The 72,089-nt window shown below is 39.0% G+C and overlaps 1 protein-coding gene across 1 annotated transcript; it reads right to left on the bottom strand.

Moving 5' to 3' along the window:
• Positions 1-24,559: 24,559 nt before the first annotated feature.
• Positions 24,560-40,647, bottom strand: TSPAN8 (tetraspanin 8). Its single transcript, XM_053943727.1, has 8 exons — positions 40,500-40,647; positions 35,481-35,540; positions 32,780-32,902; positions 32,082-32,156; positions 31,890-31,997; positions 30,142-30,285; positions 27,328-27,411; positions 24,560-24,780 (listed from the first exon to the last, which is right to left on the bottom strand). Exons 1-8 carry the CDS (start codon positions 40,557-40,559, stop codon positions 24,727-24,729), a joined length of 708 nt encoding a protein of 235 aa, XP_053799702.1. The 5' UTR covers positions 40,560-40,647; the 3' UTR covers positions 24,560-24,726.
• Positions 40,648-72,089: the final 31,442 nt, after the last annotated feature.

Genomic DNA, 72,089 nt, shown 5'->3' with positions numbered 1-72,089 from the left:
AGAGATCAAGGCAGTTGGTCTGGTTTCTTGTCTGCAAGACACATGAAGTATCTTAATCTTCTCTGTTACCTATTTTGTGTGGTGCCAGTGTCTGTATCTTCTGAGGATTCCCATATGCGCAGAGGTACAGTGACAAAAGCAATACTGTCTTGATTTAAGGCATCTAGACAAGTACCATTTAAACTAACAAAGAAGCATCTATTCCCAGCTTGATTCTGTGTAAGAAAGTAGAGGTTGAGAAACTCTCTAGTGAGAAAATTCTTTGAAGATCTACAATCTGGCATAATATTACTGAAGAAAAGCATAGACTCTGTGAAGTACATGTCAACATTGTTGCTGATTTCCGTCAGCCCAGAGCTGCTTCCAGTGTCTTCAATAGAACAAAGGATTTGGGGCTTGGGAGATTTTTTTTTTAATAATAAAAATGGAATTTTGGCTGCCTCTTCTGCACAGAGACAGTCATACCAGCAGGTGAAAAGGAAGTCAGAGCTGTTTAGTAAATGGAAAAAATATACACAGAAAAGGGGAGGAGGCTGTTTCACAGTTTTCAGAGATGTGCTAGATCTTTCTTGATGTACACACAGACTATGGAAAAGTGACATTCTTCTTCCTGCCTTTGGATGCCATAGGTGTGTTTTGGCAAGAGAAGCACTGAATAGCACAGTATACTAACTGATAGAACTGCTGAAATCAACACCAATAATTTCTGGAAAGCAGACAGACTTGTGGGATGACAGATATAACAGAGATTGCAATGATACTGATTTGATCTCCACCCATCCGGCCTCTGTAACTATAAAATAAACCAAAGGAGAAAACCAAAGCAAATTGGCTGTGAGAGCTGTGGGATTTCTTCTTTAGACCAGTGCCAGCTAACAGACCCCCACAAGAAAACAAAAGAAATTGTTTATAGTTTTAAAAATATTTTCCATTTTTGAAGTTACTTACAAATGAATTTCCTAAAAGGAGAAAAAAAGACAGAGAGGAACAGATTAGGCAAGCTAAACTTAAAGTAAAAATAAGAGCAAAACCTCCAGCTATAGTGAGATGAAAAAAAAATATTCCCAGAAATGTAACAGATTGTAACTTCAGATTGTTCTCTTGCAATAATTTCTGTGACAAGCCCATAGACAAATCAATAGCATTTTCACCATCTAGCTGTGCTTTGCAGCCCTTGGGGCAAATTTGAACACACGTTTGAGGGACAGAGTAGCACCTACATCTCACTTTTCCCCCAGAAGCATACTCTGACATTCCACCCCATTAACCAGTACTGGGCTGATGAAGATTTAAAGAGGCAGTTCTTTGGCAAAGCCCAAATAATTCTAGCTAATCTGAGACCCCAAATAGACAGACCTGATTTACAGATGTCTTAAAGGCAACAACAGCTTTGTAGCAAATACAGAGTCTCAAGTCTCTCCACCTTCCTGCTGGTTGAACTTTCAGTAGCCCGTTCCCCTCTGAAGTTTCACACTTGAGGTACAAATGCCCACTTTTGCCCCTTGAGCAATGACCAGAAGTAACACCACTGATTGATGGTCCTATCCATTACTACTATCTAAGGCCCCACACATCTCACGAGAAATTCCTCCAGTTCTGTCATGTGGGTGACTCAAAATGCAGCAGAAGGAGTATTTAAATTAAAGGAGCATCTGAGCTCATGGAGCCTCCTTTTGCTTGTGCCACACAATTGGTTGGCTCCTGTGTTTATGAAGATGTGGGTTCTGCTGCAGCTTTTTACACACTCGGGCAGTCATATGTCTCTCTCTCTTCTTGTGAATTCTCAAAGATATGTCAGCCCTCAATAGCACTGAAATCAACCAAAATATTCAAAAGATAAGGAACAAACAATGACCAATGAGCAAGAATATGAACCTTGTTCCTTCCAAAAATTGGCTAAAAATGTTTCCCTTTGAATGAATTGAAAAATACATTAGAAGAAGGACTTCATTCTCATTGCAACACTTTGTTCATTTGTACATCCATAGGCTGCAGGTTAGTGCACTACCCCACCTGGGTAGTGTACCCCACAGGCAATCACAAGTGATTTCAAGTTGTAGGCATTCAAGGGGCTGAAAGCCCCCTTCCTGCTGTGCAGCATGTGCTGAACCTGGCACAAGGTGAGACCTGCTGCTGCCACTACCTGCACCCTGCTTCTAAAATGTTCTTGCAGTTTCTCAGATTTCTCTTCAATAGATCTGATTTTTTCCACCCCAAGGAACAGAGAATGATCAAGGGAATCATGTTTCTTTGAAAAGAGATGTGATTAGTCACTCAGAGAGGAAAAAACTCTCATCAGGACTCATTCTGTGCAGAGAAAGAGACTGGGCTGCATGCCAGACAGCTATTAATTCTACCTAGAAATAGATTAAATCCTAGGTCACTGTTCTGGATATGGAAACCTTTTGCTTCTTCCATGTTTTCAGCAGGGCTCTGGAGCTTTTGGCAGTGTTTTGAGCATTGTGCTCCATAAAGCATTGTTAAATACTGCACATTTAAAGTCAGGAAACACCTCAAAATCCCCTAATGTCAATTAGCAACTTCCTCTGCGAAGTTGTAAGCAGATGCACGAGAGCAGCTCTACAGGAATATATTTGCTAACAGGTGCACCATTAGAAGGAAAGAAGGTTGTTTATATTAATGGGAAGGAAGTCCCTTTCAAAATTGCTCATCCAGTGTTTTCTGGCTGCTTCGGGCCCTGCTGTTGCCTCTCACTTTTCACTCACATGTGTTGGGTAATTAGGGGTTCAAACGATGCATGAAGGGCCTCTGCTTCTGGTGACTCAGAGCTTCAGGGATTATCCACGATTACTAAATGGCTTATGATTCCCTTATGATTCCTTTAGGTGTGCATAACACATTGGTCTTCATAGGTGCTATAAGACTAAAATTACAGGGACTCCCAACAGTAATGATAAATTACACCAAGACAGGTCTTCCAGTAGTATAAAATGGGGCAACTTCACTGAAGGCAGGAGAGCTTTGCCAAACTAACCATGCTGATGAACTAACCCATTGCAAACAACTGCTGCACATTTTCTTTCCTTTCCACTACAATAATACTGTTTTTTTCTCACTGTTCATCTCTCAACAAACAGAGAGCCAGTTACAGTTTTATCTCCTAGTTTTAGATCACCAAACTCATAGATTTACACAAACGTAAGTCAGAATCCCCAGCTATATTCACTTGGACTCATTTTTTAATGAGATCTGTTTTGGCATGGGACCAACAACTACGCATTTGCAATCAATCCTTACATTTTAGTACACAAAGTCCATTGAAATCACAGATGATATTCTCATGCCAAAAAAACATTCCTATTTCTAACTCCGCCATCAATGGGTAATAAAGCACTCAAACTGTTAAAGATCCATTATAAACACTACACTTGAAAAAACAAACCCTGGGTGAAAACCAGTGTTTGCAAGGCTCTCTTTCTTGACTTGGAGTAAATTGGTGTGAAAAAATGCAGCTTGCCTTGAGAAATGCACTGACACAATCCTCTGCTCTTCCGAGGAAAAGAGGGACGTTCTGCCTTGGTCTCATTTCACAGAGGCATTGAACTAAAACAAATGAAAATGCTTGTACTGGCTTCAAGTTACTTGTTGGAGATATCTATACACAAATTGCTATGCAAGCAATTTGAAGGTTCATTTAGAATCAGAGAACAAGTTCGTCTGCCAGCTCAGATGATCCAAAAGCCCTTTAGAGTGCCATGGGTGCACAGAACAAGTGCACAGGCACATAATTTGATCCTGTTACCACTTTTGTGCTGCATTAAGCATACTTCAGAGCAGCATGGATACTCTTCTGTTGGAAGAAGATTACTTGGCTTGATACAGCTTGTATCATATATATATATATATATATATATATATATATATATGATATAGCTTGCCTCATTTGAAGTATCCTAACACATTGCATACTTAATGAGAAAAGACACAGTGTGTCAGAACCATACCAGATGAGGGCTTTCCTTCAAGGGAAAACATTTGGCCCTCATATTTTCCATGGACATTTTGCAAATTTCCTATTAACTTAGGAGACTAGGTGTCATTTAAAAACTGACTCACAATAGATCTACACCATGCAAGAACACACAGTACACAGATAACAAAACCAGTACGGAAGCTACGGTGCAGAAACATGTGTGAACACCAGCCCTAGTCTCTGGCATGCTGCAGCCAGGTCAGCAAGGTGCAGCTGAGCTGAAATGCTCTGCCCTGAGCTGGGGTACAGCACAGATGAGATGCCCAGACTCCTGCTGCTGCTGAAATTATGTGCTTTCCACTGTGTCAGGTGTCTGCTCATCGTTCTGTGTGGCAGGACACAAGTGTAATCTTAAGATTCTGAATTTCAGGGAAGGGGTCCTAGAATCACTATCATGCTTTTGCAAATGTTATTTTTCTGCCTTAATCAGGTAAGCTCTATTACTGCTTCAGCAACAGACATAGGGACTGAGTAAAGGAAGGAATAGGGAATTTAGCCCAGAGCCCTTTTAAATGTACTTCTATGTGTAATTTAATAGCTGTATTATAAACATTAATGTTAGTATAAAAATCTGGGGAGTTTCAGGCCCAAACTGGGTTAACTTTTTTCTTTTACCTTCTTTCCTCTTGAGAAGCTTGTTTTCTTTTTATTGCATTCCAATAACGAGAGACCATTTCACACAGGTACATCTGCAACATGTTACAGGCAGCATAGAATATTAAAAAAACCTGTGCTACTGCTAGTGAAAATAATAAGGGGGGTAAAACTTTTCTCAGGCTGAGAGGAAAAAGGTGCTTATAGCAGGAACTCCATTAGCAAACTCTATTACTGAAGGGACTGCACTGAATGCTGAAGTAATTTCTAATTTAAAGTCCTGTTTCAAACAGCAATTCTAATACTCAAAGAGGGGATCCAGGCTACAGTGAAGTGGTGGTGGTGGTGATGGTGGCCAGGTAGTTCACATGGGGTTGTGTTTAGATATGGATCAGGGGTTTAAAACAAAATGGCAAGTTAAGATAATAAAACTGAGGAGATTATAAAGCAGAGAGAGAGAGGAAGTTTATACATTAACTTTACTTACTTCATAAAGAGGGGCAAACCTGTCTACCCCAATCCTCTGAATCGACACAAGTGTGAAAGTTCACCTCCAGTGTTACTGAGTTCACGCTCAGCAAAGGATCAGCTGTGAAACAGATTGCACAGCCAGGAGAGAGAGAACAGTTCAGTTGATAAATGGAACAGTGAAAGGAGAAAAACGAGCAGAAGGAACAAGAAAGGGGAACAGGAAGGGTAGCTGAGTAAGAGAAGCCAGAGAAACAGAGAGGAAGAGCCAAATGGAAAAATAACAAATAGTTTATTCTTTGGTTAAGGCTTAGGAATTCCTGCTCCACAGAAAAAAAAAATACCATTTCCAGATTTGATTTATTTTTTATTTTAAATTGGAAGGAAAAGTCAGAAATACAAAATAAATGCATAATGAAATATATACTGGGGTTCTGGCCACCCACCTGCTTACCAGACTGGCTCCCAGCACAAATTCTGACAGAATCAACACATTCCACCAAAATGTCACTGTCCATTGGACAGTGGCTCCACTGGAAATCCTCTGTCCAGCTATACATCCTGTCACTGCTTTTTTAAGCTGTATAGATACCCAAGGGGACCTTGGCTTCAAGAATAATAACACAATATGGTATGCTAGTGCACATAATTTTTCAGTTTAGATTTCAAAAGGGAAGCTACTAATGTGCAGTGGGTTTTTCCAAGGACAGAAAAAGAAAATCTGTTTTATTGTTGTATCTCTACTGGTGGAGGAAGAGGGAGGGAAATGTGGAGGAAAAGGACAAGACAGACTCATGTTCATGGAAATAATTTGTCTATGTAAATGAGAGGAAATTCACTGAATTTATTCTTTGGCTCCACAAAAGACTTATAGCTCCATATTTGGTTCTCCCAACCCCAGCTATCCTAGACATTGTTATAATAATTGTAAGTTAGCAACTTACTATTACCAATTTATTGTAAGTTTGATGAGCTGCTACTAGTTCTTTGATGGTGGACTCAAATCTCAGATAATGCACACCCTTGTAACTGGCTCCTACTTCATATTCCCCATGAAACTGGTACCTGACATGTTGGGAGAGCCACGACATTTTCCCAGTTTTTGATCCAAGGCAAAGTCATGTCTCTCTGTGACCCCTTGCACCCTCATGGTGCAGCTCTGGAAGGCTCTTCATGGCTGCAGACTGTGACCAGGTTCTTAAAGTTCCACTGTTTCTCCAGTGACAATCAGGGTACGGATTTGTCCTAGCTAGGATAGAAGAGAAGTAGTGGATGTGGGCAGATGTGGGGATGGAACAAATCTAAGGGGAGGGATGGGATATCATCCAAAAAACAAGCTGGCTTTACAGAGGGGACATGCATGGGCAGTAGGAGACCAGGCACAAGGAGGTCTGGAAATACCAGACTTCAGGATGGTTTGCAGATGGGGGGGAGTGAAAGGGGCTAGAGACCTGCAGATTGAAAAGTGCTGGAGGGGTGGGGTTGAAAAGGTGAGCAGAAGAGCACTGGATGAGAAGCCGTGGGAACTTGTGGTGGGCAGGACTGAGAAATAACATGGGGCAGTTTACCACCACCCACCATCTCACCATGTAAGACTCTTTGTTCTTTTTTCTTTGTTTCATTCCTTTTGTGTTTAATTTTCTGATAATTAAATGTCAAATCCAGCTGGTCAGCTTGATCTTAAATCTGCCAAATTTGCTACTCAGGCCTGAGGTATCTTAGGGCAGGGGAAATGCTGTAGCCCAATACTGTAACCTGGACCCCATATTCAGAATCTGTGCCCTTATCTTGTGGTTCATCAAAGTATATGTGCCTCCTCACGTAACTCCATGCAGGCCTTGGGGAAATTTGTACTAGTGTATGTGAAACTTGGGGGAAAAAAGGTATCTAGCTATAAAGAGGGTCACATTACTTTGACTTGGGAACCTATATGTCTACATCCCTGCCTCTGAAAGCAATCCAGGTTCTGTGAATTCACTTGCACATATAGATATTTGGCAGATGCATCAGAGAAAAATACGTGACTCCATCATACATGATTAGTGGGTTAGTTTATCTTAGGTAAGGGACATAATACTGGCTAAGAGGGCCTTTCCATTCTGTATTAGTTCTTTGAAATAGATTGGAAAGCAATTCAGGTTTTAATTCAGACTCAGTGTTCATTTCCAATAAATTTATTTTCGGTGCCCTTTGTATTTATGCTTCTTTCAGCCTGTTTTCCTTCCATTTGGCAATCTGCATATGCAAGTCTAGCTGTTAGTTTTTGGACCTGGTTGCTGCAATTGGAACTGGCTGAGGTCTTAAATTATGTTTGAGAGTTTGATCCCACTTGAATTAAATCATAGAGTGCTTTCCATTAAATTTAACATGAACAACAGAGAAATCAGAAATTAGGACTATTTTGCTTCTTAAAAATATCCAGGAAGTTCCACAGCTCAGAACTTCAGTAGATGTGTACAGACAGGATGCAAAGATGGGATATAAAGTTGATTTATCAGAATCCAGGTTTTCAAATTAAATTAGTAGATATATTACCATCAACGGGACAAATTCTACACTTTAACACATAGTCCTCCTGGCAAGTCTATTGCACTCAAATTTTGTACTGTGTATCAGAACACTCTACAGTTTCTTAGGTTTTGTCTTCTTATAATTCCCTTTCTCACAGTTCTAGAACTTCTCAGGTGCCATCTCCAAAACAAGCATTTTTGCACAGAACACAGGATGTGTTCTGGGAAAATTGCCTTTCTGTACTAAAAGAACAAGTCAGAGACATCCTAAGAGACATGCTAGTAAAATGCTGTTTTATACCATCCTGCTGATTTGCACAAAAAATAATACCCTAAACCTTGGCTGATTCCCTTTGGATTTTTTGACCTTCAGCTGTGAAATCCCTGGAGGCACAGATGCTCTCCTTTTAACTGTATGGAAACTCATTGGCCCAAAAGAAATGCTACTATGAGCAAAGGACAATTTTGAAACTTTGTGAAGCTGCAAATGTTAGGTGGCAAAACCTCTCCCTGTGGTGATGTGTGCTTTCTCACACAAATGGTCCCCCCAAAAGTTGCCTGGACTCCTGCTAAGAATAAATGTGTACCATTGCAAAAAAAAGTTGTGATTGAGGCCTTAAAGCTTTACTGTTAGCCAGCCAGAAAATAATTCATTTGTACTTGATTTTTCATTAACTCCTTTTTAGCTGTTTAAGGGAATATTCCCAGGGCGTTTTCTAGCTGTAGTAACCGTAAGATCTTTATCTTCCATGTGCTTTTCTTCTATATGAATGGAAAAAATTAAACCACATGAAACCGGGCAATGCACCAGAAAACATTTATGAAATTTCTGGTGAAGTGTTTTGGCATAACTACATAACAATAACATACTATTTTCATTAACTTGAACAAACAAACCCAATAGATTATTAAAAAACAAAATTAAGAAGAAAGTACAGATGCAGTGTAACTTTACAATTTGACAATGCAGAGGACAGATTTACCAGCTTATTTACTGCTTCTTTTGACAAAGGAGAAGAGCTAACCCAAAAGCCATAGGCAGGATCTACAGCAAAGAACGTGGGGGAAATGCCAGATGATCTAGGTCTCATTGGTGACGGTAAACCAGCAAGATTCACAGCACTGTTCAGGATACAGCATTTGCAATCTTTTAACTGTCATCTAGTTAAGCTTAATGACCATAAAGGTAATGGATGCTCAGCAGAGCACTGAGTGCTTCCAAAGAGATAAGAATGTATTCCTCATTTATGCTCCTGCATGCACGGACTAATAATTGGTCTAGAAACATTCTTCTCTCATTTATTTCAGAAATTACATGGTTGCTTAATAGCATAAGAAGTATTTTGGTGTCATACAGCACACAAGACCATATGCTCTGTGCAGCATTTGGAAAAACTCACTTGAGTGACTGATCAATCCAAACATCCTCCACTGCTGAGCCGAATTTGAGTCACGTAGCTGGTGTCACACAAATCACTGCCATATGAACAATCCTTCTCAAACGTAAGCAAGTTAGCTTGGACAGTAGAAGTAGTTAAGCCCAATTAATATTGCAGTTCAGGGAGACTATTTTATTGTACTTCAAAAGATAAATTTATCTTCAGAGAAACACTGCAGGCTGATTTATTTTACAAAGAACTCTGTGCTGTGTTGCCTATGCTTGGTAACACAAAGCTTTCTCAGGCCATCTCTTTGCAGGAACACGCCGTGGGACATCACAGAAATATCTTAAATGTACATGCTCTCCTGGAGAAAGGACACAGCAAACAGGAGGTAGAAGAAAGAAGAATGGCGGAAGAAGCATCAGTACCAGACAGCTCTGGCCCAAAGTCATAACAGGAGAGGAACTAGAAAGAAGGATAAGTAGGAGTTCAAAACTGTTTAGATGAAGGCTAATGGACCAATTAAATGACAATCAAACTGTTCAGAGATTAATGCCTCACAGTCATGCATAAGGGGAGAAAAGAAACCCTGAGGGTTACAGCTCATCTGCTGTTATGTAAGGGGCAATGTACCCACCTCAAGTCTCCCAGTAAATCCTCAGAGTTTTGAAAGACATTTATTTATGCTTGTTCAGAGCATTGAGTCTCATGAGACAATTAAAAAAGTCTTACAGAGTGCTTCTAAAAGTCCAACAGCTATTTCAAATATGAAAGAACAAAGGGTAGGCTGGGATTCAGGGATCTCACAGAGTGAAAAAGCATTCGCAGTGAAGGAAGAGCAAGTGGGCTGTGTTTCCTACATTAAAGCAGATTAGTTGTGAAAGAGTGAGGGGTTTTGTGCATTTTTTATTTCTTCTCTTGTGAACTTGTACATCTGTTAGGTGTTTGTGTACTACTTTGTAAGTAGTGGTGCTATTTAAGCTGGTAAGACATACAAATACCCCAAAGGGAAAAAGTATGTTAATATATACTGCTGTTATGAAACTGGGATTTTCTGTGCTAGACCAAAGAATTACCATCTTTGTGGCATTTCCATAATTCAGAATGAATATAAATGTTGAAAATATTATTTTATTTCTCATACTATAGAGATTTTTTTTTCTTTTAAATAGCGATGGTGTTAAGCTCACCATTGTGCTTCATCCTACTGGTTCCTCCTGAGTGAAGTCTTCTATCTTGTGGAATACCCTGATTTATTCCAATTCCAAGGAATAATTTGACATTCTTATGATTGGAGGTATTTTGGAAGAGGTTTTTGTTTTTCTTTTAAATGCAGTCCTGCTGTTCCAGCTCATGTTTTATTTTCCCTATCTGCCCTTTAACTAATTACTGTGTTGCAGAGCCTGGTGATGCTTGACAAGGAGCTGAAGGGAGCTGACTATCATGAAGGGAAAAAGGCTGACAACAGCGGACAATGTAAAAAATGGTAATGCATGAGGGTGAGAGGCAGAAAAAAGCCATAAGCAAACTGAATTACCAAGTCCAGCACAGTGGGTCCTCTGCCCTCTCCTTTCTAACCCAAAGGGCATGCACTTTGCTCAGTGACCTTTAAGAAAGTCTTGCAATATTGTGAAAGAATAAAACCTGTCCCTTAAAACAGAGGCGTGCCTTAGGCTCCTGAGTAGAGCTCTTGGACTCTGAACCCCATCTGTACAAGCAGGATCCCTCTGCAGGGCCACAGTATCCCCTGCTATCCCACTAGGATACCACATGGACTGTGGCCATCCATGCCTTTACACCCTTCATGCTCCACTCAGGGTACAGCTGACTGGGACCCCTGCCTTGGGTTTACGTATTGCTCTTCACCCCAGACCCTGGCACAGCATCCTGATGCTCAGCTCATTGGGGTACTTGTCCCAAAAAGAATTAGAAAACCTTTCCACAAGGGTAAGATTCAGAGGCAGGTATAGGAAGGCCTGCCCTTGCACTGTGCTGTCTGTGGTGATCTCCCATCCTGAAGGAAGAGCCTTCCTGGTTATAGAGATGTGCAGAGAGGCTCATGCTCCCCTGCTGAGGTTTTTCATCTCTCAGCATTCATTTTATCACCAGCTCAAGACTTCCAAAGGAAAGCCCTGAGCTCGTGCCTTCCTCATTAATGGGAAAATACAGACACTTCTGGAGAGAGATTTGGCTTACCTGAGGTTGGGATGGATCTGAGCTGAGCTGTTGCCGAAGCTCCTAGAGCCATGGTTTTCCTCCAGCCTTTGCTCCCAACAACTGGCAGGGAACAGGCAGCAGGGACCACAGGCCACAGGGTAATTGGCCCCTGCCAAACAAGTTGGAAGAAAGTGAGAGATTTTGTGATGGAAATTTTTCTGCTTCCCAGCTATTCCCCAAAAAATTCAGGCCATCCATGTGGAAAGTTTTATCTGTGAGCAGTCAATGAAGAAATATGTCATTGAGTAAGTTCTGATCTGGCTTTATTTGCAGCTGTTGTCCTGAAATGCAGCTCTTTTTTTTGAAAATTAATGGGAATACAGGCTTATAAGTCTGAAGTGGCCAGTGGGAGTGAAGAACTTAACTGTCTGAGCTTGCCTTTATGACTTGTAGCTGTAACTTCTATAAGGTATTGTGACCCCGTTTTTTCTATCTGTCTGCTTCTACCATCCCCCATTTCCATCTGTGGACTAACAGATTTCTGGAAGTGTGAGATGCTCATCCTAACCAAAAAAGAGATATCAGAAAGAAACTGGATTAATACTGAGAAGGGGAGGTTTATTTTTTAGAAGACGCTTGTGCTTGTCACAGTGGAATTAAGAAATCTTATTCCTCTCACTTGATATATGGCATATTCCTACTCCTCCACATCTGTCCGGATACATGCCTAAGCAGCACACTTTTAAAGTGTCCTTAGGAGTGGCTCATCTTTTTTTCATGAGCTACAGGATGATAAAGTCTCTGTAATAATCATTTATTGTTTCCAATTTCCATCTGTATCCGGGTGTAATGTTCACAGATTCAAAAAGCTGGAACAGGCAGGTATTGGCTAAGTAGCCCACCTGGCTCCACTTATCCCCCTTTCAAATTAGAGGCAATGTAACCCAAAACCTCTATCTTCTGCTTTTTAACATTTCATGCAAACTCATTTGGGAAATTTATTGTGACTTTAAAAAGATCTGACTTTTTTATTTGGTGCGTCACACTGCAGGAACAGTCCAGTACCTGTTAGCCAGATGGTACAGGAATAACATGCCAAAAGGTACCAGATTTCTTATTTAGAGTCTGCTGTGAAACATGCATATCAGATTCAGGTGATATTGATGAAAAAAATAATGTTGCAAAAGTTACGAGCCATTATTCCATACAGAAATGGCATTTTTTCCCTTTTACAAGCACTCTCGAGTTAAATAAGCTTTGAACTTTCAGATCTTTCTGTTTGCGGGGGTTTGCTTATAACAGTCATGTAGCCAATATGACGACAAGTTTGGAACAAGCCCAGGTATTTTTAATCAGTGAGACCCTGCTGCAATGTATGAAACAGATTTAAACTGCTTTTGCCTTTACATGAGCAAAATTTTCTCTAACTTAATATAAAATCAATGTAACCAACTGACCAAATTCCCAGAAAATTTACTGCTCCTCAGCAGGCTTGGCTGCATTATAATTTTAATTGTCAATCCTAGTATGATCTCTCAAGGGTTTTATGAAAATCAATTTAGTTTTAGAGATTGTAAATTGTGTGGTGGCTCTGTCAGCATGAGCACTATCAAACTGCTTTACTATCATATCAAAATTAATATCCAGTTTTCTTTCTTGTTGGTATTAAACTAGACCAGATGTTTGCTCTGAGTTTTTAAACCCCTGGTAACAGTGACAAACAGGATGAAAGTCATAGAGGAAAACAAGGCCAGTGCCGGCACTTGGAGCCAGTTGGTTCCCACCCCACTTTGTTCCCCACTGTGCTCGAATAAGGCATCCCTCCCACGGGGTTGTTTGCTTGATCGTTCAGTTGTTTGTTTGTTTGGAGGGAACGGTTAGAGTAGCTCAACTTCAAATGAAAAACACATCCTAATCTAGCGGGACCTGCATTGGAAACTATGCATCAGAGCATCCTGGCCCTTTTTGAGTGCTGATCTGCACTAAAGCCTGGCTGCTGGACCTGTGCTTCAGTTAGGAGTTTCCAGACTTGCTTACACAGTCATGCCAGCAGAGACTTAGCTGTTTCCAAGGATCTGCATGGAAACGACTTGTTTTGGTCATCTTGTGTAGTTCTTTTGAGGAACACTCTCTACTTTTCTACTTTCTTTATATGTGCCATCAGATCCTTCCAGGCCCAGGCAGCACCAGGGCTCATCATGTCCTCACCCACTCTGACCTTTCTCCCCTTCCCATTCATGGTGGCAATCCCAAGTGACGCGATTGGATGCATGGAGTCATGTCTGCTGATTGCAGGGTCACACTGAACTATAGTTATATATAGGCTATAAGGAGGTTTCCTGCCATGGCCACGGGGTCAATAAGAAAAGATGACAAAGGTGCAGGGAAATTTGAAACCAGGAGCTTCTTCTTTAGGTAGATCTGCTCCAAGAGGTTTGATTCTCTCTCATGTCCCTCTCTCTCAAATAATCCAGCACAACACTTCATGTACCAGTATGTGAATATCTCCAAACTACTGGCACCATTTTTTGCTTTCTTTCTCCTACAGAAGACCTTTGGCATTCAGACCCCCAGTTCAGTATCACCAACAGGGACCTGTTGGTGATACTGAGTCCCTCAAAGCCTCCTTCCATTGGACCTTAAGCACTTCATGGGCAGATCCTCCTCACCACAGGGGCTGACCAACCACTCTCAGGTCCTTTCCTTCTCTCACAATCTCCACAGAAATCTTGCTTGTTGGTCTTCAGCAACATTCACCTCCTGAGCGAATTCACCACTGAGGAAGCAGCCTGTTGTAGGTGAAGCACACACATGAAAGACTGAGAGATTTTTAGGGCTACCATAACACATACAGAATGAAATGAATGCATAAACCTACCCAATACCTCAATTACTAAAAAAGTTGACTCTAGTGATGGCAGAAGTATGAAAAATAACTGCAAAACTTAGCATAGCAGAAGGAAGTACGCAGAACTCCTGGTCTCAGCTACCATTAAAGTTTGTGTAGGAAGTTCTCATTATGAAACATGGAAAATTGTAATTCCTATGATTTTCCTGTTAATTTCAATAAGGACAAAAGCATATGTCTAACTGTGAATTTATAGTGTTTTGCAAGTTTAAGAAAGGCCACTTTAAACACGACCGAAGAAAAAACAAAAATGAAAAGAGTGCTTTTCTAACTTAAAATAATATTGACATAATTTTCTTGGATTTTTGCATTATTTTGAGTAGGCTTTCAAAGTAGAACAGTCAAAATATTATTAATGACATGTAAAATGTCTCATATGCTAACTTTCTTCACATTTCTAATTTAAAAGCGAGGAAAAAAAAAGAAACCATTTCAACAACATAAATTTAGCCTAAGTGCATTTTTATTTTTTCAGCAAAATGGGTCATTAGCATAACCTGTGAACATTTCTTGGTTTGCCATGGTTTGATGAAAATTAGACATATTACATTAAACTCACTTGTGATGAATATGCAAAATCATTTGAAACAGAAAGGAAAAAAAAACACATCTGAGTGGGCTTTATGCAACAAGATTTAAACTGTACACAACTTCAGTCAGAAAACTTGGAAGGCAGCTTAATTTCTTTGAGCTATGACACACAACGGCAAAGCCCTCAGCGCAACTAAATTGCTATTGCTCCACCAAACACATTGAAGCCATGCTAATGGCAAAGGAATCATGCTGATTGACATCAGATGAGGATTTGGCTTTGTTTTGTCTCCTGGGTAAATGAGATTTTTGGTGTTAAAGAGAGCATTATTACTCCACAAATGACACAGCACTGTTGCCCTAAACACTAACTTGCTTTTGTAATCTGTTGATTCCCAAAGATTACTTAGTCTAAATCAGGGTAAATAGAACAAAACAGTTTGCTGTTTTCTAAGGTTTTGATGTGGTGCTCTTTGTTGCTACTCTGAGCTTGCACAAATTCACTGTATCTGCTTGAACATTGACTCCTGTTTGCAAATGTTGTCTGGTCACCAGCCTGATACTCTTCAATTTTTGCTAGAAAAAAAAGGATATATTTTTCAGAAGCTTGGTGGTTTAGCAATTTAAGTGTTTATAGCTAACAAGTACCATCCTCTGCAGAATTCTGCAATTTCAGCATAGAATAACCAGGTAGTTTAAAATAACAACATGGTTTAAAAATCTGTCAAAGCATGCCGTTATCTTATTAGTTCACTGTTGTTCTGCAAATCTACATCATCTGCTACCACCTCACCTGCCCCCCCAGAGTCCCTAACTCTTAGTTCTGCTCTCTAACATTTAAAAAATCGTATAATGATAAAGTTGAAACTGACTGTGAAGGCTTATTTTCCATGTACTGTGCTAATCCATACTCCAGTGTGGTGGACATTTCTTGGCAGGCAAATGCTGAACTTCAAAGTGTGGCTCAGGTGCTGAGCTGTGTCTTGTGCTTGACAGCAGGTGCTGACATGGAAGCTGCTGTAACCCATATCCCTAGTCATGCCTTGCATGCTTTTCATGCATCTGAGCCTTCATAACTGTACAAATTCTTGCCAGAATTTGTCCTGTGCTAGGCTATGTGTGACCCCCAAGCTCTGCAAAATGTGTAGCCACACACTGGCCAGAGCAATAAGACGTGTGGCATACAAAATATAAACTAAACATACTCTCTGGAGAGACAATTGAAGATAGTATCCTGGGGCCACAATTTTCGTGTGTTCTGCAGTTCTAATGCCTGATAAAACTGTCCCTAGCATGTGGACAAGCCTCAGGACAACCCATGAACCTTAATTAAGGTAGTGGTTGCTGCCTTGCTTTCTACTATCACCCCTGTTTCGGACTGCCCAACATTTTCTGTATCAATATAAATTTGCTCCCAGGTGCATGATGAAATCTCGGAAGAGGAAGTGTAACTGAACTGCACTTTGCAGCTTTAAAACATTTTAGTTTTAAGATGTAACTAGATGTAACACAGGACAGAGAATATACACGCTCTCATCAAGCAGCAGTGGGAGCCCAAGCAGAAGTCTAGAAAACATAAATTGCATTGCTAGGTGACTGAATCCCCCTTAATTTTCCAATCTTAATTCAATAAACAGATCCACTGAAATTCAGAACTGATAACTTCTATATTTACTCTTTATGTAGACTTTAGCATGTTTGTGATGTGATGGTCAGGATCTATAATATGCAGTATATGAAGTTTGCTACCCTGTGAAATACTCTCTAAGTATTCAGCCTAGTGGCTTGCATTTCTTGGGGAAAAACACCAATATTCATTTCTGTTTTCATCTCTTTGTGCACATTTTTAATTTCTGCCTACACAGTTCCAGGCTTTCTAATACATTTATATGCCAATATAACTCAAAGTGATAGCCATCAGACAACAGGCATAAATTCATATCATGAATCTACAAGAACAGAAGGTTTATACTAACTTTCTCACCTATCATTTCAAGCTTCAGGAATGGCTGCCATATGACCAGAAATACCTCAAGTATCCCTTTTGGAAGATATAAAATCCACTCCACCTGCAAATAGAATTCTCCACACCAGTAAGAAGTTCATGGCAGTTGTTCCTTTTACATAATATTGTTGTGGTTATTGCAGTTAAAGCCACACATTATTAGAATTGACTTGCATTATTAACATCAACTTATGGTCACTGCCATCCAAAGAAAATTAGTCTTTCAAGAATATTTGAAGCAGAGCCAATTTCAGCTTGAAAAATCTGTTCTTGAAGTCTTTTGTCCACAGCTTTTCTCATCTGTAGCACATCTCTTATGTTAAAGCCATAGGCAATTCTTTTTCTCAGATGGTTTTTGTATTTCCTTGTGTATATGTTTTTAAAATTATGTTTAAACAAGTTCATCACAATTCACTCTAGAATGGCCTCTTTATTCTATTGATTCAAATCCTTTTTCCCCTGGCTGAAAGACTGAGGAATGAGAATATGAGGAATATGAGAAAGGTAATATCAGAAAGTTCCCCATGTCACTGTAACAGTCCATGTGTAGAATGAGAGCAGAATCTTAAATCACAGGCAGAAGGTAATCCATCATAATTGTGCTATGGAGTATTAAGCATATCAGAGATAGTGCATCTGGGTATTTTATTCCTTGACCACAATACCCAAACCCGTATCTGACAGACAATTTCCTGTATTTAATGTGATGAACCCTTACACAATCTGGAATGTCTGTTAGAGCAGAGGACCATGTTGAAATCCAACCATTATAAAGCAAGTCCTTGTATCCTTCCTCTTTCAGCACATTCTGTTGTGTTCAGTAGTCTATAATTTCTCATTTGTGCTGACAAACATCCCAGTCCATGATCAGTTGGCAAGAGGCTGCAGGGATCCATCACACTTCCAGTCAGGTTGGGTTGTAAATTTGTCACTCCTATTGCACTCGAGCTCATGTAATACATATTCTGGCTCCTGAATTCCTCTTCCAGTTGCAATTAAGTATGTTATAAAATCATGGAATTAAAAAAATCATAAAATCATTTAGATTGGAAAATATCTTTAAGATCATTGAGTCCAGTGAAAAACCCATACTGCCAAGTCCACCACTAAACATCATCCTTGAGCCTACTCATCTTTTAAATATCTTCAGGCATGATGACTCAGCCACTTCCCTGGAAAGACTCTTGTTGCTTGACAACCCTTTCCAATGGTTGATAGGCTAAAATTTGATTTGAAAGGTCACTAAGTCCATTTTCAAGCATATTAGGAAATTTCTCATTCAGACCTTCAATACTGAAGGTGACTAAAATTCACAGTGAATGTTTCCTAATATCCAATCTAAATGGCCCTTGGCACAACCTGAGGCCATTCCCTCTTATCCCAAACTACCTCAGCTTTTTGTCTTACCTGTGCCTTTCAGCTGCTGTTGTTATCATTCACTTTCATTTCTGATTTTCTGAGCCTTGTTTGCACATGATCCTTACTCTTCACCCCATCTGTTCGACTGTCTATAAACATGTTCAGAAGTGCAATAGCCAGGATACCAAGGCAGTGTGCTCCCAACTCCATTCCTACAGCAATGGGAGAAGTGATTGTAATTCCCTTCTGACACATCAACACAGTGCTGGTATATTTCTTTGGTATATCCATTCCTATTCCTGTCCACACCGTTACTATACACCTTCTAGTAACCAGCTTCCTCAGTCACCGGCTTTTCTTGAAAGAGTCTATTTTAATCCTATTCCAAAGGATCTCAACAGTCTTTACAGTAGACACTCATCCAAGCAGGAAACAGAAGTAAATTATGGAGGCCCCAATGAACATGATACATTCATTTCCATGGCTCCACTTCCTAATATTTGTTATTCTTAATACACTTCTAATCAATGATAAGCTTTGACAAAGCTATGTTATCAATGGTTTTGATGGAAAACCATTGATGAAACCATTTTATTTGGACAAAATTAAGTACATTCTAAAAGATAGTTTTTAACAGAGACAGTAGAAAGTACATTTAAATTCTTTCTCTTCCCAACAAATCAAATCTGCAAAAGATCCTCCCTGGTCTGCATTAACTGTAATAGCAAAGAACTTCATGTCAGGTTGAATAATGATAGACTCAATATTTCAGAGAGTTGCTGCTACTTTAACTCATTAGTATAATGAAATAGGGTTTAGGAAACATTTGTATTTAAGTGAAGGAATATATTCAGCTGAAACTTTAGCAAGAAAATGCAATACAGCAGTGAAATAGTCAATATTCATATATCAGCTGATCTGACAAATCTTTTAGATAACAAACAACATAAAAACAGTTTGAAATAGTTTAAAAACACATTATGTTCACTTAATAGCAGATGTGAAACAGTATACTGACACTTTGGACCTTTTACTGCAACCCCTGTAAACCACTAATTCATCTTCTTACGTTAGCAAGGTCACAGACTTTTTGTGTAAAGGGCTGGTGCACTGAAATGACTTAAAATTGTTTTATGAAGTTGTCTGAGAGTGCCCTTGTGTTTGTCCACAGTTTTTGTCTGGTTGTTTTAACCAGTTTCTTCCATAGCTTTGAGTGTGTAAGTCCTTTAGCACAGTTTACTTTAATTTTCATGAAAAAATAGGCAAACAGTCTTTTCCAGTCTTTCACAGGTTCATGCAGATGAAGAAACTGGAGTCTCTCTAATGACTTATATTAGCTGAATTTGAGCTCCTCACAGATTAAGAAAGAAGAGTATTACATGTCTCTTATCCCTCTTAATGCACAAGGACCTCATTTGCCTCTTATTCCTCCATGCCTTTTCTATGTTTCTGTTTCCTGTCTTTTAAAGAGTTCTGGACTGCTCAAGCAAACGTTATAAAGTCTAGGAGTGAGTGGAGACTTATATTTCTCTACAAAGAGAAAAAAAAATGTAAGTGGATTTGAGACAGAAAGGAAGAGGAATGATTTTCCCATTCCTCCCCAGTGTCCAAGTTCAAATAGATAAAGGATTCAGCCTTATCAGGTGTTGAATGACATCACCCTTTTATCTCCCCAAGAAACCCAATCAGGTTGAGCATTTTGCAAAACACACCAAGGGGTCTACTTTCAGCTCAAAAAAGAAATACTTGAAAAGAACAAAAGGGAATTTAATCCAAACCACTGCACAAAAAAAAAAAAAAAAAAAAAGAGTCTTTTAGTGAAAGGATGAGAATATTGTTATTGACAGGGGTGGGGAGAAAATGTACCAGTTTACTTGATATTAAGAATAATCAAATTGCCATGGATGAAGCCAAAAAGATCCAAGCCTCCCTTTGGTCCCTGAATGAAGTCCTAATGTAACATTCCCCCATATCAGCACATCCCATTTCTCTCCTGGAGGAAAAATGTCCAGGCAGATTCTCCAACTGAATCTTTGCAGGGGTAGGTTTTGATTCTGGCCTGGAATGATATTAGGTGTTTGCTCTCTAACTGACCTCCCCAGACAATCCAAAGTCAAACATCCCCTCAGCTGAGGAGGGCTGAATCCAGTCTAAATCAGCTGAGTTTCTCCCATGCCTGAAAACCTTGGGCTAAGCAGTTAAGACAGATCTTACAGCAGAGCCAAAGAACTGGCTTTTAATTTTGTGGTTTCGATCCTATTTCAAAACTTAAACTGATAACCCTCCATCTTAATTTAAAAATAAACCCTGCTGCCTCACTTAATCATGTCTCCGAAAATACTTTGGCCAGATCCACGGTGTCCTGGTGTCCTTTCCAGAGGGAAAGTCAGCTGTTTCACCTCCTCAGTTTCATTCTCCAGGCATGCCCAGAGGCCATACAACTACCACAGCTGTCTCTTGGTGTACACTTTGGCTACCAGCTATGCTCTGATGAGCCCCAGCTTCTCAGAGACCTGGATAGTCAGACAGATTTGGGGCAGATTTGGCACTGATTTAAAAACAGGTTGAATTGGCTTCCGACGTAGCATCCAGGACACAAAGGTGGATTGGGGCCAAATTCTCCTCATGCTGAGTTGAGTGCAGCAAATTCTTGGATCTTGATAATATTTATTTTTTTCCTTCTTTCAAATCTCTGTTTTGCTTCATTCTTCTTCCATTTTTTAAAAATCATATTTCTTTTTCTCTATCTGCCTCTTTGTCTTCCTTATTTTTTGTTTCCAATAACAGTCTTAATAATGTTCCCTTCATTGTTTCTGACATTGCTTTACTGACTCACATTTTGCCATAAATCATAACTTTTTTCTTTTTGGGCTGCATTTCCCCACAAATACAATCCTTTCTGAGAAAAACACGTTCCCCCCTCCCCCAAATTCCTTAAATGATGTAACACATTCTTCTTTTGAGAAATTTTGGCCCAGGTGTGATGTCTTATCCGCTGCCATTAAATAGATGTTTGGTTTTGACATGATAAACCACCAATGTGTTTTAAATAGACTTGGTTTTAAGGTGGAATTTAGCTCCATTGTCAAAGGCAGGGGCACATTGTCTTTCTTCTTACCACTCCTTATTTATACCATTTAAGACTATAATGATAAATGCTTTTTCTCCCTGTGATATTTTAAAGAACTAAGGTCTTGGACATGTGTCTTTCCTCTGTATGTTTGATTTCATTGGGCAACACTGAGATAAACATTAGCTTGCATGAGATGGTTGTGAAAAAACAAAAATAACCTACCCCAACGCCCCACAAAAGAAAACCCTTACAGTTTTATTGTTCTGTCAAGGATTTATTGTCAAATTCCATTTCAGCAATTCCAGACATCAGGATTAAAAAGTGTTTGTAGGCTCAGAAAATTGTCCCATTGCTGTTTTCAGTCAACAGCCAACTATAAATGTTTTTAGATAAGAATACAGAGGGGACTTCATGAAGGAATTGTGCTGGGATCTCTGTTACAACATTGTGCACACCAGATGAATCTTATCCTACCAGCCTAGAGAGTAGGCAGGGCTCATTTCCTAGCAGGCTGGATCATGACTGAGCAAAAATGTCAATGAATCAATGAATAATCAGTGCACATTCATGGAATATTATACTAGCGCTCTTTCCTGACTGATCAGTGCTTCTAATGTTTTCAACAAGTTCAGTATTGCGGAGTGGGATTCATTCACTTCAATTTCACCTATTTGCAATGAAAATCACTCTTCTCACCTCTTTGGACATCTATTTTAGAATGACATGGCTCGAATCCTAGATGTGGTTTTTCTCTTCATTGATTATAAGGAGAGTTCAAACTAATAGCTCAGATATGGCAACGGAGGTGGACTTTAAAGATGGTCTTTAAAGTTACCTTCCAATCAAAACCATTTCATAATTCTATGATACGAGTTTATACTCTGTTGTTTTGCAAATGGCCAGATGAATCTTATCCAGACAGATTTCTTTTTGTTTTATGCTGAGCATTTTGCTGCTTCCATTGAAAAAATGAGGAAGAAAACTTCAGGAGGCGACAAAACATTAGAAAAAAGTAAGTTTTGCAACACCAAAGGCAATGGGCATGTTTTAGTGGCAAACCCACTCCACTGGTAAGCTGATAATATTCTGAATTGCTTCACTGGCTCAATCCCATTTAAACAGTAATGGTAGCATATAATCATAGTGCTTTACTTCTATTCCTTAGAGCTTTACATAATAGAGACAAATTGCGTAAATAAACAGAGTAACTGCTCACCTTAGCTCCAGATAAAACTCCTGTGTCAAAGTTCCTCCCTGAAGACAACATTTTGATGCTGGTTTTAATATCAACAGTTTTAACTGTTTTAACAATAAGTCTAATGTGTCATACATCATTATTTTGAAGTAAGCAAAGATTATTTTAAGGATTATATCCAAAATCAGGCAGTAGACAACCAAAATTTATTGTATTGTATGTATTGTATTTATTACAACTTGGTTTTACACTTCTGAATCCCCAGAGCAGCATACCGGACCAGACTGGTGTCTGAGCCAGTGTACATTGTCAGTCTCATCTTAATGCTCATTGCAAATTCATGCCAGTAATACGCAAGTTTACAGCTGCCTGAAGTTGACTCCTCCTGGCAGCAAGGATGAGCTGTAATTTCTCCATCATGTCCATCCATTAGGCATCCACAGCTCTAAGACCCCTCTCTGTGAGAGTCCCTCTGGTCCTTCATTCAAACGTGAGAGCAGTCCTTCTAATGGAAAGGAGGAGGAAGAAGAAGAAGGTGCAATTCTCTTTCCATGTTGCCCTTATATTCCCAATATTTTTCTGTAGTGATAATCCAGGACTCCAGCTGCCATACCATGATCTGGGTGATTCAGGCTCAGCTCCCAGGACTTCAGAGGATGGATAAGATACGCACAGTAAAAAAACACTCTGGGGAGAAGGAGGAACTAGAAGCCAGCATTTCTCTTTCCAGTTAGTACAGCTGGGTTATGGAGTCATGGTTCTTCTCTGGTCTAACAAAGTTTGAATTCTTCTGGCACAGCTTCTGAGGTTCAGCAGAGGGAAGGACAAGTGCCAGAACTGTCTGGTAGCTAGATGACTTTCCTGGGAGACACATGTATTACTGAAAGCAGGATCACTGCTTGGCCTAATGGTCTGAGTGCTAGGGAAGGATGAGGGATGGGACAGAAATGTCCTCTGGTTGAGTTTTTAAAAAAACCTTGTTGCTGCAGATGCATTTTACCTTAATCCAATTCTGCTGGAATAATACATGGACAAGGGTCTCTGCTCAAGGGAAGCTTTTAATGCATTTTTAAGCAAGTTTGCATTGCTTTGTCAAGATGGGAACAGTCAGGGTGTGATTCGAGACGGTCGAGGGCACCTGAGGAGTCTTTAACAAGAGGAGCATGATACGTGGTTTTCTCTTAAGAGCAGCTGTGAGAGGTGTTTAAAGTTGCTCCTATTATGAAGATGAGGGTCCAGCAGAGCTGGATAAATCAGCTAATCCCAACACACAGCAGGAAGGCCATCAGCCTGCTGTGTAAAATCTCAGCAGGTCCCTGTGGGCATCATTAGACAGCCTCATACCTTAAAAATCTTGTCCCTGATGTCATTTCTGTTAGAGGGCAACCTAGGCCAGCAGGTCCCCAGGGCTTGGGACCACATGGGGTTCCACTGGGGTGGCAAGGCAGAGCCTGGCCCATCCCTCCATCCCGGTCAGGAGTGGGGCAGTGCAGGGCACCAGGGCAGCCCCAGCCCCTGGCATCACACTCTTCCTGGGGATGGGCTGAGGTCACACCAGGACACATGAGCAGGCCCAGCTTGGTGGGACTCCATGACCAGGCAGGGGAGCTGGAGACCAGCCCTACTGTGACATTGGTGGGGCAGGAACCAACTGGCCCAGGAGGCTGATGTGGTGTCCTTGCCATGGGCAGTGCGCAGGGAAACCGGGGCAGCTGGGCAGGGACCATCAGGGCTGTCAGTACCTCAGGGCCCAAACACTGGCATGCACTGGTCAGACCAAAGGCAGGCAGGCTTTATATGGCTGCTGCTGTGCTGCCAGCCATGCCCTGTGTTTGTCCTCCCACTTGCCTTAGCTGCTCTGGGCAAAGCCTTATCTGCATGAATTCTGTGTACACCTTGCCTCCACGTGGACTTGGGTTTCACCATTGATGCTTATTTGTAAAACACGTGCCACTAAATCCAGCTCATTTACACAGCCTAATCATCATTTGGGCCCAAAAGCAACCATCTCAGCTGCCAAGGTAATGATTTAAGCATCCCTGAAAGGAAATGTGGCTTTCCTATTTGCTTGCAAGTTAGCTGCCCTTTCCGCAGGTAACAAAACCCTGACGCACAACTCTTTAATGAAAACACCCTGGTCCACAAGCAGAGGTAACCAGGGACCTGAGCTCCCTGGAGCAGTCAGCCACTGCATGATGGTTTCCAGCTGTTCATGGTGACTCTGCTGTGGGTGGTTTAACACTCATGAGGGTGAACTCACTCTCAACATGACATAATTGCTATCTTTGGACAAAATAAACACCTCAGAAACATAAACAAAGATGTTTATTGCAAATAAAAAATCATATTCACATCATTAAATCGTATGAAATATAAAGAGGTCATTTTGCAAGTTGTCAAGCATCCATGAGCACAAAGGCTGCCATTTTCATCAGAACAGCTGCCTGGGACATGCATATATTTATCTGAATGTGGCCAGCCAAATCTCTAACTCTCTTTCTAGAAAGATCTTGATTTGACTGGTGACATCATTCTGACATTTTCACAGTTTCATTTTCTCCCAATCTGGCAGTAGAGGGTCATAGAAAACACCAAACCAAGAATCTGGAAAACAAAGATATTTCTGATATTACTTGGCAATTCTGGAAATCCCAGGATACAACTGATATGCAACGGGAATATTTTGTTTGCAAATGTCTTGGATTTACATGAAGGATAAATCTGCTGTGAAGAAGACTTTTTCCAATGTGCCTCTTACAGAATACAGACACTTTAATGAAGTCAGTATATACAACAGGTAAGACTGCAGATACCATGTAGAAGTTTTATTTGTTTAAAAGATGGATTGCCTCTGTGCATGAGAACCCCGTAGCTCTATGTGTTTCAAATGCAGTTGTTAGCTGTAATGGAGCAGCAATTATGGAGAAGTTCAAGAAATCTGGACAAAAATTGAGCATTTTAGTTTCTGATAAACTTAGAGGAATGTTCACTGTGTATTCTAAGGGTTGTCTCCCTTTGAAATCTCTCTTCCTTTCCACTGTCACTCTCTTCTATGTAAACATACGTGTGAAGTATATGTATACAGGTATACATATTCATGTGTATACTGTATACAGGTATACATCTATAAACCTACCTCACTGTTTTGAGTTGCAAATGATCATGCAACAAATATTTTATATTTATCAGTAATGCACTTAGGATAGAAACAAGAGTGAGTTCACTGAAGAAGCTGTTACGAGAAATAGAAAATTCAGTAGAGTCACCTTCTGTATTGGGAATTACTGGTACAATTCCATGACCCGTGGCAGACAGCTGGTGGGATCAGATCAGAAAGCTTCCTTCTGAATTTAAAGTTAACCAGTCTGTGAAGGTGTTCCACAAAAATGGAAAGCACCCAACTGACACCTTTGAAGCCATGAACACTGACATACTTTATTTACTTAAGGAAGAGACAGAGAAAAGTATATGTAGCACAGAGGTACAGCTAAGAGAAAGGGATGTACTCACACCTGGAATAAACTGACAAGGCTTCCCTGACATACCATGCCCACATTTGCACTTGCACCCAAATGAAACTGGGCCCTTCTTATCTGTATAATTTTCACTAGTAGGATGAGCTGAAAGCAGTAATAGCTCACAAGTGGCATAATGAAGCAGACAGAGGGGGGAAGAGCACCTTTTTTAATCGGGGATTTCCTAGAGCAGAGAAGTGGTTAAGCAAGTGGCCTTTAATTTGCAATTGCTTGAGTTAATGTGGAAACACTAAATGTTTATCAAGTGTAAATTGCCATCTGACAATTTGTGCTGAGTCTCATATTGTTTATTCATGTTGTTTTCTAATCCTTTTATGATTGGGAGAGGCAGCCAGCACAGAAAATGCCAGCTGGAGAGCAGGAAAGAATGATGGGAAATGAACTAAAGGCTACAACTCACATAACCGCAGTAACTAGAGCAAAGTGACTTATAATTTGCTTTATACATACAGATTTTACACCTCAATTATATTTTAAGGCCATTTATTATCAGTGTATTTCACCTATTTTTCCCTCAAAGTAAACATGGGTGAGAGACCTGACCGCCCACATATAGCTCCTTAAATACCAGAAAGTCTGTGCTGAGTAAGAAGTTGATGGCCTGTCCTCTTCCAGTGCTGCAGCTATGTAATTCTTCCCCACTTACTACTATTTTCCTAGAAACACAGTTTTGAGTTGGGGCTCTTTCCCACTCTTCTACCATGAGGAGCAATCCTGTGCCAGTGATGTGGAGAAGTTTTTGCTTTGAGTAATAGACTGAACTTTCCACAGCAATCTTTGTCAGTTCTGTTTTTCCCTCAAACATCCACTGGTGGAGAGCGAGGGTGGAAGAAAATCAAGGAGGAAGAGTGAAAAAAAGATGACTGAAGAAAGTATCATGATGAAATCCCCTATTTCTTTATAATTTTCTCCTATTCAAATCAAAATCAAGTAGCTGACTGGATAGCCTCAGTTATTTTCCTCCTCTCTTCAGAGAAAATCTTGCATGTTATTCTTCAGTGTATGGTGAGGAAATTGAAAGAAACAGTTCACATACTCTGTGTTTTTCTATACGCAGGGATATATGGAGCATCACATGTGTGCACTCAGACACATTCATGCGTCATCTAGAGGCTTAAAGTTTTAATGCCTCAGAATTATAATTTTGTACCAAAATTTCTTAATGATAAAAATATGTACTCTAAAGGCTAAATTTTCTTAGGAGATTAATTTTTCCTCAACAAAAGATGAGAAAGAGGAGGAAAAATCTGGCTGGTTTTCCTCATGTCTTCTGGCACTTATTCTTCTGTGTGTTTATTCTCGCACATCTCTGTACACAGGGCTCATGTCAAGGCACAGCCTGGCTTCAAGACTGGCAATTTTTTTTAAGAAAATATCCCATATGATACACTTATACAGGCAGCAGGGTGGTCTGATCTTACCTGAAGTTTGCAGCTCAGCAGCCATATACTTTAATTAAATATGAATAACAGTAAGATTGTAGCTAAGGCAAGAGTTGGTTTTCCCTTGTCTATTAATTGAGCAAGCCATGTGTTGTAATCCCATTCCCAATGTATTTCCAAATAGAATATATTGCTTGTCAGCTACTAAGTATTTTAACAGTGTACACTGGTACCTCAACAACAGCCAGTCCAAAGGCGATCCCCATAATTATGACCAGATTGTCTTTAATTTGTTGCATAATCACTTCTCCACAAGACTGAAAAAGAAAACAAAATTATTAATTATAGGTAAGCAATATTATCCTATGGTTATAGGAATGCATCTTCTAAAATAACTCTCAAACTCTCTCTCTCCTTCTCTTTAGCTCTGTCCTAAAAAAAGGCTATTTAAATTTACTCTGGCTTGTTGCTAATAAACACAAAACACACAGCTATGTGTACCTTATTCTCTGCAAAAGCCTTTGCCTTTCCAAGTATGAAGATTTAGTAGCTGACCATAAAAAGTTACTATTTTCAAGGAAGACATACAGCTGCAATGTCTAATGTTTGCATTAACAAGGAAAGAAGTGTTTGTTCTTACTTTCATTTGGTAATAATTTGCTACTAGGAAAGAGTCAATGCAGCCAGCCATGACCAGGTCTGAAAGAGAACTTGTTTCCCACCAATCTAATCTTTGGATTTGAAACTTCAAGGTTTATTATTAGACTTGGGATTAACTAAAAATATTTGGTTATAAAACCTTCAAAATTAATTTTGTCAAGTGTTTGGTGGTCCTTGGCTGGCGCTGGAAGGAAGAGAATAAATCAGCATGGCTTCATTGTTATGTTGGGGTTTGAGTGGGGAACAAGATGCTGGAGAGCAGCCCCACAGAAAGGGACCTGGGGGTCCTGGTCCATGGCAAGTTGAACATGAGCCAGCAGTGCCCTGGCATCCAGGAGGGCCAACCCTGTCCTGGGGGACATCAGGCACAGCATCGCCAGCTGGGCAAGGGAAGGGATTGTCCCATTGTGCTCTGCTCTGGGGGCAGTTTTGGGCACCATAAGATATAAAGCTACTAAAGATTGTCCAAAGTAGGGCCATGTGAAGGGCCTTTAGGGGAAGCCTTATAAGGGGTGACTGAGGACACTTGTTCTATTCAACCTAGAGAAGAGGAGACTGAGGTGAGACCTCTTTTGTATCTTCAGCATCCTCATGAGGGGAAGCAGAGGGGTAGGTACTGATTTCTTCATTCTCATGAACAGTGAAAGGACTGAAGGCAATATAATGAAGCTGAGTCAGGGGAGATTAGCTTGGATATCAGGAAAAGGTCCTTCACCCAGAGGGTGTCTGGGCACTGGAACAGGCTCCCCAGGGCAGTGGTCACAGCACCAAACCTGACAGAGTTCAAAAAAGCATTTGGACAATGCTCTCATGCAAATGATGTGAATCTTGGGGCTGCTGTGTGCAGGGCCAGGAATTGGACTCAATGATCCTGATGGGTCCCTTCCAGCCCAGCATATTCTATGATTCTACAGCTGAAGTTCTGTGCAGAGCTACTCTCCTTTAGGATATTTGCATACATCTGTTCTTACAGTGACTACATCTTCTCCAGGCACTGACAATCCTCCTTCTGCAAACAGGAGGGAAAGCCAAGTACAGCTTAAATACATCCAAATTACATTACTGTTACAACTGTACAACTGCCTCCCCCCCAAATATAGTTGTATTTTTTCACCATATTTCCTCTCTCACAATAAACACATGGATCTTCTCCTTCTAGTTCTTCTAAAAAATCTCTCAGTTAAGCTGACTCATAACTGCACTGGATATCAAATATTTTTTCCCATATCAGAAGAGCTGGATGTCTCTACTAGCATCTCACATCACTATGAAATCTGTGTGTTCATATGAGTGATATCTTGCACCTGCAGTAATTTCACAGATGGCTTCTCATGTGTCCTTTGAGGGCTTGCCTGAGGCCAAAAAGACATTAAAGTGTGGCCAAAACAGCCTCTTTGTATACATCTTATTTCCAGATTGGGTTCTGGTATCTTCTACTTAACCAGATAGTTTCATTGCTTTAAAATAGTATTTGCTTCTATGGGACTACATGGGGAGGAAATTACTGCTCAGGCAGGACCTGATTAAGGAGCTGTGCAATTAGAGAATTATACAACCAGAATGAACATTTGCTAAAATCTGCTTGTTGCTAGGTGCACACTGGCAAAATTTGCACCACCAGCATTCTAAAACTTCAATTACTTTGTGCTATTCAATTATTTTGTGCATTTCTTTTAATTTTTTTACATATCCATATTTCCTCATAAGGAGACAAGCAAACCATGAAATTGATTCTTTGAGATCTCTACTGTCTACGAGATGGTACTCTTCTGAGTGTGCCTTGTTTTTACCTGTCACCAGACACTTTGCCTTATTATATTAATTAAGATTTTCAAAAGGCTGTAGTTGTAAGAAATCACTTCGAATATTCTGACATGAATCCCACAATATGTAAGGTTTCTTTCCAGCAGATCCTGCAAAGTGAGTGTGGGTTTTTTATTAAAGTATTATAAAACCCCAAAGGTCTTGCATTTAACGTGTTTGATTTTCAATATACCTTAGCATTTTGAATGTCTCTAAGTCAACATGTCTACTACCACAATGAGCCTGGATGGGAGCATAGCCTTCTGAGAGAGGAACAAGAGCCAAAGGGTAGCTGGTGTGCAGCTCTGACCAGTCATACCCTGGCCCCAAAGTCAATAATTTTCATCAACAGTAACCATGCAGATTGCTAAGGGCCTAAACTGAAGATATCTCAGGAAGAGGAAGGAGCAGAGCTATGAACAGTCATTTCTTAACAGGTGGTGTGGGGGTAATTCTGGCTAAGAAAGAGAAAGCAAAACTTTGCCTTTTCAGAAAGATACAGAGCTCCTGACCAGACCAGTCAACAGAGATAACCTTGGGTTAAAACTTGGCTCTTTGGAATGAAGAATGAACATTTTTCTCACTTTTTTATAGATGTATCTAGATGTATTTTTATAGTTGATACAGAGGTCTGATGTCTTCTCTAGTTCACACTGACAGATGTCTTTTTGTTTGTCAAAATTTTCTCCCCAGTCTTCAGGTCCATTCTGCAATCCACAACATTGGTACTGCAAGAAAGGAGTAAATGTGGAGAAGAGTTTAAAAATATGTGATTTTCAATCCAAAGAGAGGAGGTGAGGGAGCTGACAGGAACAACAAAAACCAAATTTTATTTCACCTTTTTCAGTGTGGAAGTTCTCCCAAATTGTTATGTTTCAAATACCCTTTACATTTCTATACCATTTATAAGAATGTAAGTTCATACATTTTTTTTAAGATATAGGAGAAAAAAGACCAAATTTTCAGTATAAAATGCTCAAAAAACATTAACATACTATAAAGCTAGTAATTATCAGTACCAGAATGGAACTAAAACACTGGGTATATTATTTTTAAAAATCAAGCCTTCTTTCTCTAGGTTGTACTTGCAGAAGGTAATTTGCCAGCTCCAGTAACAACCACATTTCACATCTTGAAAAGCCAGGCTGGAAATGTAAAATTCAGGCACATAAAACTCTGAAATCTAGAAAAATAACCCCTTTGAATGATGGTTATCTCTTTAAATTAGAAATGGACTGAGGAAACCAGGCCTCCATTTGGGGTTTGTGAAACCTAAACCAGGTGCAGTTTCACTTCGTGTTCCACTACATTCAAGCCACTAAAGCTCAGAGGTGCAAACTTGGGTTTGAGGTCCTCCCTCTATTAAAAAGCAGCTGGAAATATTCACATAATTTTGTATAAAAGCAAAGGCTGTAGGACATAATACAGCAATCCTGCTACATTTAAAAATTAATGCAGTAATTATGGGATTTTTCATTTTGCTCATCTCTCCAGAGGGCTTATTATATGAGAAGAAATAAGCTGTCTCAGAAGCAGAGGACAAAGCTGGATATGGAATGGAGAAGTGGAAGTAACATAAGACACCTAAATATTATTCCTTGTTTGGTTTTCTTTCATACAGCAGTCTTTAAAAACATAAAAATTAAGTCAAACTATAAAAGCAATTAGGGACTAAAAAACCAGAACAGCAGGCATTCTCTCAATGTACAGACCCAGGTGCCTGTGGGAGGGGAAGGGGTGAATGCTGTTGTTGTCATCAATGAGATTCCAGGGTCTTGCAGGATGGGTGCAACATGAAAAGTGGAAACACAATAAAAACAAACTTCTCATCATATTTTCTTCGTTCTAACACAGTAAAGCATGGCATTTAATGATTTCATAGCAGCAGGATATTCTAAATTAAATACACTCCTCTCCTGATGTTTTCCTAATCCCTGGGGTAAACTTTCCTTAAAAGTACTGGAGAGTTCTTATTTGGGATATGGTGAAGGATCAATCTTCCTTTAGAAGGGAAAGCTGTAAGAAAGGGCCGTGCAGTCCTCTCCTGAAAGAGTTTAGCTAACAGTCAGTCTTACTTGCATGTGGTGTGTCCTTGCTTCATTGCTCTTACAGACAGCACTATAGCACAAAGAAATCATCACAGGAAGACCCTGTCCTATCAAGAGAACAGAAGTCCCTTCTGTGGTGTTTCAACTTGCCTTTAAGTCAGACCCTTTCCTATCCCCAGGGAATGAAATTCAAATCTACTGCAGAGTAGTCATAAAATGAAGAGGAGACAGATGCCAAAGATGAGACAGATAACAACCCCTTCATTTTTTTACTATTTAATTACCTTTTTCTCCAGCTTCTGGAACTCTTCCCGATACTCTTTATATTCTCCTGTAGTACTTTGCAGTGCATGCACACTTTCACTTAGAGTGAGGTTAAAAACTGCTTCAACCTGCAAGTTAGAATATATTACTAATTTTTGAGAAGAAACAAAACTATATGAAGACATCAATGAACATATAGAATAATACTGTACCTGAGGTTTGTACACTGCTCCTAAAACACCTCCTGTGACCTGAAGAATCAGTATCAGAAGCAGTGCAATAAAAAACTGGAAAAAACCAAAAAGGGTAGGAAACTATATTACTTTTGATCAACGTGATGTAATTTAAGTTAACATTTATCTTTCATGTGCTTGAATAACCATGTAGGTAGAATGATTTTCCAGTCAGAGTTGCTCCAACTATTTCTTCTTTGATGATAAGAAAAAGTGGTGCTCAAGACAGACCGTGCTCAGCTGGTGATCAAAACAAGGCACACACCAGAACAGTGTCATGATAACAGTGCGTTGGTGAGATTTGGGCAGGAGGACAGGGAGGACATTCTAGGTGGACCAGCAAAGAGAGCAACTGGGAATTTAGAAAATTAAATAGGATAGGTAATGGGTGAGAGCTGATAGAGGGAAATTTGTTGATGCCTGGAGGGAAAAAAAAACTAGTGACATGCTCAAGTCTCTCTGGACCCTGTCTTGCTGATGAGACCAACCATCATTTTTACCACAACAGAATTCAGAAGGGGCCCAAACTCAAGGTGAGCAAAGAAAACACAGGATTGTAATCATGTTTTCAGTTAAATTAAAAGGTTCCCATCCTCATTTGATACTACTTGCAAGGACTCTATCCATCATATGTAGCTGTGGCCTATTAAAGGCAGACAAATGTTTTTCTTTCCTACCAACATCAGCATGCACCGGCTCTCCTTTACAGCACCGCAACACCCGAGGAACCCAAGGATCATGATGATGGCACCCACGGCAATTAGTAGATTAACTCCTGCAAGCATGCTGCTGTCTACCCCCTGAAAAGAAAGAGGAAAAACAATCTTTTAGCTACAAGAAGGTCCTTCTAAAAGCATCTGAATTCCCCAAAACAAGATCATTATTTTGTAACTGATAAATATACTGAGTGGCACCTATGGAGAAATTGTGATCCATAAATATGGGAGCTCTATGCTCTAATGCTCTCTTCTCAAATGTTGTTTTGAGATGGAGAGCTTTGTAAAATCTGGTTTTCCACCTTTGTTTCTGCACAAGATGAAAATCAACTTTACAGAGTAAATGAATAAATATAGATCTGTCTTTAAAGTGACTTTTTAGTTGGTTTTCCGTCAATGAATTTTTGCTTTTTACTCGAAGTAGGAGACTTGGTTACCTCAAAACCTCTCCTACATTAACCCAATGTTAAAGAAACAAAATCTCTGTTTATCATTAGGAGACCAGGAACATACTCTATGACTGCTTCTGAGAAAGCACTTCTCAGAGTGATGCTGCATATATTAGGGAAATAGTTAGATGTATTTTCCAAAGCAGCTTTCTTTTTTTTTTCTTTTCTTTTTTTCTCCCAGGCTTCATCTCTAATATTACCCTTGGAGATGAGAAATTTATTTTGATGTGTGGGGCATTCAACTAAACAATTAATATACATCAATATTATTAAATATTAAATTATTCAGCTCCCACAGGACTGACTAAGGCCAAAGGCCTAAAGCGAGAAAAATGTTCAAAGAATATTTTCCAGTGATACTGATGCCAAGATTAGCAAAAATGTCTGGAAGTTGTCACATTCATCTTCTAATGGAAATTGCAAAGGTATATAGACAAGTATAGTTTGAAGAATGTGTTGTTCTTTCTCTTTCCAAGTTGGACTGAATCTCCTGTTATTTATTCATAGAAAGCTCTATTCATCTACAGCCAAGTCCTTATGGTCTGTTCAGTTATTACTGAGGTGAAACATACATTGGTTTTGAATGGGAACTTTGCCTGCCTGGAGGCAAAAATGTAAGAAAATGCTTTCAATTTTGGTCCTGACTCTTAATTCACAGGTTTTTGGAGAGTACTAAGTGTTGCTTCAGGAAAGCAGTTTGACATACATTTAAATATTCTTTTCTCAATAGGAAATCTCTCAAAAAATAAGATTTGGTAGTGGCTATGGTTTTCCAAGCTCCATTGCATTGTTTGAGCCATCATACCAGAGACTGTCAAGTACCAAGTATGGCAATTTTAGCTTCTAGTAAAATGTTGATTGAGGAGTGAAAGTTGTGATTCTTCCTCTTCCAGAGAAGAGTATGGCAGAGCTCTCCACCATGACCTAATTTACCCAATGACACAGTGTCATCTTGAACCAAGTTCTCTTGCATTCATGCTCTGCCAGACATGAGACATCTGGGACTGGCTAAGGTTAACAGTGTCATCAGCCAAATGGCAGGGAATGTATAAAGCTATCTTCTTACCTTCACCATATTTTTATTTCCAGGTGGGAAAATACTGGTTTAAAAGTTATTCTTAATTGACAGTGTGCTAGAGCAACAGGGGAGTTGTCTGAAGAATTGCAACTTAATCTATACTAAAGGCTCAATCCGAAAGCTGAAAAAAAACATGCTTCCATGTGACACCTGGGGTTTTTTTCACTTCTCTGGCCAAGAAGTCTTTTTAGAAATAGAAGAATGCAAATTAAGCTTTCAAATTAATTTGCATTTCTATGGCCCAAATTGATTTGAGGGAATGTACCGCTTAAACCTTAGAGTCAGTGCCAGTGGTACTGACTGGGCAAAAGGGCCTACAGGACTATGGGGTCTTTGAAACAACAGGACCAACCTCTGCTGCATGTCTGCAAGATTAAGAGCTCCTCAAAACTGTATTTTCCCTAGCTTTGCAGAAAATAAACGTCATAATATCTGAAGTAATTTAATAACCCATTAAAAAAATCCATGAGGGCAATTCAGGGTCTTTTTTCTACCCTCCAGGTGGACTTTTAGGACACTGTAATCCTATATTCTTGGGCATTTAAAATTCTTTATATAAAAATATGAGGAGAAAAGGATAAGGTGTTTTTAAGGAGCTGTTGAAAAATTGAACGGAAAAATCCTTTCTCCCTTTCAAAGTTGCAGTTACTGGGGAACTGAGAATTGTGTTATTGAAGATAGTGAGAAAGATAAAAATATTCCCCACAAACATATGGAATAACCCTAGGAATAGATATGACTATACTATTCTAATAGGGAAAAACATGGATAAGTCTATGAGCTGCATGCCTCCACATTATTCTAACACCGAAATCATTAACAAAAGCATAATTATTTTTCATTAGAGGTGAGAGACACATTTTCAAACAGAAATTTGTGTGCATCTGCATGAAACTGCATCAATAACACTAGCAGCTACTTCTCATAGTCATATCTCTGCTTGCATCAATCACTTTATCTGACTACCTGCACCATGATGTTTAATCCTAACATCATAAAATGCATTCCTCTACACCCACACAAACCACCTCAAAAAAAAAACCATAGAAAATTTGTGGAAATGAAGATGGGAAATTAAAGTGTATGCAGTAGTTTCCACATTTTACATGGTGCTGGTATGACTGCATGCATTTACCTGCTGAGCACCACTAACACGTATCCATATAGAGATTCCCAAAATAATGCAACCACACACCTGTGGGAGAAAATAAAGACAAGTTAGAAAGGTCAGCAACTTTTTTACTAACATTCAGTATCCAAATTGCACCATATGCTGTCCAAACTTCTGAAATCATTTGTTTGGCAAAGCAAAAGAAACATGAATTGCTGGAGCAGAGAATATTGATTCATTTCCAGGAAAATTCGAAGTGTAGTTAAATCTTCAGGTATGCACCAAATCCCTGATGTTTCCACCCCAGAGGACTACGCATTTACGTGATGATTTATACATGTGTTTAGGAAGCACACAGAAATTCTGTCAGATGTGAGAGAGAAATATAAATTGCTATTGTATGTATAAAATGTGCCTGTAAAGAATGTTGTTTCTTGAATAATGGAAACGTGAGATTTGATAAAGGATGTTTGCATATCTGCTGCTTCTAGCCTTATTCAGGACACATACGTGGAGATATTCTCTATAGTAAATCTAACAGGAAAAGTTCTAAATAAATTCTTTTTGCTGTTTCAAATGCAAGCAATATCTGGCCATCTCCAATCCTTAGAACAGGTCTCATAAAATGCCTAGAGTAATTGCTCCCATTATAATTTTACAGAAAACAGACAAATACAACTTGTTCTTGTACATATGAATGTTTGACCAGCATGACTTTCCTTAAGATGTTGAAGTCAGGGAAGATGAATCACAGGTCCAGATAAATTCCTTCATTTCTAGTTGTGCTCCTATTTCATCGATCATTGAGGTACCATTCCCCTGTGTGCCAGTCACTCTATTCCTAACCTTGTTGTTGATGAATCTTGTACAGAATTTTATTTTTATTAACTGTTGGACATAGGTAACCAAGAGACTACTCTGGTGTAAGGATTGTGCCTACTGAGATGACTGGTAGGAAAGAGACATCACTGAGGACCAGGGACTAGTCAGATTTATAATTATCTCTATCTGCCATTAATACTCCAGTCATAAATGGCCCTGAAATGTTGTTATTATTTTCCCTTGAAGACTGGAACTATTGAAATTAAAATAGGGAGTTTTTTACATGGTTTAGATATTTTTTCTTTAAAAAACTTTCACCACAGAAGTTTTCATATAATATTTGGCATCAAAGGCATTAATGACCTTCACAGATCATTGAATATGGAATAGGGCCAGCACTCAGACATGGCTACCACACATTTTCCTGCTCTAAGTAAAGCTCCTATAAGTACCTTTTAAACATGAAACAGAAAGTTGTACAATCAATGACAGCTATAACATGTTATCAAATTTAACTACAGCTCCCCACTGAAACCTTTTGAATCCTGCTGAATTTGCCTAGAAACTGATGGTATCATATGACTGTACATTTCAGTCTTGTTCAGCAGCACTGTGTGAGTGACGTGGCTACTAACTAGATAACATGGTCTTGCTAATGTGAAAGTTTTCACTGAAGCATCTATTGCTACAAATCCAAAGAGAGTTTGTCACACAGTCTTTTTTGTTATATAGGACCTCCTCTTAAAATGCAGCAGAGTAGTAGTGTGGATATTCTCAGCTCAGTCAGAGAGAAAGAGAAAGGTTTTCTAACCAGGCAAGAGCCTGGGAAACAGTTGGGAAAGAATGTAAATAATTCTCTAATCTATCTTGTTATTCACATTGTTTATAGATATGCTCTGCCACTGTGCGTCATTCACTGCACACCAATGGTGTGACATGTTTTTACTCTAAGACCAATGAAATCAGTCTTCTCGGTGTTCTCTATATATAGAGTGGTATATTTGTAATAAATCAGAGCTCATTTTCTTTGCCTTCTGATCTGGAGTTCTCTGTTCCCGTCCTGCTCGACAGCGACATAGTAGAAGCAAATTTAGCTAAATGTATACAGGAACTCATCAATCAAATGGGAATGCTACAATATTTCCTCGACATAAAAATAGAAACATCATTTATAAATCAAAATTTTAGTAAGATGTGCACATATTTTAATTTTTAAAATAGAGCTGTTTTAGGTTGATAAAAAATGTTCCATTTCAGTAAAATCTTAATGGTTTGTTTCTAGTTATTTTCATAATATACAATGTGTACAAAAACACATAAAGAGAAGTTTTGTAATAACAAATAAAAATGGTCTGTTCCCAAAGAGTCCAAGTTGAACATGTCAAGTTTGCTGCAATACTCCATCTTAAAGTTTTCTTAAAATAAAGTTTCAAGTAAATAAATTTTCATTCCAGGAAATTTATTTTTTAATGAACTGCTAGTGTTTTCTGATGGAATAAAATGAGATTCTTTGAAAATGTCTTCACCCATTTCCCCAAAATTAGATGGCTATCGTATTTTTGCCATAATCCTTGACAAAGAATCAGTGATCTTATCTCAGTCTCATAAATAGAACAGCAACAGTACTTATGTCCCTCAAATTTGGTTAGTCCTTCTCAAGCTTTCAGTTTTGGCGTGAGGAGGAAATACAGCCTTGTTGGTTAAATCAGTATCACCTCAGATGAGCCTGACATAGTGCTGAACCAACAGTATATTAAGATTCTGCAATTCTCATACACATAAATACCAAATTTGTGGGGAATTTCCTCCATTAGCACACCCTTTTCAAACATTCAGTTCAAGGACATCAGGAGGAACTTTTACAAAGTTGCTTCTGTTAAAGAAAATATTTGACTGAAATACTTCCTCGAGACACCTGAAATTACAGCTCTAGGCAGATCCTACAGAGAATGTGGCCTCTGGCTCAGCAAACCTGCTAAGCTGCTTCAGGAACTCAGATGTCCACATTCAGTTTCAGGGAAGGGGCCACTTTGTAGATGGGACTGCAAGTCTGGTATGAACAACTGATCAAAGATGCTTTGTCACTAACCATGTTGCTTCAAACAAATGTCAGACATCAATATTCAGTGAAAAAATAAGTAATTCTACAATTTTGCATGATGTGGAGTAGTAGAAGTTGACACAATGAGGTCAGCAGGTGAGACTGGATATCCTGCAAACTCCAAAGAAGGGAAAGAAGGCTTAATGTGAGGCTTAATGCACAAAACTGACAAGGATTAATTTAAGGACTTATATATATAATTTAAGGACTTATATATAGAAACTCCATATAGGCACCCAGTTTCAAAGCACAGATCTTCAAAAGCCTGCAACAGTCTGCTGTTTTTCACTAAACAGGGAAGATGAAAAACTCTATTTGTGTGGTGGAGCCCAGCATGGGGCTCATGGGCATATAGAAGCCAAGGGGACACATGTCATGAAGTGAAGCCATAGTCAATTTGCAGAGCTATCTTAGACTGTTCCAGGGCTTACAGAGTGTGATGCTGCATGAGCTGTTTGGAAAAAGTCATCAGAAGGCTAGAGAGCCCATTCCTGAGTCTTCTAAGAGAGGACACTCCCTGTGAGATTGCAAAGGGTGTAAAATGAAAGAACACCAGGTAAATATGCAACTGTCATTCTTATCTATTCAGGTTAAAGTCACCTTCATTTCCCAGTATCAGTAATTTTCCACTTGTCAACTGCCTTGAGTACTAGAGACAGCAGCTGTGGGATGAGTGGCTGTAAAGTCATCTCTGTTCCCTCAACCTTACTGTTGAAGTTTAGTGATTTCCATGACTTAGAGACAGGAATGTGAACAAAAAAATTCAGTTTCATTCTATTTCTGTAAGCCCATACATCTGTTCTTCCTAATCTTGATCATACTAAACTAAACATCTGCCTAAAAATAAATAAATATACTGCATTCCTGTTCTTCTCTGTTTCATTCTTCCCTATCTTAATAGTGCTAAACACCTTCCCTAAAACAGTTAACTACTGTCCTTCTCTCCTGTCCTTCTCTCTTCCATCGAGGCAGGCACATGCACAGTGAATGCTCTCAGCATTTTCTTCCTCAGAACACAGTGTGGGTTTTTCAACTTTGGTATAAAGATAGAAAGTTTGTTCTCACATGCTTGTTCCAAGACTCCCCCAGGATCCCACCCTTTTTTTGTCCCTAGGAAATCCATACTGTCACTAGAGGCATAGGACACTAGTCCAATGTTCATTCTAGAAGTAGTTTGGAGCTTTTCTAATGCTAGTCTGAGACATTTGTCCATGTTTCAGCTCAGGAATTTCTTTGGGAGATCCATATGCATTCAAAGAATTTGGGCTAGCCACAGATTTTCCAAGGCTACTGTTTGTGGTCCCTTTTGAATGGTATCACCTTTTCAGTTGAAAAAAATCCCTTGAGGCAAAGCCCATAATGTGGCTAGTAGTTCTGCTTCTGGTTTCAGTGAACCCCTGGTGAACCTGACAAAGCTCGGTCAAGAAATCTGACAGTGAGGTTGAACCATGAGAGAAATGTTCTTTAACTCAAACCTTTCCAGAGCTTTCAGGACCTGAAATTCTTTCAACCCAGCTGAGATGTGATAAATAGACAAATACAGTTCCAATAACACCCAGAAACCTGCCTGCTGTGCTGTATCGGCCTTGGTACAGCTGTGGCAGTACTGCCAGCACATACATTCTTAGAAACATTTACTGCCCACCATCAGAAACTAATTATGCACTAAATGTAAAGCAAAGAACCACAAAGAAGGATATGAAAACCATTTATCAATTAGGAGGCTAAAAATTCAAGTAAATTTTCCATATTTTCTGTTGCAACTCCATTTTCAGGATCTTGCATGCAAACACCAGCAATAAAAGGAAGAGAATTGTGCATTGTTATTGGAGAGTCTGTTATCTTCTGACTGAGATGAGTGGTGTCCCTTGACATGAGGGGCACAAGAGCAGGGAGGCAGATCTGTGGCTTGTCTACTTTTAAATGCAGAGGGAAAGGTGTTTAGATGGAAAAAGACAAAGGGAAGGGCAAAAGTTAAATATATTCTCCCCTCCCTGATTTGGAATCATACTCTGGTTCCACTTATGCTCTATTTTCTTTACAATTCCTCTAACTGCAGCATTCAGATAATGGGGAACACATTTCCTACATCATTAATAACAGTTTAAACACTAACTTACCCAAAATAAAAAGTTGAAGATGAACATGGAGTACTTCATGCATCTGCTTACACCCGCCATTTTCAACAAGCTGAGACAAAAACAAGTGCTGCAAAAGAATCTTTCCTAAGAGTTTGACCTCGATATAAAAGTTGTTCTTGTGTCTTCAGAAAACCTCTCAAAGCACATCAAATACACTGTGCTCTGCTCCTGAAAGCAAATGTTACGACCAAGTCATCCACAGTTGCTTAAATAGTTGCTTTATCATAGGTAAATATTAACCAAGCATTAGGAAAACACTACCAGTTGTTATCACCAAGTCTCCAGGTTCTTACTGTGTCTTGTGATTTGTACTTCTCTGTAATAATTCTATGACTTGTCCTACACCTCAAAAGTAAATATGGAAGCAGAAGCTAGCTTTGAGAGGTGAGCATAAAAATATTTTACAGACCTGCTTTTAAGAGGAAGTTGAAATAATTGCATTTCTTAATGCTTTACATTGCAGGGTTTACTCTTTCACTGCCTAATGTTTACTACCAGCATTCATTCAGTTGTGTTCACATTTCCACTTCAGAAGTTCAACCAGCATGAAGGGATGAGTCTGCTTTATCCCAGGAGAGGAGGGGTAAGGAATCTGCCAACATTTTCTCCCTCTGAGTATCTGCTTTAGATCCTCTTCCTCTTCCTTATCAAGTCAGAACCTCAGAAACCTGAGCATTGTGGTGCACAAAAGTCCTACTGTGCAGGTTTCCAGAAGTATTTTGAACCTCAGCACAGCAACCCTAGTTCTGGCACTAGGTGCAAGATACCTCTCAGCAATAGGAGCTAGACTCATTCCAGAAAGCAAGGCGATAGCCTATTTCATTGGGTTTGGGCTTTGTCTTGTTTGTTTTGTTCTGTGTCCCTCCAACTAGGAATCCTGAGGCAAAAATAGAGATATTTTTGCTGGGGTTTTCTATCAGCCTATTTTCTGAAGAAGCCCCATAAAGCAGTGCTTGTAGGAATAAGGGTCAGACAGAGGTTTCTTTGAGTTTGTCATTAAAATAAAGAAGTTTTAATTTTGAGGGTGAACACAGTACGAGAGATTAAGAGAACAGTAATCTGAACTGATTTATGAAGTCCACTTGGCCCAAATCCAGTTTTCAGTCTTCAGTGTCAATTCCTGTTCCTCAGTTCTGGTCTCTGTATTTGAAAAAAATGGGAAGTGTCAGTATATAACGCACCCATAGATGGTGACAAAAATATATAACTTAGAACTGGCTTTTGTAGGATCCACAAAAAACCCATCAGTATTCTATATTTAAAATAATTCCATCCAGCTGCTCTCTTAACTAGCTTTCCCATTTTCAGGAGTGGATCTATACCTGCTTCTGACTTCCTGTGCTCCTTTCTGGGGTAATACTCTTCGTTATAACTCTAGGATATCAACTGTGTGACTACCTTATTTCAAATATTCACCCTAAATCTGAGAATGTTCCTAAAAGTAATTGTGCTCATGAAATACAGATTTTATAAGGATTGGGAGAAACCACTGTGTGGTATGGTTTCGATCTAACACACTCCACAAAGAAGTAAATTGAGAAATGTGGGTGTCTTTATGTAGGGATGCCATAGCCACAGATGAGTCATGAGAAAAGTTTAAACGGTCATATAAAAATGTATGAAAAGGACCATGAAGGGTAGTAAGGGAATTACAGATGACACAGGATTTGAAAAGATAAGTCTGCAATCAGACCATACATTTGCAGTTAAGTAAGTTTATTGTAAGTGGAGTTTGAAAATTGCATTATGTACCAAAAACTGCACTGCTGTAAATCTTCAAACAGAGCAGATACTAATTAAGGAAGGCTTGAGCTGTAGCACTGTTGTCTATGAGATGCTTAGCCCAGGCATTCAGTCAGAGATATCTGAGGGAAAATGTGCTGAGGAAATAATAATATAGGAAGCAAGCATGAGCATTCACACTGGCTCTTCAAAACAGGACAGTGTGCAAGGACCTTTGACATGCAAATGCCCAGAATTTCTGCTGTTTTCTTGGTTTTGGTTTTGGTGGATTTTGGGAGGTTTCTTGGTGCGGATTGGGGTTTTGGGGATTTTTAGGGGGTTTGGGGTTTTTTTTTAATAAGCCTATTGAACATAACCACAAGCAAGTTCTGGTAAGACCCCAGTTTACAACATGCTAAATTACAGTTCCTGAACAGAAACTCAGTATCTGACTTTGCTACAATTCCTACATGTTTAATATCTATATTTAATAGTATCTAATGTAAAAATATACAATCTAAGATTAGAAGCAAACAATCAGTTTCCAATAAGTGACAGATTTTTTAGCTTAAATCTTCCATATGTTTGCCTATTTCTTATTTCCTGGCTACGCAGTGCTTTTTTATGCCTTGGAGAAGGGAAAGGCTACAATTATGGCACAGATTACATTCTTAGTTGTACCTACAAGTATGAAGGTCATGCAGATAATTGCAGAGGCTTATAAATCACAGGCATAGCATGAGAAATTTTGTTGCTATTTGTCTGGATATGAAATTGCTTCCACTACCCCTCCACTAACTGTTTAGATAATCAGCTATACCCTACCAATAAAAATGCCTAAGCCACAAACTACTCAAAAGCTTTTCTCAGAATTTGAGAAAATTTGTGAAAATCCATTTAGTTACTGCTCCTCTACAAATTAGAAGAGGAGGGTTATCAGAGCCTGGGTGCAGCACAGGGCAAGAGCCTCTGACGCAACACACACAGCTCCCTCCACAACATGGGGAGCTCTGACAACATGCTCGCACAAAATACTGGAAAGAGAGAGACATATTTTGGCAAAAAAAAAAAAAAAAAAAAAAAGCCAGTAGTCTGTAATGAACTTGGAGTAAAGCATCTCCCCTTTGAAATATCCCAAACAGCTACAGTTGATTTTACAATGTTTTTATCTTTCTTCACCTCTGAGACTTCCTCACTCTGAGTCTTGTTTGTCTTGTTTTACAACCTCCCTTTTCTCTTATGAGGTACCTCCACAAGCTCAGGCTGTGACCAAAGCCCCATATCAGATGATTCACAGCACAACTAGTCATATATTCAGTTTCAGACTTGAAAAATTGATTTGTCCTGGACATCAGTGAAATCTTTGAGTGGTGGGGTGTGAATAGTGGAGAATAAAAGGGATTTTGCCCATTTCAGTGATAAATGCACAACAGAGAAGATGGGTAAGAACCATATTCAGAGTGGAGATTGAACCTACAAAGGGATCAGTAAATCTCAGGATCTGCTGAATCAGTAGATTCAGCTTATATAAGGTGGGCAGAGATGGATTTCAGGCTGTCACTGCATTTGTCTTTCAGCCAAAGGGATATTTGACCCCTTGCAAACTCTCTTGTTGCTCAGAGGTCTCTACTCAATACAAGCTTCTGCATTTCCTAATTAAACTCCTGTCTAAACAGAAGTGTAAATTATAAGCACTTTTCATGCTTTCACAGTAAGTTGTTTATCCATAATACCAGGTGAAGCAAATGTTGAGTGCCATTAGCCCTGTCAGCATTTCAGCAGTCACCTAAATGGGGTGTGCTGCCTAACAAAGGCATGTTTGCAGTGCAAACAGTGGGACAAGCACCTTCAAAACAGTGCAAAATTTTAGTATCTGTTCTTGCCCTTGACCATACTTGCAAGACAAGGTCTGACTCAGCTTGTACTTAGCTTACTACAGCTAAAGTTGAGTTATAACCTTAGCAATTACATCTTATTGCAATATTGTAAAAGCCTGTAATAATTCAATTGTAAAACTGAAGAATACTCTTATGTCTGATTCTTAGCAAAATACTACCATTTCCTAACTGATCTTATTTTTGATATGTGGCACTGCCATGACAGCTTTGTTTATACTCTAATCCCACAGTCAAACAATTACAAGACTCCCTGCCCTCATTTTGAACTATCCTTTGATTTAAGCCTTGAGTTGAATGATAAGAGTGGAAAACATGACAAAAATATACCCCAAAACTCCAAAGGCTGAATAAAAAGTAGAAGAAAGAAGACAGCACTATTGCATTTAATCATGCACCTTAATCCATTTTCATGATTTTGTGTAGCTGATTTGTGATTTATAATACTATGAGCACATAAACTTTTTGGAAACTTCCATGCCTCACAGGGTTTAGATAGTTATGGTTGAGTCCAAGGCTGATACTGAAATTGACCACATGAAAAGTAGTAGAAGTGGGAATAATTTTCAACCAGTGTTAGGCATGTATATGGGTGGCTGTATCAGCTGTCTAACTTGCCTTCACAGCTTCTTTCAAGGAGTGGACACTGCTAAGGAGTGATTACGCTTATCCTAAAGTAGGCATGAAAACAGGATGGGTGAACTGTGCCCTTGAACTGCCTGTTTCTTGCCACTGACCAAAAAGTGAATCCATGAATCTGAAGACATATGAGATGGATTCCACTGGAGTTTCCTCAGTGGGACAGCATCTCTATTCCACAGCAGGCACTTTTTGCTCTTAAAGTGCTCTAAAGGAAGAGCATGTGTCTTTTGGCTATAGAACTTCTTTGTTCTGTAAAAATGATGCAAAAAGTAGGGGGAAAAGACGACAGGAAATGAGGATCTGGTCTCAGTTATGTTGCATTGTGGGCATGTGTGCAGAAGTTTTGCCGTGAGATGGATATGCCCTGACCCAAAGCTTTGTAGCTGCCATAGCAAGGTGTGTAGCCCAAAGATACATCCTGTTCTTTCAGAGGCACAGACTGATTACAGCTCAGCAGTTCTCTGACCCCAGCCCCACCCCAGTTACAGCTCAGAACAAGCTATAATCCACCCGGAAAGCTATATGGTGTGACCACTCTCTGCCAAATACTGCTACTGACTACCTTCCTTTCTTTTCCTCTGTTCTACCACACCCTGAAATGTACAATGATGAGCAGAGTTGTGTCTCAGAAAAGGATCTGAAGCCTCTCCATTTCCTATGGGCTACAAGAGTGAATGGGCTCCTGTTAGTGTAAACTGATTTCTTGCCTGTTAGGGCTTTTACTTCCATTTTTCAATAAAAGGTGCTTGTAACGATTAGCAATGTAAACACTTCTTTCATGATGATTATGAACATCTGCACTCCAGCCAAGAGATACACAAACTCTTTATATAAAAGATGTAGCCCAAACTGAGTTGCTGAACCACCCAGCTCACAAGAGGCAGGGGCCTGATCATCAAAACAAACCTGGATTTCCAGGACATGTCCATGCACACAGGAGCAGGCAGATCCTATTGTCTGCCTTGTCAGCCTCAGCTCTGGGCTGGGAAATGTATAGCTGGGTTACCCTGATGCTGTCCTCTCCTCAGAGGCTGAGAGAAAGGCAGTGTGAATGTATAATATCCCTCATATAATATATCATATAATCATATGATATAATATAATCATATATTATATCATATAATATAATATATAATATCCCTCATACCAAAAGAGGCCCTCAGAGGGCACAGGCATTTCTGTGGACCAGGTGAGTTTGTTGGCCATAAAGGTGCTGGTCAGAGGTGTGTCATACCTTCCCTCTGACCACACTTTTCACATTAACCATGTACAGCTTGTCTCCAGTGAGAGAGTTTAAATGAAGTTATGTCTTCACAAAAAGTTCCTATTCTGACAAAAGTTTCACCAGAAAATCCCCATCCAGCTCTGTGCTAAACTCCTACCCAGGCACTCCATGGCCTGGTGCCAACAACACTCATATGTTCTTGTTTTAGCAAGGTCTAGTGTCTCAAAACACTCTCACTTCCCCTAAAGTAACAACTCTTCCAGAAAACAAACCTCAAGCAGCTTGTAATCCACTCTACCTCCCAAAGGGCACAGCCTTCTCTTCCCATACACCACTGGTTTTCTTCGGAGCCTTTCATCTGAAAACTCTCTGAAATACATATCTTTAAGCTTTGAGTGATACTTGGCTATTATTAAAGTAAAGTAAGTCCTTAAGTATGAATAAACTTGCATACCTAATACGCATATTTCTCTTCACACACTCCCTGCCTCTACAGACATTCTTGTTTAATGATGCTTTACATAATTCAGCTCATTTTTGTACCTGACCAACTAAGCTCTTCATTTATGTCAGAGCATTTGAAAGGGATTTCCTACTTCCCATCACCTGGTCAAGATTCATTTAAATTGTATGTCTCCAAGTTTAAAACCTTTTGGTGGTTTCAAATTTAATTCATCACTGATTAAATGATAATCAGTGTCAGTAAGGGCCTCACTATCTAGCCTGTAGATATAGTACATTATTAGTAAGTATATTATTATGTCTAACTTTGTTTAAAAAAATGCTTGCTAAAGAACCCATATTGAAAAGGTTTCTTGTAGGTTTGTACTCTATAAGCAGGGCTCCATGTGTATGGGAGCTTGACTTACATAAGGGGTGGTATTTTTGACTCCTATCATTTGCAGCATATCTTGAAAATGTCTGTGTCATAAAGTACAGATTGCTGTGAAGAAAGATGCCTTAAAAATGCAGAGAACAGCCTGTGTCACTGAAGAATCAAAAGGTTTCACATGCATTTTTAGAATATTGTCTTCTTTTTCAAGCGGGGGGAGCTGATCTAGGAGGATTTTTCCTGGAGAAGACATGCATATTTCATATTCAGATGTAAACACCAGGAAATCATTCTAATTTTGTTTATGCCTATGTAAATCAAAAGACGTTTGTAAGGCAAGTCACTGTGAGTGCAAATTTAAAATAATACATCTAACCGTTCCCCTGCCATATTTTTTTCCGAGGAAAAAGAAGAAACCTGTAAGAGAAATATGATACTTTCCCTCTGATTTTTCCCTGCTGCCCTCCACCCATGGGTAGGAAGTATCCCAATGATATGAGGCCCAGAGAGGTATACAGTCATTTTGTGATCCAAAACCAGATACTTACCAGTTAGAAAATGAGAACCAGGTCATTCTGTTGTTGTTTTATAGACATGAGTTATGCAACTATAATGATATTGTTCCTTATAAAGATGCATTCTTAATGCTTTATATGAAAATTCTACATAATACAGGCAGGCAGGTCAATGTGGTCTCTAGTTATGCTTAGAATTAGTACACAGCAAGTCCATAATGCCTGCCATGAAATTTTGCTTGAAAAATGCAGATTTGATATTTATTTTGACAAGTGTATTTCTTCTATTTCAGGATAATATGACACTCAATGCCCTCTTTCAGTGAGGCATACCTCTGTTTGGCAAAGTAAGTAAAAACTAAACATATAAAAAAGATTTAAAAACTAATATAAGTAAAGCTTTAGCTTCCAACATTATTAATTCCTTAAGTTTCATTTGAGATAAAATATCCATGCTCTGAAAGTTGAATGGAAGCTTCTTTATTTTTCTATAGTTGCTGTAGACAAAGTAATGCTATCAAAATAACACAGCACAACAAGTGAGCTACAGGCTTCACAACCCCCTGGGACTCAGAGATCCTCTGGGAGTATTCTACCAGATGTGTATGGTCTTTTCACAATCCAGAGAGGAGGTTCTATCAACCCTCATCTGCTCACTGACCTTCACAATCCCACTGACATTAAACTCTGCTTCTCTGCAGCACTTTGTGGGCACAGGGGTCTTTTCTGCTTCAAATAGTTGTATTGCTTTTTCAGTTTAATCCTCTCACACACAAAACTCTCATTTCTACCCCTGAGTGCTGTTTTTTACAGAACTTGAATATGAAAATTCTGTCATTTTTAGACTATAAACATTTGTTGAAAAAACTCTTATTTCAATTTCCATTCATCTTTGTCCCGCAAGTGCTATTCATTTATCCCCTCTATACATAAAAAGACTCTTTTCTTTCCAAATGTTTTTTCTGTAGCTGAAAGGACAGGAAGAGAGCTGAAGAGTATTACTGAAAACTTTATAGTAACTACCAAATAGCAGAGTTAGAGACTTTACCTACTGGCAATGATCCAGAATTATAACTTGCACATGTGCAATTTACATTTGCACTAAAAGCTAATTTCCTTCTGAAGCCATTGAAGAAAGATGCTGTAAAGAGCCTGTTCCTCCTCAGAAAAGCTAAGGAGCCCATGCTGAGGGACCGTTGGCCTCCCAAGCCTGTAATCAGAGCTGAGAGTGGTGAACTTTCCTTTCAGAGGAATCTCAGAACCATCCAGTGCTAAGCTTCAAATGTTAACCACTACTGTAAAAATAGTTCCTCTTTTTTTCATCTTTTACAAATTATCTGGGATTACCTTCCTCTGATCAGACAAATACATGGAACTGGGATAGTCCTGGCTGTTGCATAAAGATGAGTCTCTTCAGTGCTACCAGAGTTGTCCAAGACCTTACTTTACTGAGATAGAAAGAAAAAAATATACATGCTGGAATAATCCTGGGGCTTTTGTAGCTGTAGAAATTCTTAGAGACCAGCTCAGGATTTTGTAGGTCATGATGTGCATCCTCACTTGCTCTCTGACCCCCTTGACTCATTCTCTGACAAACATTACAATACCACAAGGGAGGAGCACCTGAAGACAAGCCTCTTATTGATGCCATCCGTGTAGGATTTCAAAGCTCTGCATAGAGTCAGTCTTAGAGCTGACTCTGAAAATTTAAAATCCTCCTCTGCAAGGACAGGCAAGAAAATCTTTAGGGAACTACTCTGAGTCAGAGTATCATCCCTGGGTGAATAGCTGGAATGGCAGAGACCTCTATCAGTTAGAAAGCTGATGGAAAAACTCAAGCCAAAAATCCGGTAATATACTCCTTATTTTATGTTATCTGAGTTTCTATGAGAACTACTTGCCCCTTCGAAGGTATTTGGCCAAAGCCAAATCTTGAGCAACCATGTTTATATTCATGGCATGAGCCAGAGGAACTTACAGGAAGTGAGAACTAAAATAAATACAAATTATGAAACTCTAGTTTTAATTTAAAATAGAATCTTTTTCATAGGTAACATTTAAAACAGAGGTGAGAATACCAAAAGGAAAGGGACAAAACTTCACAACTAAAAGTAAAACAGGATAGTTTTCATGTCATACCTCCTTGGAACACAGTTGCTGCAGTTAATATAATAAAAGACACTCTTCCATTAAGCTGTAGGCTTCTCATCATCTTAAGGCTAGGCTTTGTATCTTCTCTTTGCTAAACCATTTACTATCTCAAAGTGAAGAATTTCTTCCTTTGTCATTCCATAGATGAGGTTAACAAGCACACACACTTTATACACATCATTAATCCTTGTGATGATTCATGTGCATGGGGATCAGACTCTAATCCAAGTCAGACCTCTAAAAATACTTGACCTGCAGATGTCTGTGCTGACTGCTGTAGCTAAAAGCAGAGTTTGGACACATTTTCTTTCTTTTCATAGCACCGTAGTACAGATTAATCAGATTCAAACTATCCTTACAAAAGACATACTTAACAGTGTGCTGATGATACCTAAAAAAAAAGGACTTTTACACAAGGATTTCGATTACGCAGGGATTTTGATTTTGGTTTTAGTTCAAAATCTGGCATCAAAGATATTTTGCTTTTGAAAGATAGGGCATAACCACAGTGTTACACACAATAAGCTTGTTGCTGAAGATGTCAGCCATAGTGCAAGCATCCTCCAGGGCACACACTGCTGGGTGCACAGGACTGTGCTCCATGGTGCCCGAGATCTCTAGAATGAGAGTCAGTGAAATACTACCACCAAACAAAAATGTTGCAAGAGATAACCATGATTCAAATCACTATTTAACTATGCTTGGATTTAGCTCCATTCTTGGGTTTTGAGTTGCGCAGTTCTTCATGACTCAAATTTATTCAGAGATCTGAAAAGCTTTTTCTCCTCTCCTTTCACCCAGCCACACAGAAATCAGATGTCTGTTTGCATCTGAGTTGCTGTGTTGGTTGATTTAGTCTTACCCATGCACTACTCCAAATTTTTTCTGTGACAGCCACCCAGAACACCCTGTCATGAGGCTATTTCTTTTCCATACTTTTTAAATATGATCCCTTTCATTTAATCTTAAAAGTTAGTTTTCTAACCTGAAGGTGATCCATTCTAAGTATATAAAACAGGTGAGGTGGTTTTTTTGTTGGCAAGAATACATTTTTTTTTAGGGATAAATTCTTTAGACTGAATTTAAAGGGTTATCTCAGATTATATGTCAAATTTAAGAAGTTAGCATTAAAGGAAATAGGTATGACCATAAAAGATTTCTATCTGTACAAGAATTTAAATGTTGTGCATTACCCAAATCATACCATAAACCAAAGTCAGCTGGCTTTACTCAGAGATAAGATGTATAGCTATGTAGCTATAGGGATATATAAGATATAGCTATAAGATACATAGTTTATAGATAAGATATTTTCCATTCTGTTGGATTACTTAGAGAATACTTACTCATCCCAGGAAGTGGGATCATATTTTTACCTGGTATCAATGGGAATAACTTCACTGATTTTAAAGTTGGTCTTAGTAGCAGAAGAAACATACCACAGGCCATTAACTCCTGAAAATATTGAAAAGGAGTTAATCAGATCAGAATAGATGTAGGAAGTTTAATAATATTTCACAACTATCTGTCTGATGTATTTCCTCATAAAGCCTGTCAACGATGGCAAAAAAAGAAAAAAAAATCATGATGGTCAAAAGCTCTTCTCTCAAACCAAATGTGGTGGATTCTACTTCACTCGAAGCACTTAAATTAAATCGGAATACCTTTCTGAAAAGATGTGCTTTAGATCAAAGAGAGGCATTGAGCCTGGAGCAAAAATGAATGAGTAGGTTTCCATGGGCTGTATTACATTAAATTTCAGGATAGATGATCTTAATGCTCTCTCCTCACCTGAACATAAGAATCCAGTATCATTTAGCTAGACTGTACTTCACTGCCACAACTATAATGATTTCATGAAATATAAAAATATAATTTTTAATTTAAGAAATTGGCCTTTGAGCTCAGGGAGTACTCGAGTCACATAAAGTGTTCTCTTGTTAGTGCAGATAATATATTATATCCTTTTTTATTATCTTCCATTTTAGCAGTTTGTTTTCTTCACTTCCTCTGCTCCTGCTCTTATTCTCATTAGGAACATTCTTCTAACTGCCATTCTAAAACTTGCACGTGGCCAGTTTACATTTATATACTTGATTTCTGTCTTTTCTTACAACTACATCTTTTAGCCTAAATAGTTGGTTTTTTTCCTGTAACACCTTTATGAACTGAAAAACTGTTTTGTCCAAAAGATGTCACATTCTCCTAGTTTCTCCTCACAAGATACCAAGCCTTACTCTGTCTCTCTGCATCACTTTCATTTGAGTTCATCTTTCCTGAATAAGGAAGCATATGGAATTCCAGATGAGGTCTGAAAAACTGCAATAGCAACTCTTTCTTCATGTAATTGCTCTCCTGACCATAGTTGTCTTTCTTGTCTGTATCACAGCAATAGTACATACTTACCCTGGTAAATAATATGCCCAAGGTCCCATCCTCAGATTTTACCAGATTAGTTTCTGATTTATGACACAAGGTTTTTTCTTTTCATTGTCCAAGATTAATACTTAACATTATATTTTGCAGAAATTCATCCCATTCTAATCCTCAAGGCCTCAGGCCATTCAGCTTTTTCTCTAGATTTTGATTGTTCATGTCTTGATCATCTCTCAACCCTTTGTGTCACTATCATTTCCCATTGGGTTCTCCCATTCTCCACACTACAGGAAAAATATTAAAAAATAAAGATCCCAAGTCTGCTCCTTTGCTGCTTCTGCTCTGTTCCTCTATAAACTAATTTCCTTCAATGACAACATCTTCCCTTTCAGCACTATCTAATTGCATCTCTATTTTAAGCATCTCCTTACCCACCATAGAATTCTTCTGTTGATCTTGATTTTCACTTGTTTAACAGACCCCTGGAATCCCATCACATGCTTTATAGAGATGGGATAGAAAAGAGCTCTTGCATTTCTTCATTTATTCTGCAACTTATCTGGAAGAATGGCTTCGAGATTGCAGCATGCAATCTGCAATCTCGAAGCTGCACTTTGAGATGGCTTCGATGTGCAGCAGGTACCTGCAAATTCTGAATTTTCTGTGAAACATTTTATCTACCATATCTTCAAATATCCATCTTCACTCCTGCACCAGTTGATTGTACAGTCTATTGGTCATTTCTTGGAGCTCTGTTATGCTTAATGCATGTAATCAGATATACATTCTGTAATCAGATACTTCCTAAATTAATGAAAAATATGAAATGCCTCCCCTAACTAGCTCTACTTATTCTGTAGTTCTTTGGATTTCTTCTCCTAATAGTCTCCTAGTCACCATTGTCTCCTCTGAGTAGTCCCTCCTTTTAAAGACAAAAATAAATCATGTCTTTAAGAAAAAAAAAAAAAGGTATATAAAATTAGCATTTCACTACTTTTTATTTGTTCCTGCAATAACTCATTTTTGATTACTGAATGTAACATCTGGCTCTCAGCATCAAACTAGACTTTCATAACCAACTATTGTGTTTCCAGGCAATGTGTCTCCCAAATTATGACAACATACAAATACAGACAAAATGTGTTTATGAGCCTTCAACTGCAGTGGAGGATGTGAGATCATTGGACTGAGTTCTTAACCACATTAGGCTTGTTTGGGCGTCACTGCAGATTTCATGAGAAAACTTAAAGGCAGTTAAAGAGCAATCCCAGTGTACTTGGTGCACAGAAGAATCCTCTACATTTGCCAAATTGGTATAACTACTTTGGCTCCAGCTCTGGTTACAGAAAGTCTTTTGGGGCATGGCCAAGCAGTACTGACCCTGATTGCTGCACTCAAAGCAAGCTTTTGCAATCCTGACACTTCTCCAGACCAAACGCTCGGCTCCAGCACCAGGAGTAGGGGAGAGATCAGGGCAAAGAGTTGATGACAGGGAAATACTGGGGAAATCAAGGGAAGGAAGAATATTGTGGGCTACTTAGGGCAAAGGAAATCAAGAGAGATGGGGGCTGTACAAGGGCTGTGTTACACGGTAAACTATGAGCAGAGAATGGAGACGGACAAATTAAACACAGCTTTGGATACACATTCACACCCCTCTGTTTGTAAATCATGTAACCAGAAGTTAAGTGAAAGAAACCCTAATTTGAAACTACACCCAGCCTTTCTCCTCCTTTATTTTGTTAATAAATAATTTTTGTAGATAACAATAACTAGTATGTGAAACTCATGTAGTGTTGGCACCTTCACTCACATATACATTACACATTATGTACTAACACACCTTAAGGGATGATAAGAACTTGTGTGTAATGATGTGGGTGCCTGGCATATTACTAATTACTAGTATTACTAATATTGATAATTACTAAATTACTAATATTGCTAATTAAAATATGGTGTGTACTGTATTGCATACAGTTGCTGAAGAAACAGGAAGGAAAAGGTACACTGCAGCAAAAAAAAGGTTCTTTTACTAAGCTCTCTTTTTCAAGGGTATGCTCAGCTTCTTTACTAGGGTTAAATTGATACTGCATCTTTTAGCAAATTTTAGTAAGATAGTATTGTTTCCGAAATTGTAAACTAAACATAACTTTTTCATAATGCTTTACACCTTTTCATTGGTTTCTTGGAGGGTTTTGTCTGTTGAATATATCTTATTCTTCAGTGTGTAAATAGCATCATTGTACTTGTATTTTTTCGTTGCTTCAGACTTTGGCCCTGAAAATGTCCTGGATCTGTGCTGTGTCAGAGCCCTGCTTAACTGCTTAACTCCCAGTGACCAGCTCTGTATGCAGAGCTTTGCTTGGAAAGGTTCATTGATACCTGGGTAGTTTGGGCAGCCAGGTACAATAAACCCTACATCTTTCTCAAAACTGCACAGAGACTGCCCCTAACCACAAAAAGAAAAGAAAAAAAAAAAAAAAAGCAGCAAATAATTGATATAGTAAGTATTTGTATTCATAATCAAGGAAACAAACCTTACAGGTTAAGAACGCCCCAAAAGATTTGGTCAAGTAAATTCTTTTCTGTTAAAATAAACTACAGTTAGACAACAAAAACAACAAGAACAACAACAGACCAACAACAAAAATACCAGCCAAGACCTCTCTGTATTTTGAGATCTTAATCAAGGTTTACTTAGCTTTTACTGTCTGCACTCTTAAGACAAAATTAATGTGCCAATGTTAATTAGATGTGCTTAACAACACATGAAAGTAACCCCAAGCAGAACTGGGAAAAAAGGTCTGCTTTTTACTTAGCTAAACATCTGTGGTGAGAAGAATTTTATTGAAAACCTTAGCACTGCAAAGTCATACAAACAAATAAGCTGTAGTTTGTAAAAGTCACAACCATTCATAAAATGTAGTACACAAGGTTGTTAGAAAGAGCTAAGAGAAAGACCTTTCTATTCCAAAACAAATTTACAAAGTCAAAAATTAAACAAAAAGTGGTGGAAGGTAAGAGAAAGCAGAACAGAAATCATTAATTATTTTGTGAAGGACAAAAATATCATAAAAGAAGGGAAATGAGAAGCAGCATTTTGCCAGGAAAGCCGTCATTTGAGCTTTTAGAAGCAGTTGTTCATGGAAATTGGCAGGGAAGGGATTTCCACGTCCATAACTCCAGTCAGAGGTGAATGGCATTTTAACCTTATACTTCTGAGAAAATATTTGTAAAGAGACTAGAAAGAGACACATCTAGGGCCAAAATGAAATGAGGAAAAACATATGAGAAAATAGAAATCAACTTCTTAGGAAAAAACAACATAACTGAACTCCTCCTTCTCAGGTAGTGCTGTATTTAGACCCAAATAGCAGGAACATAAATTGGTAGCTGTCACTGTTATCTTTGCTTAAATGCCAGCAGCAAATGCCTCACAGAATATATGTGTGAGTATAGCTTGTAGCTGAGGTTTTCTCAAAAGGTGAAAACATTACTTACTAATTGATAAGAAAAGAAATGCAGCAGAATACCAATGCAAAACCTGGATGCTGTGAGATAGCTGGCAGTATGGTGGATGGATACAGCAGAAACTAAATAATTTATTTATGCAAAATATTTTCAAATATTCATAACCCATCCAGCTACAAAAGGGATTAATATGTACTAAGGTGGGGGCAGTCTTGGGAGGTTATCTATTTAGTAGCCCTTACTGAATGCTATCCTTCAGTCTGAAAGTTTAAAAGAAAGTGAGGCAAAGGAAGCTCATTTTTTTTATGAGGAAGCAAAACATCTGAGCATCTACAGGAGCGGGCAGCCATCTACTAACACTGTGAAAATAGGTGGTTTCTTGTTTTCTTCTTTGAATGCCCTTTTGGTTGTCTTACAAAAATGCTGGGCATCTAACCTCATTGGGATGGATGAAGCTCCTTCCTCTACAGCAGTGAGGACAGCTAGCACCGCAAGGTCAAGGTGAAAAAACCTCAAGGAAAAAACATTTTCTTATATATGTGAGAGCTATTCTCTTAATGCATATGTTCAGACTGGGTTGCCTAAAAGCACTTCAGAGCATTGTTACTACTGTAACAGGTTATTTCCAGCTATTTCCTGATGTATGACTATGATCAGATCATCTAACCCTGAGCAAAAGCCCAGGTCCTGCTGCCACAGACCAAAGAGCTGTGCGTGAGGCTGAGCCGTTTGTTCCGGCTCGCAGTACTGCGAAGGGGCAGAAGATGGCAGAAGGAAGCCCTGAACTGGCCTCCCACCAGTCCAGGTGGGAAAGCCCTGCCGGGAGCTACTCAGCAGAGAACAAAACAGCCACGTCTGACCTCCTTGTGAGGATGGCTTTTCATCTTGGCACTTTTAGAGTGTTTTCTTTGCCTTTGTATATTATCTTTCAGCAGCAAATGAAAGGAACAAGAAAACCTGCATTATCAATTAATGGCTTAAGGGCTGGTGCAATCAGCAGAATTTTTGGGTTTTTTGATCATAGGACAAGCTGAAAACTGAGTGAGAACATAAAACACTTAATCCAGTAATAGACTGGGTGTGAATTTCTCTTTTCATCCAGTTATTTTGCTCTGCTTTTGTAGCAATTGCTGAGATCCGAATCTGATCTTTTATGGCGACCTTTGGAGAGTCATGTTCCAAAGGACAACAGTTCTCTGAAATCTCAAAAACTGATGAAACACCAGATTGGTATCTCTTGCACAGCTTATTTTGTATGTTTTAGCCAAGTGCTTTATTCAATGAGACCTTCATGCACTCTTTGCTTGCAAGGGTTCATTTGCGAACTGGTCCAAACACACCATCAGACAGAGCACCAGCACAGGACCGGTGCCAGTCCTGCTTGCCTTCATTCAGTGTTAAGTGTCAAAGGCACTGTTCCTGCCTTTAGAGTGAAAATTTAGTGAAACCATAAAACCCTTTCATCCACAAGGAGCTTTAAAGAGGAGTTACTGGATTTTGACGAAGCTGCGAAGATGAAGACAGAAATATTATTTCATCCTTGAACGTCAGCTGCTTTCTTTCCAGTCTCCTCACTTGATCAAACACCTTAAAATGAGAGTCAGCAGCTAAACTAATCTGTTCTGGAACAGATCCTACAGCAAGTGAGCAATGACCACAGATAAATCTCCAAAGGTTCAGCACAGACCTATTTCAGAGTGGATTGACTAGGAAACTCTCCTTTACCTGCTTCTCTGCTCTTTTCTTTCTCCCCACTTCAATCTACCTGGAAAGCCCAGTACTCTGAATGACTCACTGCCATCACTGCTTTTCTGGCAAGCTCTTCTTTTTGCCCCACATATGGAGAGAGCAAGGAGCAAGGGACTTTTACTGGCTACCTCTTAGGGTGTGCTGCTGCCTGCAGCACCCCAAGGTGATGGCAAGTACAGGCAGCCTCTGCCTCCAGGGCTCTTCATGGAGCTCTGCATCACTGCAAACAGACCCATGCTCATAACAGCAGCAGGAATTGAAAACAGAACTGCTCAAACTTAGTAGCACTTACACCACATCCCTTTACACAATGGGATTGGTGTTCACCCAACTGCACAGTCTGTGACAAAGGCCACTGCTGTTTTTTAATTCATTTTGTTCAAGGAGCAGCAAGCGGTTACTCACACTTTTAGAGGAACCGAACCTCTTTAATGTGTCTGTCCTCCCTCACAGGTCCAGGTGACAAAACAGGAGCTGCATTGCCTTCGTGCCCTCTCCAAGGCCACACTAAGTACAGCACCATGAAGCAGCACTCCCCTGGTGTGCCCACCCAGCATTCTGCCTACTGATGCTCTTGTCCTTGCTCTCACTGCCCTGATAAAGCATGGTACAAATTTGAGTTGTTTGGGTTGTTAAATAAGACCAGCTGTGTTAATTTTATCTCCACTCAAAACAAAGCAAAACAAACACACACAGAAAGGGTTTGACAAGGGGAAAGAGAAAAAGGAAATCAATAGGGAAATAAATAATAGGTTTTAAGCTTCTAAGAGGGTATTAATGCAGATTAAAGAGCAAACAAAAACTCTGAAGCAAGCTGACGGTGTCCTTTTAAGTGAACATGTGTGGGTTTATACATTCACATGTGCCCTACAGGTGCATTTGCCAGCTATCTAACCAGACTGTATAAAAAGTATGCATGATTTTCCCTCCTCTACCTCAACCCACCAGACATGTTTAGTATAAAAGAAGCTGAACAAGTTTGGTCTCTTCCTAATAAAAACTCTTAGTAATTATTTCAGGTATACAAAGCCTTGCCTCTTTTCTTTTTCTCTTAAGCCGAAAAGGTTGGTAAGATGTTCTGTTTGTGTCAGCACTCCAGCCATCACTCTGATTTTTAGACATTGTCAAAATATTTTTTTTTATAGAAAAAAAATAGTTACTACTATCTCTTCAAATAGTTTCTGTGAGGTTTCTCAGAAAAAAATCTGTGAGAATGTTGTTGATACTCTTTGGGGGAATTAAAACCCGGAGTCAATTGGCCATGTAACCAATGCACAGCCTGTTGTAGAAGTGAGAAAAACGAACAAAATTTAGCAAATTATGCTTTTAATAAGCAAATACTTGGTGATGCCCATGACTTTTCCTGGTGCCTAGACAGCAGGAGGAGTCAGGGAGGCAGAAAGATTTCTTTAAAGAACTTAGCTATGTCCCATTTGTAGGTGCCTGTCTCCTAAAAATTTACCTCTGCAAATCTCTCTCTCTTCCTCTATGTAATCCTCATGCTAACAGTTCACTTCCACATCTCTGACAATCATTAATGTCTAAAACTAAATCTTTGGTAAATTTTCCCCAATTTTTTCACTGTTCTTAACTTCATACTTCCTCCAGCCCATGATTGGGGAAAATTTTAGATTCTCCTCCCTCTTTCAGTAACTGTATGAGCCAAGTCAATTTGCCTCCTCTTACATAATAGCTCACAGCTAAGGCTCGTAGCAGCATCACATCTTTTTGCCTTTTGTCTGTAATAATCTGGTCTCCACGTTCTAGCACTACTGCTGCCTTCACTTCCATCTAAAATAGCAGGATTAGAACCCTGTTCCCAGCTCATTGCTTTGGCTGCATCACCACTCTCCTTGTGTCCTTGCAGTGGTTTTGCATTTCTGAACACAAACAACTTACCTTTGCCTTTAAGATCCTTCACATTTAGCCTCACCCTATCTGTCAAATATATTGGCCTATCAAACTGTCAGCTTCTGCCTGTGATCTGACAAAGATGACAGCCTTGATCACCACTTCTGATTCTTCCTTAGTCCCCTTTATGCTTTCATCTGCCCATCCCCTGCAAAAGGAATAGTACTATGGAAAATACTTAATTTCACCTCCCCTGCAAGCTTCTCCATCTGGGGACAGACAATATAAACTCCATAACTCCCTTCCTGCACTGGTCCAGCAAATGCAAGGCTGGGATTTCAGCATACCTGCTAAATCCTGTTCAATTTGTACTTCTCGTATACTTTCATCTAACTCACACTGAGCTCATCCCCCACGACTGACATTCAGAAGAGTTGTGGCTTTTGCTACCTGCCTCTGACCTGCACATCACATGGGAGCCCTTGCTACTTTTAAAAGTGTTAGCATTGACTGTGAGGAATCTCTCTTTGCAATTGTTAATAAGGAATCCAAGTAATCTCATTTTTGTAAGGATAAGGGGCCATGACCATGAAAGGCATTAGGTGCCTATGCTAATGTTTAGATGACTAACCTGTGGAAATCAGTTACAAATTTTATAGGGACTTTATAGAAACTAGACAGTCTTCTCCCTCCAGCTCTGTAGATACGTTTTTGAGGCCTCAAGCCTCAAATGGCTGCAGCAAAGAGTGTGGGTGGTTAGCTCTGCCTACACTGAACTATAGTGCAAGGGGCTCATTATAACTGCACCTCTTCCCAGCAAGGGAAACTCATTTTCTGGGTCAGTGCTGTGTTAGCCTCTGCTGCTTCATCCATTTTGTCTGTCTTACGTATGTTGTCTTTGCCTTCTCATCTCTTCCCCTGCCAGTTAGTGAATACAAGCCCTAGATAACGGCAGTATCTTATAGCCATAGCAGTATTCCTGCCTACACCACTGATATGCTGGCCAGCTCCAGCTCAGATTTTCACTTGTAAGGTCTTCCTCCCTTGGCCTAAATATGAGCTAGGAAAGTACAGCTTCATGCCCTCTGCATGTGAGCTTTTTCATCATGGTTGCTCAGCTGCCACATCGAGACCTGCCTTTAAGGTAGTGACCTGGTCACAGACTCTAGCATTGCAACAATTAATTTTACTGAACAAAGGTGTTTATTCTCAGCTATCATTATTATTCTGCTTGCTTAGGTCTTGGGAACCTCTTTGGGCTATTGACTTGATGCACTTTGGGAGAGCTTATGGCATGGCACTGCTCAGGACTTTGAGACAGCTAAAATGGATATTAATGACTAGACTCATTGTTACATAATTGCATAATATCAGGAGGCTGTTACATTCAAGTAGTTTTGGCCAACTCCCCTTCTTTCACAGAAGCCAAAATCTTGTACCTGGATTGTGCTGCCTAACAAAACTGTGCTCTTTCTGGCCATTTTTCATTTGCTGCTTCTACTACTATGAATTCTTCATAATGAACCTTAGTGTAACAAGAGTTATGATACGGAATTACATGATAGAGTTTGGAAGAGGTTTTAACTTTATTAACTCTTAGCCACCAAAGTGGAATGGTGTTATATTTGGACATTTTATTCTTTTGATGTTTCTAAGAAATCCCACTGAAACACTGTTGACTAAAGTTCAGTCAGACATAAAACTTCATAGATGGTTAAAATTTTTGTTTATTCCAGCTCTGAGGGAGATGTAGTTTATACTATTTTAGACATTACTAACTTTTAATAACCAACAAAAATCATGTCCAAATTAAATCCCAGAGATTTAGTTTTGAGGTCAATTTTGCCAGTGGACAGCCTGGAAAATAAAATTTTATCCCAAAGAAATAATATTAATTTATGTTTAATCTCATCACCCTGGATGTGGAAAATGGACCAAAAGTGAAATAGAAGGGAATCTTTGTGTTGTTATCAATTCCTTACAGAAGGAGGTGCTTTTTAGTCTAAAACACTAAGCTGAATTCACTTACTTCACTTTCCATTTCATAGGGCCTTGTACCCTGATTGTTCATTTTGAACATGCACAAGTTTACTCCAGTCCCATTTTTGGAAGAACTAAGTCCCTGAAAATCAAAACCTTTGAAATTTCTGGATTACAAGTATTGTTCAAATAAGTGTATAAACTGTGTTGTGCTGTTATGGCAAAAAGGTCTATCCCATGCCTTGTGGGTTCTTTGGACAACCCCAACAATGTTCTTCATTCCAACAAAGGTTTTTCAGCAGAATGTCCTGACGAGGAAAATCTGACCTCGACAAAGGGATCCATCATAAAACAGTGAATTTAATCATTGTGACTTCTCTTGCATTATGCTGTGTATATTTGCCCTTTTTGCTCCCTATCCATAATTATATGTCAGTTTGTTTGCTCCTGTTTCCCATACTCCTCTGGTATACTGGCTTCCATATCTATGCAGACCTGTCCCAGGACAGCACTTTCACACTAACCTTCAGCCTGTGAACTGCCTCAGCAGTGCCTTTAGCTTGTGCGTGACTTTAATGAATCAGCATATTCAAATACTGAAATGCTGGAAAATATTCGGACAGAAGTAACAGGTAATATTCTTCAGGCTCCTGCTCCCTTGGTACAAGTGTTTCAGGGCACTTATTTTTAGGTGCTGTCTGCATGTAAAACTGAGAAGTGCCAATGATTTTCCTGTGCTAAATTATCTTCATGGTCAGTGTGCTGTTCCTGTTTCAGGTTTCAGTGATAACTAAGATCATAGAGAAATCTTCAGCTACTCTGACGTTGAAAAGATCTCAATTGGAATCTCTAATATTTAGCATGTTCTGTTGATGCTACACTTTTCTATGGAAAGCTTTTTAAAGCTTTGCATAGTAAATGAGGGATTTACACACTGTCTGTAACTCACCCGTTTCAAAGGATCTGCTTTTCAGTTCAAGAGCTGCATAAATACATGTTTTTCCTTTTTTGTAGGATTACTTTAGAACAAACACATTGTGTTATGATTGGTAATTAAATCAATAAATCTCTGAAACAATTCACAGCTTTTTGATTTATTTCAATGGTCAGTGCAACATCTTGTGCTCACATTGAGCTCTTTGGAAATTATATAGGGCTATGTTGACAAGTTAATTTTTTCCATTCCATCTCTTTCTCACTTCCTAATGAGACTAAAGACTGCATATAGCTCAACTATTTTTTCATAATGTACTTTCTAGAGTACTTAACGCTTATGTTTCATATCAACTTTTATTTTGAGTAATGAATTAGCACTTCAACCCCGAAATCCCTCTGACAAGAACTTGAATGTACATGTATTTTCCCAAATAACACATCCAAATGTGCACACAATATAAATGTGTGCTCATCAAGGAGGGGAAGGAAGGTCTATAAAACATTTGGATCTTCATATCAGGCAGGCATGCTGAAGTTTGGATGTTTGTTCAAAGTCTATCCAAATGTATCTGAATCTTTTGGCTTTGGAAATCAATCGGAAATCTTGCAAGGTCAAACTTTCTCATGAGATTACCTCTAATACCTCTTTAGCTTCAGTCAGGCCAGTAAAAATACCACAAAAATCTCTCTTGTCCCCTTTTTCTCCCAGCTGAAAATGGAAAAGATGAGGAATGTGAAAATTAAACAATTAATCAAAAATTTTCCAACCTTCAGCAAAAGGCTTGGTTCAGTTCAAGTTTTGTGTTTTGTTTTTTTTTTAAAGGTTTCAGGTTTGCTCTTGTTTTATGCAAACTTTTTCAGAGAACCCAAGTCTGTATGTGATTTGCATTAATTCTCATAGTCAGAACTGCTTCTGTTAGCTTTAATGAATTTAATAACTGCTCCACAGTCTCTCATGTAAGGGTAGAAACCACATTCCCAGTTTTTTCCCACCTCCTGATATTATGGGGTACTATGGAGCTTTTTTTCTACAGCTCTCCTGTCACATAAGGAAAACAGTGATCTATAAATCTATTTTAATTGTGCAGAGGCATAGTCAAGCCTATACATCATACACATTATACTGGGCTAATGTGGAATTTAATGTGATACAGACACACTGTTCAGGGATGTTGTACATCAATGTACCATACATGTTTTTGACCCAGTGATGATTTCCTGAAACACTATCTTCTGCTGAGAAGGAATTCCAGGAACACTTTTGCTTTGATCCTGATACTGCAAAGATCTTCTTCAGAACTGGTGAGTACCTGAAGTTCTTTTCAGTTTCTAAAGCCTATATCTCATGCAGATTAGGAGCAGTTTCAGATGATTCACCAAACAAAATGTCTTAGGATGACTGTGAGCTGTTACCTCAAAGTTGCATGTAAACAAACCTTACTGTAAAAAATAACATAACATAACATAACATAACATAACATAACATAACATAACACAACACATATTATTAACACGCACATATCATTTTCTCTTGGAACTGAGGAAAATTTTGAATAGTTGCTGGTTGTCACAGAATAATGGCAGCATCAAAGAAAATGTTTCCAGGTGGGAATTCTTCTTTGCCCCTCTTCATTCTTCTTTACACTGGTAAGTGAAATGTCAAGGAAGTTATTCCAAAATTAAATTTTTTGCCAAAATGTTCTGTAGTGAAAATAGAATAAACATGCTTTTTTTTTTTACCACTTCACAAGAAAGGAAGTTAAAACCATGAAATTACACACATTTTATTATTGGATTGTTTGGTTTTCTCTGTAAAAAAGTTCATGATACAATAGATGAAAGTTCTGAAATAATTAAGAAAAAATAACACAGTTGCAAGTATAAATTTGGATTTTCTCTTTGTTTCAACTAGTGGGAGAATGCCAAACACTGAAGGTGTCCATGTTGTGATATGCAAAATATAGTTATTTTTCTTTTAGGTTGTAATGACATTTGTTCATTTTCCCACTGGGGCTGAAAATTAATTATAAAGAGTTGCATGTTTCCAGCCCTCTTGCTTTGTTCTGAACACTACTGTTAATTTAGTCTGGAGTTTGATGATTAAGTTCTTTTTAAGTCCTCACACACTGTAAAAAATAAAGAAATAAAAAGGATTTATCCCAACAAGAAGGCTTCACTTTTCCAAGAGTTCTGTTGAATAGAAGGTGTTTCAGACACTTATGATGCAATTAAAATTACTCATTGTACTGAAGTCAATAGCTGGCATGAGGTGAATAACTTTACTGGGATTAATTCCCATTGCATTTCAATTCAGCTCCCAAATTTCAGCTGTACTGAATTATTCCTGGTTAGACAAAGGAATAAAGTTATGGGAAAAAATAGAGGGATAATATTATTTCAGCAGTCTTGAGAGATGTCCATCAGTTGTTTTAAAAGGTACATAGATACATTTATTCAACATTTTCAAAGGTTTGAGTTTATTTCTTAATGCTGTTCTTACTTGTCTTCACCATTTTTCCTCTGTTCCCAAATTACCACTAACAGGCAATATTGAGTGAGACTTCAGTTCAAGTCAGAAAGACCAATGAGAACTCATACCACACTAAGATTTGTGCTTGCTGTGCAAACCTGTTCAAGTGTACTCCTTAGTGTTCCAAGTTTAATGGGGTGTATTTGAGATATTTTGGACTACGTTTATGCTAGTAAAATAATTACAGTTGGGACATCAGTTTGAACTTTTTCCCAAGATGATCTGTTAAATGTAATAGTTAGAATACTTCCTAGTTTTGACATGAGACAATTAATACTCTCACAAATAATGCAAGGGGGTTAGCACAGGACAGAGTTTTCCTTTTCCCAGGAGGAATATAGACAAGGTTGTCCTGTTCTGAGAAGAAGACATTTTTAGCAATCACAAAGTTTGCTATGGCACTTGTCCTTGAGATTGACATCTGTCCCATTTTCTCTGCCATAGGGGTCTACTGTCCATATGCAGGGCAGGGAGTCCATATGCCTGCTCAGGATGCAGTGGTCAGTGTAGCCAAAGAGGAAACTTAAGTGAGTTGCCATGAAGAGAGCAAAATCTTAAACTGCATTCTCTACCAGCAAAGACCAAGATGCATCTGAATTTGACATGTTTGGAAGAGTAGTGGCAAGTCCTCTACATGTCAGTTATTTGAAAAATGATCTAAGTATCGTTCCTTATGCCCAAGAACACAAATTCAATCATGGCAGATTAAACCTGAACTGATGGAAATGGGATTTCTTGCATATAAAAAACAAATCTGATACTACTTTTATACGTAAAACTAAAGAGTATCTATATAGAGGAGAATGAAATTACATAAAACAGCAAGAAGCTGAATTCCTCATGGGACTATTTTTTTTATCCTGAAGACTGGCATACATCTCTGTTATATTGTGTTAAACAGCTATAAAATTCTTCTTCCAGTAGTTTGTTCATTCCTTGGCCACAATAAATAGTTCTTTTTCTCTCTCTCTTATTTTTCTTTAAGGGAATTTAATAATTATGAGTGGTTCCAGATTTGTAGCACTGGAAAAGGAAGATTTCAGCTTTATGGAAGGTAAGCCAATGGGTAACAAAAATGCAAATATATTCATGATGCACTTCCACTTTTCGCTTCACAAGAAAAACTAGTCTCTGGGGCATTCTGTTTTTCACACTTCATGAAGAGCTTGTACTATGCTCTAAATACACCTTTCTATGTGTATAAGCATGTGACAGATTCGCGGATGGAAATATTTATGTACCCTTTTCTTAGTGTTTCCTTTTCTTTCTTCAGTCAGAATGAGTGGTTGGACAGCAGGGGAGTTGTCTCCCCAAACCAACAACTCTCTCGCTATCTGGTATTTGGAAGGTTGCACCAAAATCAAAAGATTACAGGTAGAGAAACCATGGGAACTCAACATTGGTTCCCAGGTCAGATTGCAGGCAGGGTTTTTGCCACCAGGAGAGTCTGTCTATTCTTCCCTGGAACTTCCCTTCCTGATTCTTCCTGGGAGCCTGCACCACAAAGGTGGAAGGCAACATTATGAGCCATGGCAATCTCAGCATCCACCAGCTCCAAGGGTTTAAACAATGGCTCAAATGGATCAACTAACAGTCCTTCTTTCATAGTCATCTGTTCTCAAACCAGCTGCACAGAAGGACAGAAGGGAGGGCTGAGGCTGAAGACAAAGGAGAGGACAGCACAGCTGACAATCTTGTCTCTGCACATACAGTATAACATGTATGGCAGCCTGTATCTTACACCGGGAACTGTACTGAACTGCACCAGGAAAACTGAAATTTATGTGATGGGAACAAAATACAACAAATTTAAGAGCTGGACTAGAACCAGTTACATATTTCGCTGGGTAATGTCAATGATAAATTACCAGATTTGGTAACTAGATTTTACAGAAGTATGAATCTTGTGCATGTCCAGAAGAGAAGATTTAAAGTGAAATGGAATACAGTGTGGTAGGAAAGAATTCCAAATGGCTGCCACTAGTAAAAACACAGTTTGAATCTGTTGTCTGAGCAGAAACATGCAATTTTCCAGGATATAAATAGAGTTGGTAAATTTCTGTGTCAACAAAAGGGCAAAAATTGTTTAAGGTAAGTTAATAGAAAGGCCATAGTTTAATGCCAATCATTTCAAGTCAGAGTCCTCTGACTGTATATCAAATGTATACAAACTGCTCTAGTTTCAAGCTAATTGGTTTGGGATTTTCCAGTGTTCCTTACCGCTTGATCGGGAACACATGAGACCATAGAAGTGTCAAAGGATATCGCTGGCAATATCCCAGTAGCAAATCTTTCCTCTTTTCTTGCATGGTCCATTTAATTGAACACTCATATCAGTGGCAGATTCATTGCAAAACACGTTTTTCATTTTTATGCCCTTTTTATGAAAGCTGTAAAGTTATATGCTTAAAAGACTTTGGCTAAAAACCTATGTGAAAATGGATAACATTTACTTTTCCTCAGCTTAGGGTGGAGTAAGTGGTTCACATTTATGAATATCCCTGAATGTGATGCATTTTTATTAACATTTCTACTTACAAGCTATTACCAAATGTCTGGTTTAAAATGCATTTTGAAAGATTAAATTCAAAATACCTGCTATCTTTATGCATATGAGAAGGTCCAACAATTCATGCAAGATGCATTAGGGAAGACTGAAAAAAAGGCTGCTGGTGACTAGTTTTTCCTTATTTTACCTCTTTATGCAACCTGGGGATATCGTAAATACATTACAGAGGCATTCTGCCCATCGATGGGTATTTAGAATAATGGCATTATCCAAAGTGGTCCAAGTTGACAAAACAATCAGGGCCAAACCTGAGCCCCCATTTTTTATGGAAGGAAAATTCCCATTGACGTCAATGGGAGTTTTGCCCAACTACAGAATGAGGAAATTGGCCCCAAATGATATCTCCAAAGGGGGCTTTACGGCACAGCAGCTGTATCTTATGAGCCAAATCTCCAGGTTTCCATTATTCTTCTCCTCGCCATTAGTGAAATTACTAAGTGAGCCAAAGTAAGAATAATACCTCTGCTCTGGGAAATGAGGCTAAATCATGCACCACATATTCTGTATGTACATGCACAGCTTACAGTCATGTCACTGTTCTCAGAAAGAAAGTTACAGTAACAGGCTGCCATGCTTGCTGCAGTAAAATGAAGGGAATTCACTGCAGGGGCACCAAAGAGATACAGAACTATAAAAGTTAGCAATGAAAGGACCTATGGTTAAATTCAAAACTACTTAGGCCCCTGAAAAGGGTTTGGTTTGGGTTTTTCCAATTCAGTTCTTTTTATGCAGTGACTTCTTCATATAATAAACAGGAATAGTTATCTGAAAGTACAGATCTCCAGGACTCCCTCCTTCATGAAATTGCCCAGATCTCCCTCTCTTTTGTGCATTTCCTCTGACAAAATGAACTAAGTTCACTTCCCTTTGCTTCCCCATAGCCAGGGTTTAAGGCACTCAAATGGGACATCTGAATCTTCATGTCTTTAAGATGAAAAGGGTCTGAATCCAGATTTCCTACACCTTGAAAGCTGAAGGCTCACACCATTACATTATTATGTAGAGGAGGATGGGAAGGGTGTCTTCACGCTCTAGCTTTATGATGAGGGTGGCACCCACAAAAAATTTTGTGAGGAATGCCTTTGTTCATACATTTTGAGTAGATCCTGCTTTCCAGATGAAGTGTCTCAGTGCTCTTTGGGTGAGGAGGTGGCTAAGTTCTGAACCCCAGGCAAGCTTATGCACAACATCTGTCCAAGGCTGCTTAGTTTACTGTGGTAGTCTTCTCTCACATACTCCATTTCTGTCTCTTACCACCCCTGACCCATGCAGCAATGTGGAGTGCCAAATGACAATTAGCAGCTCAACAAGAAAATTCAAATAGGAGTCCTTTGTCACCAGTACAAAGCCACGAAGCCTTGGTGAATTAGCCCATTTACATACTCTTGGTTTAATAAATTGTGCTCCACAAATGGAACATGCTAAGCCACCATGCCTGCTACATGATCTCTTCTTATCCAATAGCCCCCTGACAGAGATCCTATGATGCAACATGTGTTCTGGGCTGTGCAACCTGCTCACTGATGTTTCAATGAGCAAATTACTGAATGCAGCTTGTGGAGAATGCAGCCCAGCTGAGCAACAAGATTGCTGAGCAATGACTTATGGGGTTTTTCCTGATCTTCACGTCTTCTGGCATCACCAGCTAGAATAACATTAGAATAAAAGTATGAAAGAAATGGAAAGACAAGAGTTCTTTTCAAAGGTCATTGAAAATTCACCTTGAAAATCTGGGGGCTTAAATACCAGGATGTTATTTATGGATCAAAGCATAGCATTCTATTCATTTCAGCAGCTGAATGGGCTGTAGCCACAGTCATGCTGGCACTTTCCTGGTCAGGAAGTGGGCCATAATGGCACAATCCAAAGAGCGAACACACATGTCCCACACAAACATGTTCAGCTCTACTGTCAGGCCATCCTTGTACAGAAGTCTAATAATCCTGGTGTATCAGCCACTCCTCCTGGTTTTATGCCATGAGTGAACCTGAGGATACATTCAGATCTCTTCTCTTCATAGGGTGCAAAAACCTTACAGTTTTTCAAACTGTGACCTGATTTTCACATTCTATTGATGAGTTATCAACTACAGCATAAGTTTAAAATAAGGTTCTAGTTAAAGTTAGGTATCTGCCAAAGAGAAAAAGCAATTAGTACATAGAGTTATACTTTTAAAATTGATTTTAAAATTTGCAAAATTTTCTCTGACATTGAAATGAACATCAGAAACGCTGTGATCAAACTGGCTCTTAAAGACAAAGTGACAACACGTGTTTCACCTTCACCAGGCTTCTTTCACAACATGCTTCTTGCAGAAAAAAACTTTTGTCAGTTTTCTGGAGTCAGTGAGCCTATACTGCAGCAGGCCTGGGTGACAGCCAGAAAGTGATTGTCTTCAGAGGATTATGGGTAATGCCTTACTAATTAACTATAATGGTAACCTGGTAATATTTAATAGTGGGTTAGGCATTGCTTTCCCCTCCATCAGATGTTATCCGTTCAAGGAGAAAAAATATTTGTAAGGTGATTTCACTTATGGTTTCAACATATTCTAAATGAACAATCTTTGTTCTCCCACAAATGGCATTGTGTTGGATAACACAGCTGACAAGGTTTCATAAATCATTTTCCAAGTTCAGCTTAATTGCAATTCAATATTCTTTTGTTTCTATTAACCCAGGTAAATAAATAGAGTGAACTGGCAATTTTGGACTGTGATCTATGGCACAGTCCCCAATGTACTGGCACATGCTGAATTCTTGCAGATCACAAATCTGCAAGAAACATGTTTGTGTCTTCCAACAAAATGTCATCAAACCTCTAAAGGAATCCATATTTATACTTCACAGGGTGTAGTACGGCTTCATATTAGAAGCAGGCAGGCAGACTCTAAAGCAGCAGGCTTGAAACAGGGAGAGGAAAGATTCCTGCTTTGAACCTTGCTCTTCCAAATACTAGTATTGTAACTTATTTAAACTAATTTACTGTATAATGAAAGCAATTCTCTTTTTTTTCCCAGTCTTCTCCCTTTTCACACAATTCCTCTGTTACTTATTATGAGATGATCTTCCGTGCTTTTCCTTCACTACCTAAAGCCCCAGCTCTCTAATACAATGTATATTTTACAATTCACTTTATACCTCTTTGGTAAAACTCTTTTCAATCCCTAACTTGCAAATACTCACCATAAAATTTAACAGACTATGGTGAGGTCCTCTATTAAAGAATTTCTAAAAAAACTCAGCTGTTGTAGGATAAATAACTGCTTAAAACACAAAGCAAAGATTGAGGCTAAGAGGTCACTTTTCATAGAAGTATATCTCTGTTGTCCTATGTCAAACTGTTCTGGAATCTGTCCTGTTTAACATATTTATAAAGGAAGTGGATGAACAAGAAGGCAGTAGTATTTGCAGACCATATAAAATAGACCGGAGTAGCCATAATCAAGATAAATGCAAAGAATTGCAGGAGAATTGTCTAGGACTAAGGGACAAGATAGAATTTGGAGTTTATTTGACAAGTGTAAAGCAATGCACACAAGCAAAAAGTACCTTATGGTTCATTTATTTATTAATTGCCACTATTAAGGAACCCAGTTCTGGAGTAATGGTGAATAATTATCTCCCTTTGGATAAGGATTTGTAAAGTGAAGAAACTTACACCTGAAGCTGTCATTAGAGGCTTCTATTATGTTGAGAATCAGGCATTTTTAGGGCATAATTCATGCAAACTAGTTTAGACAATGTCATGGTTTAACCCCAGGTTAAACCAGCCAGCCCCACACCATAGCTCCAAAGATCTCCTCCTTCTTCCCCCCACTTTATGTCATGTAGTCTGGAATATCCCTTTGGTTGACTGGCATCACCTGTCCTAGCTGTGTCTCCTCCCATCCTTCCACACACCCGCAATGTCCTCACCTGTGCAGCAGTACAAAAGGAGAAAGAAAAGGCCTTGGTTCTGTGTAAGCCCTGTTCAGCAATAGCAAAAACTTCTCTATATTATCAGTTCGATGTTCAGCATAAATCCAAAACACAGCCCCAGACCAGCCAGTGTGAAGAAAATTAACTCTACCCCACCCAAAGCCAGCATAGACACCTACCTCAGAATGAGATGAATCATACTTTATAAATGTTTGTTTCTGTCCATTGACTACAAAGGCAGCCAGAAGTGATTATTTTTATTGTAGATGTTTATATTTAGTCAGATGAATCTCATCCATTTTTTCACTCCATTGCTATTAGAATAATACTGGTTAGGGGTGCAGCAGAGCAGAAACAAGGCAAATTAAGCACTGTCGATGCACATTCATGACAATTACCCAAACCACATTCTGAACTATGATTTCCAGGAATTCAGGAGAAGTTGATGGCCTCCTATGGCAGTTTAATTCTTGTCATGGCTTAACCATGACAGGCAGCTAAGTACTATGCAGTCACTCTCTCATGCCCTCACAGTAAGACGGAGGGAGAATCAGAAGGGTAAAGGTGAGAAAATATATGTTGAGATAAAGACAGCTTAAATATTTGAAAAGCTCTATGGAAAAAATGACAACTAAAAAAAAAATATGACACGAAAGAAAAATAATTGCATGTCATCAACCTAATGATGCCCAGACAGTACCTTAGTAGTGGTTGAGGGTGATGCCATATTGTCTGGAAAATCCCTTTGGTCAGCTGGGATTGACTGTCCTGGCTGTGTCCCTTCCCAACTTGTAAGTTCCCAGCCTACTCACAGGTGGGGCAGTCTGAGAAGCAGAAAAGGCCTTGACCCTGTGTAATCACTCAACAGTAACCAAAACATCCCGATATTATCAACCCCATTTTTATCAGAAATCCAAAACACAACCCCCCAGCATCCTCTATGAATAAATTTAACTCTCTCCCAACCAAACCCAGTACCAATCAGAATAAGGAAAACCTCCAATAGGCAACCAGTAGGCACCATCTACATAATGCTCTAAAGAAATTTTGTAGCTACATTTCTGATCAGGGTATCTATGGCATAAGGAAGCCCTTCATACAATTCCTCTAACAGCTATTGTAGAAAGTATGAGAGCAGTCCATTTTGGCAAAGCCTGTCAGCTAGCACTGGAGGCAAGCTCTTTTGTGACTGTCTGCCTGTC

Source organism: Vidua chalybeata, chromosome 5, assembly GCF_026979565.1.
Source record: "Vidua chalybeata isolate OUT-0048 chromosome 5, bVidCha1 merged haplotype, whole genome shotgun sequence".
NCBI lineage: Eukaryota > Metazoa > Chordata > Aves > Passeriformes > Viduidae > Vidua > Vidua chalybeata.
The sequence above is the reverse complement of the archived record's forward strand: the minus strand, read 5'-3'. Positions and strand labels throughout refer to the sequence as shown.

Bases quoted from the DNA above. Each gene is read 5' to 3' on its own strand.
- TSPAN8 (XM_053943727.1), bottom strand. From the start codon at position 40,559: ATGGCGGGTGTAAGCAGATGCATGAAGTACTCCATGTTCATCTTCAAC. The intron at 35,541-40,499 runs GTAAGTTAGTGT...TTTCTCCCACAG, and splicing joins TCTTCAACTTTTTATTTTGG to GTGTGTGGTTGCATTATTTT. The intron at 32,157-32,779 runs GTAGGAAAGAAA...GGTTTTTTCCAG, and splicing joins GCCGGTGCATGCTGATGTTG to TTTTTTATTGCACTGCTTCT.